The following is a 72,089-nucleotide window of genomic DNA, read 5'->3' as shown; positions in this document are numbered from 1 at the left end:
AGGGGGTCAAACCATGTCCCAAAGGTCACCGGGCCTGGTGTCACTTTAAAGAAGTAGTCCAGTTACACATTTGTGGGCTTATAACTTGGCTTCTGAATATCCTAGAGAGGTCAGGTTTGTTTTAGAATACTCCAATTAACAGCCCCCATTACCCCAAAAAGGAATGGAGTCATTAGCACTTATGGTTTTTAAATGGCACCCAGAATTATGTTGCACGAAGCACAATTTCACATCATTCTGGGTTCATTTGTGTGAAAACAAGGTCCAATCAGGCAGAAACGTTACAGGAAGGTAGAATCTATTGAGTTGTAAGTGATCTGAACGTTTCATGATGATCACACTTTCCTAAGGGGGTCAAACCATGTCCCAAACGTCACTGGATCTGATGTCAATTTAAAGAAGTAGTCCAGTTACACATTTGTGGGCTTATAACTTGGCTTCTGAATATCCTAGAGAGGTCAGGTTTGTTTTAGAGTACTCCTCTTAACAGCCCCCATTACCACAAAAAGGAATGGAGTCATTAGCACTTATGGTTTGTAATTGGCACCCAGAATTATGTTGCACGAAGCACAATTTCACATCATTCTGGGTCCATTTGTGTGAAAACAAGGTCCAATCAGGCTGAAACGTTACAGGAAGGTAGAATCTATTGAGTTGTAAGTGATCTGAACGTTTCATGATGATCGCACATTCCTATAGGGGGTCAAACCATGTCCCAAAGGTCACCAGGCCTGGTGTCACTTTAAAGAAGTAGTCCAGTTACACATTTGTGGGCTTATAACTTGGCTTCTGAATATCCTAGAGAGGTCAGGTTTGTTTTAGAGTACTCCAATTAACAGCCCCTACAAACCCAAAAAGGAATGGAGTCATTAACACTTATGGTTTTTAAATGGCACCCAGAATTATGTTGCACGAAGCACAATTTCACATCATTCTGGGTTCATTTGTGTGAAAACAAGGTCCAATCAGGCAGAAACGTTACAGGAAGGTAGAATCTATTTAGTTGTAAGTGATCTGAACGTTTCATGATGATAGCTCTTTCCTAAGGGGGTCAAACCATGTCCCAAAGGTCACCGTATCTGGTGTCAATTCAAAGAAGTAGTCCAGTTACACATTTGTGGGCTTATAACTTGGCTTCTGAATGTCCTAGAGAGATCAGGTTTGTTTTAGTGTACTCCAATCAACAGCCCCTACAACCACAAAAAGGAATGGAGTCATTAGCACTTATGGTTTTTAAATTGCACCCAGAATTATGTTGCACGAAGCGCAATTTCACATCATTCTGGGTTCATTTGTGTGAAAACAAGGTCCAATCAGGCTGAAACGATACAAGAAGGTAGAATCTATTGAGTTGTAAGTGATCTGAACGTTTCATGATGATCGCACATTCCTATAGGGGGTCAAACCATGTCCCAAAGGTCACCAGGCCTGGTGTCACATTAAAGAAGTAGTCCAGTTACACATTTGTGGGATTATAACTTGGCTTCTGAATGTCCTAGAGAGATCAGGTTTGTTTTAGTGTACTCCAATCAACAGCCCCTACAACCACAAAAAGGAATGGAGTCATTAGCACTTATGGTTTGTAAATGGCACCGAGAATTATGTTGCACGAAGCACAATTTCACATCATTCTGGGTCCATTTGTGTGAAAACAAGGTCCAATCAGGCTGAAACGTTACAAGAAGGTAGAATCTATTGAGTTGTAAGTGATCTGAACGTTTAATGATGATCGCACATTCCCATAGGGGGTCAAACCATGTCCCAAAGGTCACCGGGCCTGGTGTCACTTTAAAGAAGTAGTCCAGTTACACATTTGTGGGCTTATCACTTGGCTTCTGAATATCCTAGAGAGGTCAGGTTTGTTTTAGAATACTCCAATTAACAGCCCCCATTACCCCAAAAAGGAATGGAGTCATTAGCACTTATGGTTTTTAAATGGCACCCAGAATTATGTTGCACGAAGCACAATTTCACATCATTCTGGGTCCATTTGTGTGAAAACAAGGTCCAATCAGACTGAAACGTTACAAGAAGGTAGAATCTATTGAGTTGTAAGTGATCTGAACGTTTCATGATGATCGCACATTCCTATAGGGGGTAAAACCATGTCCCAAAGGTCACCAGGCCTGGTGTCACTTTAAAGAAGTAGTCCAGTTACACATTTGTGGGCTTATAACTTGGCTTCTGAATGTCCTAGAGAGATCAGGTTTGTTTTAGTGTACTCCAATCAATAGCCCCTACAACCACAAAAAGGAATGGAGTCATTAGCACTTATGGTTTGTAAATGGCACCCAGAATTATGTTGCACGAAGCACAATTTCACATCATTCTGGGTCCATTTGTGTGAAAACAAGGTCCAATCAGGCTGAAACGTTACAAGAAGGTAGAATCTATTGAGTTGTAAGTGATCTGAACGTTTCATGATGATCGCACATTCCTATAGGGGGTCAAACCATGTCCCAAAGGTCACCAGGCCAGGTGTCACTTTAAAGAAGTAGTCCAGCTACACCTTTGTGGGCTTATAACTTGGCCTCTGAATGTCCTAGAGAGATCAGGTTTGTTTTAATGTACTCCAATCAACAACCCCTACAACCACAAAAATGAATGGAGTCATTAGCACTTATGGTTTGTAAATGGCACCCAGAATTATGTTGCACGAAGCACAATTTCACATCATTCTGGGTCCATTTGTGTGAAAACAAGGTCCAATCAGGCTGAAACGTTACAGGAAGGTAGAATCTATTGAGTTGTAAGTGATCTGAACGTTTCATGATGATCGCAAATTCCTATAGGGGGTCAAACCATGTCCCAAAGGTCACCAGGCCTGGTGTCACTTTAAAGAAGTAGTCCAGTTACACATTTGTGGGCTTATAACTTGGCTTCTGAATATCCTAGAGAGGTCAGGTTTGTTTTAGAGTACTCCAATTAACAGCCCCCATTACCCCAAAAAGGAATGGAGTCATTAGCACTTATGGTTTTTAAATGGCACCCAGAATTATGTTGCACGAAGCACAATTTCACATCATTCTGGGTTCATTTGTGTGAAAACAAGGTCCAATCAGGCAGAAACGTTACAGGAAGGTAGAATCTATTTAGTTGTAAGTGATATGAACATTTCATGATGATAGCACTTTCCTAAGGGGGTCAAACCATGTCCCAAAGGTCACCGTATCTGGTGTCAATTCAAAGAAGTAGTCCAGTTACACATTTGTGGGCTTATAACTTGGCTTCTGAATGTCCTAGAGAGATCAGGTTTGTTTTAGTGTACTCCAATCAACAGCCCCTACAACCACAAAAAGGAATGGAGTCATTAGCACTTATGGTTTTTAAATTGCACCCAGAATTATGTTGCACGAAGCACAATTTCACATCATTCTGGGTTCATTTGTGTGAAAACAAGGTCCAATCAGGCTGAAACGATACAAGAAGGTAGAATCTATTGAGTTGTAAGTGATCTGAACGTTTCATGATGATCGCACATTCCTATAGGGGGTCAAACCATGTCCCAAAGGTTACCGGGCCTGGTGTCACTTTAAAGAAGTAGTCCAGTTACACCTTTGTGGGCTTATAACTTGGCTTCTGAATGTCCTAGAGAGATCAGGTTTGTTTTAATGTACTCCAATAAACAGCCCCTACGATATAAAACGGAATGGAGTCATTAGCACTTATGGTTTGTAAATGGCACCCAGAATTATGTTGCACGAAGCACAATTTCACATCATTCTGGGTCCATTTGTGTGAAAACAAGGTCCAATCAGGCTGAAACGTTACAAGAAGGTAGAATCTATTGAGTTGTAAGTGATCTGAACGTTTCATGATGATCGCACATTCCTATAGGGGGTAAAACCATGTCCCAAAGGTCACCAGGCCTGGTGTCACTTTAAAGAAGTAGTCCAGTTACACATTTGTGGGCTTATAACTTGGCTTCTGAATGTCCTAGAGAGATCAGGTTTGTTTTAGTGTACTCCAATCAATAGCCCCTACAACCACAAAAAGGAATGGAGTCATTAGCACTTATGGTTTGTAAATGGCACCCAGAATTATGTTGCACGAAGCACAATTTCACATCATTCTGGGTCCATTTGTGTGAAAACAAGGTCCAATCAGGCTGAAACGTTACAAGAAGGTAGAATCTATTGAGTTGTAAGTGATCTGAACGTTTCATGATGATCGCACATTCCTATAGGGGGTCAAACCATGTCCCAAAGGTCACCAGGCCAGGTGTCACTTTAAAGAAGTAGTCCAGCTACACCTTTGTGGGCTTATAACTTGGCCTCTGAATGTCCTAGAGAGATCAGGTTTGTTTTAATGTACTCCAATCAACAACCCCTACAACCACAAAAATGAATGGAGTCATTAGCACTTATGGTTTGTAAATGGCACCCAGAATTATGTTGCACGAAGCACAATTTCACATCATTCTGGGTCCATTTGTGTGAAAACAAGGTCCAATCAGGCTGAAACGTTACAGGAAGGTAGAATCTATTGAGTTGTAAGTGATCTGAACGTTTCATGATGATCGCACATTCCTATAGGGGGTCAAACCATGTCCCAAAGGTCACCAGGCCTGGTGTCACTTTAAAGAAGTAGTCCAGTTACACATTTGTGGGCTTATAACTTGGCTTCTGAATATCCTAGAGAGGTCAGGTTTGTTTTAGAGTACTCCAATTAACAGCCCCCATTACCCCAAAAAGGAATGGAGTCATTAGCACTTATGGTTTTTAAATGGCACCCAGAATTATGTTGCACGAAGCACAATTTCACATCATTCTGGGTTCATTTGTGTGAAAACAAGGTCCAATCAGGCAGAAACGTTACAGGAAGGTAGAATCTATTTAGTTGTAAGTGATCTGAACATTTCATGATGATAGCACTTTCCTAAGGGGGTCAAACCATGTCCCAAAGGTCACCGTATCTGGTGTCAATTCAAAGAAGTAGTCCAGTTACACATTTGTGGGCTTATAACTTGGCTTCTGAATGTCCTAGAGAGATCAGGTTTGTTTTAGTGTACTCCAATCAACAGCCCCTACAACCACAAAAAGGAATGGAGTCATTAGCACTTATGGTTTTTAAATTGCACCCAGAATTATGTTGCACGAAGCACAATTTCACATCATTCTGGGTTCATTTGTGTGAAAACAAGGTCCAATCAGGCTGAAACGATACAAGAAGGTAGAATCTATTGAGTTGTAAGTGATCTGAACGTTTCATGATGATCGCACATTCTTATAGGGGGTCAAACCATGTCCCAAAGGTTACCGGGCCTGGTGTCACTTTAAAGAAGTAGTCCAGTTACACCTTTGTGGGCTTATAACTTGGCTTCTGAATGTCCTAGAGAGATCAGGTTTGTTTTAATGTACTCCAATAAACAGCCCCTACGATATAAAATGGAATGGAGTCATTAGCACTTATGGTTTGTAAATGGCACCCAGAATTATGTTGCACGAAGCACAATTTCACATCATTCTGGGTCCATTTGTGTGAAAACAAGGTCCAATCAGGCTGAAACGTTACAAGAAGGTAGAATCTATTGAGTTGTAAGTGATCTGAACGTTTCATGATGATCGCACATTCCCATAGGGGGTCAAACCATGTCCCAAAGGTCACCGGGCCTGGTGTCACTTTAAAGAAGTAGTCCAGTTACACATTTGTGGGCTTATAACTTGGCTTCTGAATATCCTAGAGAGGTCAGGTTTGTTTTAGAATACTCCAATTAACAGCCCCCATTACCCCAAAAAGGAATGGAGTCATTAGCACTTATGGTTTTTAAATGGCACCCAGAATTATGTTGCACGAAGCACAATTTCACATCATTCTGGGTTCATTTGTGTGAAAACAAGGTCCAATCAGGCAGAAACGTTACAGGAAGGTAGAATCTATTGAGTTGTAAGTGATCTGAACGTTTCATGATGATCACACTTTCCTAAGGGGGTCAAACCATGTCCCAAACGTCACTGGATCTGATGTCAATTTAAAGAAGTAGTCCAGTTACACATTTGTGGGCTTATAACTTGGCTTCTGAATATCCTAGAGAGGTCAGGTTTGTTTTAGAGTACTCCTATTAACAGCCCCCATTACCACAAAAAGGAATGGAGTCATTAGCACTTATGGTTTGTAATTGGCACCCAGAATTATGTTGCACGAAGCACAATTTCACATCATTCTGGGTCCATTTGTGTGAAAACAAGGTCCAATCAGGCTGAAACGTTACAGGAAGGTAGAATCTATTGAGTTGTAAGTGATCTGAACGTTTCATGATGATCGCACATTCCTATAGGGGGTCAAACCATGTCCCAAAGGTCACCAGGCCTGGTGTCACTTTAAAGAAGTAGTCCAGTTACACATTTGTGGGCTTATAACTTGGCTTCTGAATATCCTAGAGAGGTCAGGTTTGTTTTAGAGTACTCCAATTAACAGCCCCTACAAACCCAAAAAGGAATGGAGTCATTAGCACTTATGGTTTTTAAATGGCACCCAGAATTATGTTGCACGAAGCACAATTTCACATCATTCTGGGTTCATTTGTGTGAAAACAAGGTCCAATCAGGCAGAAACGTTACAGGAAGGTAGAATCTATTTAGTTGTAAGTGATCTGAACGTTTCATGATGATAGCTCTTTCCTAAGGGGGTCAAACCATGTCCCAAAGGTCACCGTATCTGGTGTCAATTCAAAGAAGTAGTCCAGTTACACATTTGTGGGCTTATAACTTGGCTTCTGAATGTCCTAGAGAGATCAGGTTTGTTTTAGTGTACTCCAATCAACAGCCCCTACAACCACAAAAAGGAATGGAGTCATTAGCACTTATGGTTTTTAAATTGCACCCAGAATTATGTTGCACGAAGCGCAATTTCACATCATTCTGGGTTCATTTGTGTGAAAACAAGGTCCAATCAGGCTGAAACGATACAAGAAGGTAGAATCTATTGAGTTGTAAGTGATCTGAACGTTTCATGATGATCGCACATTCCTATAGGGGGTCAAACCATGTCCCAAAGGTCACCAGGCCTGGTGTCACATTAAAGAAGTAGTCCAGTTACACATTTGTGGGCTTATAACTTGGCTTCTGAATGTCCTAGAGAGATCAGGTTTGTTTTAGTGTACTCCAATCAACAGCCCCTACAACCACAAAAAGGAATGGAGTCATTAGCACTTATGGTTTGTAAATGGCACCGAGAATTATGTTGCACGAAGCACAATTTCACATCATTCTGGGTCCATTTGTGTGAAAACAAGGTCCAATCAGGCTGAAACGTTACAAGAAGGTAGAATCTATTGAGTTGTAAGTGATCTGAACGTTTAATGATGATCGCACATTCCCATAGGGGGTCAAACCATGTCCCAAAGGTCACCGGGCCTGGTGTCACTTTAAAGAAGTAGTCCAGTTACACATTTGTGGGCTTATAACTTGGCTTCTGAATATCCTAGAGAGGTCAGGTTTGTTTTAGAATACTCCAATTAACAGCCCCCATTACCCCAAAAAGGAATGGAGTCATTAGCACTTATGGTTTTTAAATGGCACCCAGAATTATGTTGCACGAAGCACAATTTCACATCATTCTGGGTCCATTTGTGTGAAAACAAGGTCCAATCAGACTGAAACGTTACAAGAAGGTAGAATCTATTGAGTTGTAAGTGATCTGAACGTTTCATGATGATCGCACATTCCTATAGGGGGTAAAACCATGTCCCAAAGGTCACCAGGCCTGGTGTCACTTTAAAGAAGTAGTCCAGTTACACATTTGTGGGCTTATAACTTGGCTTCTGAATGTCCTAGAGAGATCAGGTTTGTTTTAGTGTACTCCAATCAATAGCCCCTACAACCACAAAAAGGAATGGAGTCATTAGCACTTATGGTTTGTAAATGGCACCCAGAATTATGTTGCACGAAGCACAATTTCACATCATTCTGGGTCCATTTGTGTGAAAACAAGGTCCAATCAGGCTGAAACGTTACAAGAAGGTAGAATCTATTGAGTTGTAAGTGATCTGAACGTTTCATGATGATCGCACATTCCTATAGGGGGTCAAACCATGTCCCAAAGGTCACCAGGCCAGGTGTCACTTTAAAGAAGTAGTCCAGCTACACCTTTGTGGGCTTATAACTTGGCCTCTGAATGTCCTAGAGAGATCAGGTTTGTTTTAATGTACTCCAATCAACAACCCCTACAACCACAAAAATGAATGGAGTCATTAGCACTTATGGTTTGTAAATGGCACCCAGAATTATGTTGCACGAAGCACAATTTCACATCATTCTGGGTCCATTTGTGTGAAAACAAGGTCCAATCAGGCTGAAACGTTACAGGAAGGTAGAATCTATTGAGTTGTAAGTGATCTGAACGTTTCATGATGATCGCAAATTCCTATAGGGGGTCAAACCATGTCCCAAAGGTCACCAGGCCTGGTGTCACTTTAAAGAAGTAGTCCAGTTACACATTTGTGGGCTTATAACTTGGCTTCTGAATATCCTAGAGAGGTCAGGTTTGTTTTAGAGTACTCCAATTAACAGCCCCCATTACCCCAAAAAGGAATGGAGTCATTAGCACTTATGGTTTTTAAATGGCACCCAGAATTATGTTGCACGAAGCACAATTTCACATCATTCTGGGTTCATTTGTGTGAAAACAAGGTCCAATCAGGCAGAAACGTTACAGGAAGGTAGAATCTATTTAGTTGTAAGTGATCTGAACATTTCATGATGATAGCACTTTCCTAAGGGGGTCAAACCATGTCCCAAAGGTCACCGTATCTGGTGTCAATTCAAAGAAGTAGTCCAGTTACACATTTGTGGGCTTATAACTTGGCTTCTGAATGTCCTAGAGAGATCAGGTTTGTTTTAATGTACTCCAATAAACAGCCCCTACGATATAAAACGGAATGGAGTCATTAGCACTTATGGTTTGTAAATGGCACCCAGAATTATGTTGCACGAAGCACAATTTCACATCATTCTGGGTCCATTTGTGTGAAAACAAGGTCCAATCAGGCTGAAACGTTACAAGAAGGTAGAATCTATTGAGTTGTAAGTGATCTGAACGTTTCATGATGATCGCACATTCCTATAGGGGGTAAAACCATGTCCCAAAGGTCACCAGGCCTGGTGTCACTTTAAAGAAGTAGTCCAGTTACACATTTGTGGGCTTATATTATAACTTGGCTTCTGAATGTCCTAGAGAGATCAGGTTTGTTTTAGTGTACTCCAATCAACAGCCCCTACAACCACAAAAAGGAATGGAGTCATTAGCACTTATGGTTTGTAAATGGCACCCAGAATTATGTTGCACGAAGCACAATTTCACATCATTCTGGGTCCATTTGTGTGAAAACAAGGTCCAATCAGGCTGAAACGTTACAAGAAGGTAGAATCTATTGAGTTGTAAGTGATCTGAACGTTTAATGATGATCGCACATTCCCATAGGGGGTCAAACCATGTCCCAAAGGTCACCGGGCCTGGTGTCACTTTAAAGAAGTAGTCCAGTTACACATTTGTGGGCTTATAACTTGGCTTCTGAATATCCTAGAGAGGTCAGGTTTGTTTTAGAATACTCCAATTAACAGCCCCCATTACCCCAAAAAGGAATGGAGTCATTAGCACTTATGGTTTTTAAATGGCACCCAGAATTATGTTGCACGAAGCACAATTTCACATCATTCTGGGTTCATTTGTGTGAAAACAAGGTCCAATCAGGCAGAAACGTTACAGGAAGGTAGAATCTATTGAGTTGTAAGTGATCTGAACGTTTCATGATGATAGCTCTTTCCTAAGGGGGTCAAACCATGTCCCAAAGGTCACCGTATCTGGTGTCAATTCAAAGAAGTAGTCCAGTTACACATTTGTGGGCTTATAACTTGGCTTCTGAATATCCTAGAGAGGTCAGGTTTGTTTTAGAGTACTCCTATTAACAGCCCCCATTACCACAAAAAGGAATGGAGTCATTAGCACTTATGGTTTGTAATTGGCACCCAGAATTATGTTGCACGAAGCACAATTTCACATCATTCTGGGTCCATTTGTGTGAAAACAAGGTCCAATCAGGCTGAAACGTTACAGGAAGGTAGAATCTATTGAGTTGTAAGTGATCTGAACGTTTCATGATGATCGCACATTCCTATAGGGGGTCAAACCATGTCCCAAAGGTCACCAGGCCTGGTGTCACTTTAAAGAAGTAGTCCAGTTACACATTTGTGGGCTTATAACTTGGCTTCTGAATATCCTAGAGAGGTCAGGTTTGTTTTAGAGTACTCCAATTAACAGCCCCTACAAACCCAAAAAGGAATGGAGTCATTAGCACTTATGGTTTTTAAATGGCACCCAGAATTATGTTGCACGAAGCACAATTTCACATCATTCTGGGTTCATTTGTGTGAAAACAAGGTCCAATCAGGCAGAAACGTTACAGGAAGGTAGAATCTATTTAGTTGTAAGTGATCTGAACGTTTCATGATGATAGCTCTTTCCTAAGGGGGTCAAACCATGTCCCAAAGGTCACCGTATCTGGTGTCAATTCAAAGAAGTAGTCCAGTTACACATTTGTGGGCTTATAACTTGGCTTCTGAATGTCCTAGAGAGATCAGGTTTGTTTTAGTGTACTCCAATCAACAGCCCCTACAACCACAAAAAGGAATGGAGTCATTAGCACTTATGGTTTTTAAATTGCACCCAGAATTATGTTGCACGAAGCGCAATTTCACATCATTCTGGGTTCATTTGTGTGAAAACAAGGTCCAATCAGGCTGAAACGATACAAGAAGGTAGAATCTATTGAGTTGTAAGTGATCTGAACGTTTCATGATGATCGCACATTCCTATAGGGGGTCAAACCATGTCCCAAAGGTTACCGGGCCTGGTGTCACTTTAAATAAGTAGTCCAGTTACACCTTTGTGGGCTTATAACTTGGCTTCTGAATGTCCTAGAGAGATCAGGTTTGTTTTAATGTACTCCAATAAACAGCCCCTACAATATAAAATGGAATGGAGTCATTAGCACTTATGGTTTGTAAATGGCACCCAGAATTATGTTGCACGAAGCACAATTTCACATCATTCTGGGTCCATTTGTGTGAAAACAAGGTCCAATCAGGCTGAAACGTTACAAGAAGGTAGAATCTATTGAGTTGTAAGTGATCTGAACGTTTCATGATGATCGCACATTCCTATAGGGGGTAAAACCATGTCCCAAAGGTCACCAGGCCTGGTGTCACTTTAAAGAAGTAGTCCAGTTACACATTTGTGGGCTTATAACTTGGCTTCTGAATTTCCTAGAGAGATCAGGTTTGTTTTAGTGTACTCCAATCAATAGCCCCTACAACCACAAAAAGGAATGGAGTCACTAGCACTTATGGTTTGTAAATGGCACCCAGAATTATGTTGCACGAAGCACAATTTCACATCATTCTGGGTCCATTTGTGTGAAAACAAGGTCCAATCAGGCTGAAACGTTACAAGAATGTAGAATCTATTGAGTTGTAAGTGATCTGAACGTTTAATGATGATCGCACATTCCCATAGGGGGTCAAACCATGTCCCAAAGGTCACCGGGCCTGGTGTCACTTTAAAGAAGTAGTCCAGTTACACATTTGTGGGCTTATAACTTGGCTTCTGAATATCCTACAGAGGTCAGATTTGTTTTAGAATACTCCAATTAACAGCCCCCATTACCCCAAAAAGGAATGGAGTCATTAGCACTTATGGTTTTTAAATGGCACCCAGAATTATGTTGCACGAAGCACAATTTCACATCATTCTGGGTTCATTTGTGTGAAAACAAGGTCCAATCAGGCAGAAACGTTACAGGAAGGTAGAATCTATTGAGTTGTAAGTGATCTGAACGTTTCATGATGATCACACTTTCCTAAGGGGGTCAAACCATGTCCCAAAGGTCACTGGATCTGATGTCAATTTAAAGAAGTAGTCCAGTTACACATTTGTGGGCTTATAACTTGGCTTCTGAATATCCTAGAGAGGTCAGGTTTGTTTTAGAGTACTCCTATTAACAGCCCCTACAACCACAAAAAGGAATGGAGTCATTAGCACTTATGGTTTGTAAATGGCACCCAGAATTATGTTGCACGAAGCACAATTTCACATCATTCTGGGTCCATTTGTGTGAAAACAAGGTCCAATCAGGCAGAAACGTTACAAGAAGGTAGAATCTATTGAGTTGTAAGTGATCTGAACGTTTCATGATGATCACACATTCCTATAGGGGGTAAAACCATGTCCCAAAGGTCACCAGTCCTGGTGTCACTTTAAAGAAGTAGTCCAGTTACACATTTGTGGGCTTATAACTTGGCTTCTGAATGTCCTAGAGAGATCAGGTTTGTTTTAATGTACTCCAATCAACAGCCCCTACAACCACAAAAATGAATGGAGTCATTAGCACTTATGGTTTGTAAATGGCACCCAGAATTATGTTGCACGAAGCACAATTTCACATCATTCTGGGTCCATTTGTGTGAAAACAAGGTCCAATCAGGCTGAAACGTTACAGGAAGGTAGAATCTATTGAGTTGTAAGTGATCTGAACGTTTCATGATGATCGCACATTCCTATAGGGGGTCTAACCATGTCCCAAAGGTCACCAGGCCTGGTGTCACTTTAAAGAAGTAGTCCAGTTACACATTTGTGGGCTTATAACTTGGCTTCTGAATGTCCTAGAGAGATCAGGTTTGTTTTAGTGTACTCCAATCAACAGCCCCTACAACCACAAAAAGGAATGGAGTCATTAGCACTTATGGTTTGTAAATGGCACCCAGAATTATGTTGCACGAAGCACAATTTCACATCATTCTGGGTTCATTTGTGTGAAAACAAGGTCCAATCAGGCTGAAACGTTACAAGAAGGTAGAATCTATTGAGTTGTAAGTGATCTGAACGTTTCATGATGATCGCACATTCCTATAGGGGTCAAACCATGTCCCAAAGGTCACCGGGCCTGGTGTCACTTTAAAGAAGTAGTCCAGTTACACCTTTGTGGGCTTATAACTTGGCCTCTGAATGTCCTAGAGAGATCAGGTTTGTTTTAGAGTACTCCAATCAACAGCCCCTACAACCACAAAAAGGAATGGAGTCATTAGCACTTATGGTTTGTAAATGGCACCCAGAATTATGTTGGACGAAGCACAATTTCACATCATTCTGGGTCCATTTGTGTGAAAACAAGGTCCAATCAGGCTGAAACGTTACAAGAAGGTAGAATCTATTGAGTTGTAAGTGATCTGAACGTTTCATGATGATCACACCTTCCTATAGGGGGTAAAACCATGTCCCAAAGGTCACCAGGCCTGGTGTCACTTTAAAGAAGTAGTCCAGTTACACATTTGTGGGCTTATAACTTGGCTTCTGAATGTCCTAGAGAGATCAGGTTTGTTTTAGTGTACTCAATCAACAGCCCCTACAACCACAAAAAGGAATGGAGTCATTAGCACTTATGGTTTGTAAATGGCACCCAGAATTATGTTGCACAAAGCACAATTTCACATGATTCTGGGTCCATTTGTGTGAAAACAAGGTCCAATCAGGCTGAAACGTTACAAGAAGGTAGAATGTATTGAGTTGTAAGTGATCTGAATGTTTCATGATGATCGCACATTCCTATAAGGGGTCAAACCATGTCCCAAAGGTCACCGGATCTGGTGTCACTTTAAAGAAGTAGTCCAGTTACACATTTGTGGGCTTATAACTTGGCTTCTGAATGTCCTAGAGAGATCAGGTTTGTTTTAGTGTACTCCAATCAACAGCCCCTACAACCACAAAAAGGAATGGAGTCATTAGCACTTATGGTTTTTAAATGGCATCCAGAATTATGTTGCACGAAGCACAATTTCACATCATTCTGGGTTCATTTGTGTGAAAACAAGGTCCAATCAGGCTGAAACGTTATAGGAAGGTAGAATCTATTGAGTTGTAAGTGATCTGAACGTTTCATGATGATAGCACTTTCCTTAAGGGGGTCAAACCATGTCCCAAAGGTCACTGGATCTGATGTCAATTTAAAGAAGTAGTCCAGTTACACATTTGTGGGCTTATAACTTGGCTTCTGAATATCCTAGAGAGGTCAGGTTTGTTTTAGAGTACTCCTATTAACAGCCCCCATTACCACAAAAAGGAATGGAGTCATTAGCACTTATGGTTTGTAAATGGCACCCAGAATTATGTTGCACGAAGCACAATTTCACATCATTCTGGGTCCATTTGTGTGAAAACAAGGTCCAATCAGGCAGAAACGTTACAAGAAGGTAGAATCTATTGAGTTGTAAGTGATCTGAACGTTTCATGATGATCGCACATTCCTATAGGGGGTCAAACCATGTCCCAAAGGTCACCAGGCCTGGTGTCACTTTAAAGAAGTAGTCCAGTTACACATTTGTGGGCTTATAACTTGGCTTCTGAATGTCCTAGAGAGATCAGGTTTGTTTTAGTGTACTCCAATCAACAGCCCCTACAACCACAAAAAGGAATGGAGTCATTAGCACTTATGGTTTGTAAATGGCACCCAGAATTATGTTGCACGAAGCACAATTTCACATCATTCTGGGTTCATTTGTGTGAAAACAAGGTCCAATCAGGCTGAAACGTTACAAGAAGGTAGAATCTATTGAGTTGTAAGTGATCTGAACGTTTCATGATGATCGCACATTCCTATAGGGGTCAAACCATGTCCCAAAGGTCACCGGGCCTGGTGTCACTTTAAAGAAGTAGTCCAGTTACACCTTTGTGGGCTTATAACTTGGCCTCTGAATGTCCTAGAGAGATCAGGTTTGTTTTAATGTACTCCAATCAACAGCCCCTACAACCACAAAAAGGAATGGAGTCATTAGCACTTATGGTTTGTAAATGGCACCCAGAATTATGTTGGACGAAGCACAATTTCACATCATTCTGGGTCCATTTGTGTGAAAACAAGGTCCAATCAGGCTGAAACGTTACAAGAAGGTAGAATCTATTGAGTTGTAAGTGATCTGAACGTTTCATGATGATCGCACCTTCCTATAGGGGGTAAAACCATGTCCCAAAGGTCACCAGGCCTGGTGTCACTTTAAAGAAGTAGTCCAGTTACACATTTGTGGGCTTATAACTTGGCTTCTGAATGTCCTAGAGAGATCAGGTTTGTTTTAGTGTACTCAATCAACAGCCCCTACAACCACAAAAAGGAATGGAGTCATTAGCACTTATGGTTTGTAAATGGCACCCAGAATTATGTTGCACAAAGCACAATTTCACATCATTCTGGGTCCATTTGTGTGAAAACAAGGTCCAATCAGGCTGAAACGTTACAAGAAGGTAGAATGTATTGAGTTGTAAGTGATCTGAATGTTTCATGATGATCGCACATTCCTATAAGGGGTCAAACCATGTCCCAAAGGTCACCGGATCTGGTGACACTTTAAAGAAGTAGTCCAGTTACACATTTGTGGGCTTATAACTTGGCTTCTGAATGTCCTAGAGAGATCAGGTTTGTTTTAGTGTACTCCAATCAACAGCCCCTACAACCACAAAAAGGAATGGAGTCATTAGCACTTATGGTTTTTAAATGGCATCCAGAATTATGTTGCACGAAGCACAATTTCACATCATTCTGGGTTCATTTGTGTGAAAACAAGGTCCAATCAGGCTGAAACGTTACAGGAAGGTAGAATCTATTGAGTTGTAAGTGATCTGAACGTTTCATGATGATAGCACTTTCCTAAGGGGGTCAAACCATGTCCCAAAGGTCACTGGATCTGATGTCAATTTAAAGAAGTAGTCCAGTTACACATTTGTGGGCTTATAACTTGGCTTCTGAATATCCTAGAGAGGTCAGGTTTGTTTTAGAGTACTCCAATTAACAGGCCCCATTACCACAAAAAGGAATGGAGTCATTAGCACTTATGGTTTTTAAATGGCACCCAGAATTATGTTGCACGAAGCACAATTTCACATCATTCTGGGTTCATTTGTGTGAAAACAAGGTCCAATCAGGCTGAAACGTTACAAGAAGGTAGAATCTATTGAGTTGTAAGTGATCTGAATGTTTCATGATGATCGCACATTCCTATAGGGGTCAAACCATGTCCCAAAGGTCACCGGGCCTGGTGTCACTTTAAAGAAGTAGTCCAGTTACACCTTTGTGGGCTTATAACTTGGCCTCTGAATGTCCTAGAGAGATCAGGTTTGTTTTAATGTACTCCAATCAACAGCCCCTACAACCACAAAAAGGAATGGAGTCATTGGCACTTATGGTTTGTAAATGGCACCCAGAATTATGTTGCATGAAGCACAATTTCACATCATTCTGGGTCCATTCGTGTGAAAACCAGGTCCAATCAGGCTGAAACGTTACAAGAAGGTAGAATCTATTGAGTTGTAAGTGATCTGAACGTTTCATGATGATCGCACATTCCTATGGGGGGTAAAACCATGTCGCAATGGTCACCAGGCCTGGTGTCAATTTAAAGAAGTAGTCCAGTTACACATTTGTGGGCTTATAACTTGGCTTCTGAATGTCCTAGAGAGATCAGGTTTGTTTTAGTGTACTCCAATCAACAGCCCCTACAACCACAAAAAGGAATGGAGTCATTAGCACTTATGGTTTGTAAATGGCACCCAGAATTATGTTGCACGAAGCACAATTTCACATCATTCTGGGTCCATTTGTGTGAAAACAAGGTCCAATCAGGCTGAAACGTTACAAGAAGGTAGAATCTATTGAGTTGTAAGTGATCTGAACGTTTCATGATGGTCGTACATTCCTATAGGGGGTCAAACCATGTCCCAAAGGTCACCGGACCTGGTGTCACCTTAAAGAAGTAGTCCAGTTACACATTTGTGGGCTTATAACTTGGCTTCTGAATATCCTAGAGAGGTCAGGTTTGTTTTAGAGTACTCCAGTTAACAGCCCCCATTACCCCAAAAAGGAATGGAGTCATTAGCACTTATGGTTTGTAAATGGCACCCAGAATTATGTTGCACGAAGCACAATTTCACATCATTCTGGGTTCATTTGTGTGAAAACAAGTTCCAATCAGGCTGAAACGTTACAAGAAGGTAGAATCTATTGAGTTGTAAGTGATCTGAACGTTTCATGATGATCGCACATTCCTATAGGGGTCAAACCATGTCCCAAAGGTCACCGGGCCTGGTGTCACTTTAAAGAAGTAGTCCAGTTACACCTTTGTGGGCTTATAACTTGGCCTCTGAATGTCCTAGAGAGATCAGGTTTGTTTTAATGTACTCCAATCAACAGCCCCTACAACCACAAAAAGGAATGGAGTCATTAGCACTTATGGTTTGTAAATGGCACCCAGAATTATGTTGGACGAAGCACAATTTCACATCATTCTGGGTCCATTTGTGTGAAAACAAGGTCCAATCAGGCTGAAACGTTACAAGAAGGTAGAATCTATTGAGTTGTAAGTGATCTGAACGTTTCATGATGATCGCACCTTCCTATAGGGGGTAAAACCATGTCCCAAAGGTCACCAGGCCTGGTGTCACTTTAAAGAAGTAGTCCAGTTACACATTTGTGGGCTTATAACTTGGCTTCTGAATGTCCTAGAGAGATCAGGTTTGTTTTAGTGTACTCCAATCAACAGCCCCTACAACCACAAAAAGGAATGGAGTCATTAGCACTTATGGTTTGTAAATGGCACCCAGAATTATGTTGCACGAAGCACAATTTCACATCATTCTGGGTCCATTTGTGTGAAAACAAGGTCCAATCAGGCTGAAACGTTACAAGAAGGTAGAATCTATTGAGTTGTAAGTGATCTGAACGTTTCATGATGGTCGCACATTCCTATAGGGGGTCAAACCATGTCCCAAAGGTCACCGGACCTGGTGTCACCTTAAAGAAGTAGTCCAGTTACACATTTGTGGGCTTATAACTTGGCTTCTGAATATCCTAGAGAGGTCAGGTTTGTTTTAGAGTACTCCAATTAACAGCCCCCATTACCCCAAAAAGGAATGGAGTCATTAGCACTTATGGTTTGTAAATGGCACCCAGAATTATGTTGCACGAAGCACAATTTCACATCATTCTGGGTTCATTTGTGTGAAAACAAGTTCCAATCAGGCTGAAACGTTACAAGAAGGTAGAATCTATTGAGTTGTAAGTGATCTGAACGTTTCATGATGATCGCACATTCCTATAGGGGTCAAACCATGTCCCAAAGGTCACCGGGCCTGGTGTCACTTTAAAGAAGTAGTCCAGTTACACCTTTGTGGGCTTATAACTTGGCCTCTGAATGTCCTAGAGAGATCAGGTTTGTTTTAATGTACTCCAATCAACAGCCCCTACAACCACAAAAAGGAATGGAGTCATTAGCACTTATGGTTTGTAAATGGCACCCAGAATTATGTTGGACGAAGCACAATTTCACATCATTCTGGGTCCATTTGTGTGAAAACAAGGTCCAATCAGGCTGAAACGTTACAAGAAGGTAGAATCTATTGAGTTGTAAGTGATCTGAACGTTTCATGATGATCGCACCTTCCTATAGGGGGTAAAACCATGTCCCAAAGGTCACCAGGCCTGGTGTCACTTTAAAGAAGTAGTCCAGTTACACATTTGTGGGCTTATAACTTGGCTTCTGAATGTCCTAGAGAGATCAGGTTTGTTTTAGTGTACTCCAATCAACAGCCCCTACAACCACAAAAAGGAATGGAGTCATTAGCACTTATGGTTTGTAAATGGCACCCAGAATTATGTTGCACGAAGCACAATTTCACATCATTCTGGGTCCATTTGTGTGAAAACAAGGTCCAATCAGGCTGAAACGTTACAAGAAGGTAGAATCTATTGAGTTGTAAGTGATCTGAATGTTTCATGATGATCGCACATTCCTATAAGGGGTCAAACAATGTCCCAAAGGTCACCGGATCTGGTGTCACCTTAAAGAAGTAGTCCAGTTACACATTTGTGGGCTTATAACTTGGCTTCTGAATATCCTAGAGAGGTCAGGTTTGTTTTAGAGTACTCCAATTAACAGCCCCCATTACCCCAAAAAGGAATGGAGTCATTAGCACTTATGGTTTGTAAATGGCACCCAGAATTATGTTGCACGAAGCACAATTTCACATCATTCTGGGTTCATTTGTGTGAAAACAAGGTCCAATCAGGCTGAAACGTTACAAGAAGGTAGAATCTATTGAGTTGTAAGTGATCTGAACGTTTCATGATGATCGCACATTCCTATAGGGGTCAAACCATGTCCCAAAGGTCACCGGGCCTGGTGTCACTTTAAAGAAGTAGTCCAGTTACACCTTTGTGGTCTTATAACTTGGCCTCTGAATGTCCTAGAGAGATCAGGTTTGTTTTAATGTACTCCAATCAACAGCCCCTACAACCACAAAAAGGAATGGAGTCATTAGCACTTATGGTTTGTAAATGGCACCCAGAATTATGTTGGACGAAGCACAATTTCACATCATTCTGGGTCCATTTGTGTGAAAACAAGGTCCAATCAGGCTGAAACGTTACAAGGAGGTAGAATCTATTGAGTTGTAAGTGATCTGAATGTTTCATGATGATCGCACATTCCTATAGGGGTCAAACCATGTCCCAAAGGTCACCGGGCCTGGTGTCACTTTAAAGAAGTAGTCCAGTTACACCTTTGTGGGCTTATAACTTGGCCTCTGAATGTCCTAGAGAGATCAGGTTTGTTTTAATGTACTCCAATCAACAGCCCCTACAACCACAAAAAGGAATGGAGTCATTAGCACTTATGGTTTGTAAATGGCACCCAGAATTATGTTGCATGAAGCACAATTTCACATCATTCTGGGTCCATTCGTGTGAAAACCAGGTCCAATCAGGCTGAAACGTTACAAGAAGGTAGAATCTATTGAGTTGTAAGTGATCTGAACGTTTCATGATGATCGCACATTCCTATAGGGGGTAAAACCATGTCGCAATGGTCACCAGGCCTGGTGTCAATTTAAAGAAGTAGTCCAGTTACACATTTGTGGGCTTATAACTTGGCTTCTGAATGTCCTAGAGAGATCAGGTTTGTTTTAGTGTACTCCAATCAACAGCCCCTACAACCACAAAAAGGAATGGAGTCATTAGCACTTATGGTTTGTAAATGGCACCCAGAATTATGTTGCACGAAGCACAATTTCACATCATTCTGGGTCCATTTGTGTGAAAACAAGGTCCAATCAGGCTGAAACGTTACAAGAAGGTAGAATCTATTGAGTTGTAAGTGATCTGAACGTTTCATGATGGTCGCACATTCCTATAGGGGGTCAAACCATGTCCCAAAGGTCACCGGGCCTGGTGTCATCTTAAAGAAGTAGTCCAGTTACACATTTGTGGGCTTATAACTTGGCTTCTGAATATCCTAGAGAGGTCAGGTTTGTTTTAGAGTACTCCAATTAACAGCCCCCATTACCCCAAAAAGGAATGGAGTCATTAGCACTTATGGTTTGTAAATGGCACCCAGAATTATGTTGCACGAAGCACAATTTCACATCATTCTGGGTTCATTTGTGTGAAAACAAGGTCCAATCAGGCTGAAACGTTACAAGAAGGTAGAATCTATTGAGTTGTAAGTGATCTGAACGTTTCATGATGATCGCACATTCCTATAGGGGTCAAACCATGTCCCAAAGGTCACCGGGCCTGGTGTCACTTTAAAGAAGTAGTCCAGTTACACCTTTGTGGGCTTATAACTTGGCCTCTGAATGTCCTAGAGAGATCAGGTTTGTTTTAATGTACTCCAATCAACAGCCCCTACAACCACAAAAAGGAATGGAGTCATTAGCACTTATGGTTTGTAAATGGCACCCAGAATTATGTTGGACGAAGCACAATTTCACATCATTCTGGGTCCATTTGTGTGAAAACAAGGTCCAATCAGGCTGAAACGTTACAAGAAGGTAGAATCTATTGAGTTGTAAGTGATCTGAACGTTTCATGATGATCGCACCTTCCTATAGGGGGTAAAACCATGTCCCAAAGGTCACCAGGCCTGGTGTCACTTTAAAGAAGTAGTCCAGTTACACATTTGTGGGCTTATAACTTGGCTTCTGAATGTCCTAGAGAGATCAGGTTTGTTTTAGTGTACTCCAATCAACAGCCCCTACAACCACAAAAAGGAATGGAGTCATTAGCACTTATGGTTTGTAAATGGCACCCAGAATTATGTTGCACGAAGCACAATTTCACATCATTCTGGGTCCATTTGTGTGAAAACAAGGTCCAATCAGGCTGAAACGTTACAAGAAGGTAGAATCTATTGAGTTGTAAGTGATCTGAATGTTTCATGATGATCGCACATTCCTATAAGGGGTCAAACAATGTCCCAAAGGTCACCGGATCTGGTGTCACCTTAAAGAAGTAGTCCAGTTACACATTTGTGGGCTTATAACTTGGCTTCTGAATATCCTAGAGAGGTCAGGTTTGTTTTAGAGTACTCCAATTAACAGCCCCCATTACCCCAAAAAGGAATGGAGTCATTAGCACTTATGGTTTGTAAATGGCACCCAGAATTATGTTGCACGAAGCACAATTTCACATCATTCTGGGTTCATTTGTGTGAAAACAAGGTCCAATCAGGCTGAAACGTTACAAGAAGGTAGAATCTATTGAGTTGTAAGTGATCTGAACGTTTCATGATGATCGCACATTCCTATAGGGGTCAAACCATGTCCCAAAGGTCACCGGGCCTGGTGTCACTTTAAAGAAGTAGTCCAGTTACACCTTTGTGGTCTTATAACTTGGCCTCTGAATGTCCTAGAGAGATCAGGTTTGTTTTAATGTACTCCAATCAACAGCCCCTACAACCACAAAAAGGAATGGAGTCATTAGCACTTATGGTTTGTAAATGGCACCCAGAATTATGTTGGACGAAGCACAATTTCACATCATTCTGGGTCCATTTGTGTGAAAACAAGGTCCAATCAGGCTGAAACGTTACAAGAAGGTAGAATCTATTGAGTTGTAAGTGATCTGAACGTTTCATGATGATCGAACCTTCCTTTAGGGGGTAAAACCATGTCCCAAAGGTCACCAGGCCTGGTGTCACTTTAAAGAAGTAGTCCAGTTACACATTTGTGGGCTTATAACTTGGCTTCTGAATGTCCTAGAGAGATCAGGTTTGTTTTAGTGTACTCCAATCAACAGCACCTACAACCACGAAAAGGAATGGAGTCATTAGCACTTATGGTTTGTAAATGGCATCCAGAATTATGTTGCACGAAGCACAATTTCACATCATTCTGGGTCCATTTGTGTGAAAACAAGGTCCAATCAGGCTGAAACGTTACAAGAAGGTAGAATGTATTGAGTTGTAAGTGATCTGAATGTTTCATGATGATCGCACATTCCTATAAGGGGTCAAACCATGTCCCAAAGGTCACCGGATCTGGTGTCACTTTAAAGAAGTAGTCCAGTTACACATTTGTGGGCTTATAACTTGGCTTCTGAATGTCCTAGAGAGATCAGGTTTGTTTTAGTGTACTCCAATCAACAGCCCCTACAACCACAAAAAGGAATGGAGTCATTAGCACTTATGGTTTTTAATTGGCATCCAGAATTATGTTGCACGAAGCACAATTTCACATCATTCTGGGTTCATTTGTGTGAAAACAAGGTCCAATCAGGCTGAAACGTTACAGGAAGGTAGAATCTATTGAGTTGTAAGTGATCTGAAAGTTTCATGATGATAGCACTTTCCTAAGGGGGTCAAACCATGTCCCAAAGGTCACTGGATCTGATGTCAATTTAAAGAATTAGTCCAGTTACACATTTGTGGGCTTATAACTTGGCTTCTGAATATCCTAGAGAGGTCAGGTTAGTTTTAGAGTACTCCAATTAACAGCTCCCATTACCACAAAAAGGAATGGAGTCATTAGCACTTATGGTTTTTAAATGGCACCCAGAATTATGTTGCACGAAGCACAATTTCACATCATTCTGGGTTCATTTGTGTGAAAACAAGGTCCAATCAGGCTGAAACGTTACAAGAAGGTAGAATCTATTGAGTTGTAAGTGATCTGAATGTTTCATGATTATCGCACATTCCTATAGGGGTCAAACCATGTCCCAAAGGTCACCGGATCTGGTGTCACTTTAAAGAAGTAGTCCAGTTACACATTTGTGGGCTTATAACTTGGCTTCTGAATGCCCTAGAGAGATCAGGTTTGTTTTAGTGTACTCCAATCAACAGCCCCTACAACCACAAAAAGGAATGGAGTCATTAGCACTTATGGTTTTTAAATGGCATCCAGAATTATGTTGCACGAAGCACAATTTCACATCATTCTGGGTTCATTTGTGTGAAAACAAGGTCCAATCAGGCTGAAACGTTACAGGAAGGTAGAATCTATTGAGTTGTAAGTGATCTGAACGTTTCATGATGATAGCACTTTCCTAAGGGGGTCAAACCATGTCCCAAAGGTCACTGGATCTGATGTCAATTTAAAGAATTAGTCCAGTTACACATTTGTGGGCTTATAACTTGGCTTCTGAATATCCTAGAGAGGTCAGGTTTGTTTTAGAGTACTCCAATTAACAGCCCCCATTACCACAAAAAGGAATGGAGTCATTAGCACTTATGGTTTTTAAATGGCACCCAGAATTATGTTGCACGAAGCACAATTTCACATCATTCTGGGTTCATTTGTGTGAAAACAATGTCCAATCAGGCTGAAACGTTACAAGAAGGTAGAATCTATTGAGTTGTAAGTGATCTGAATGTTTCATGATTATCGCACATTCCTATAGGGGTCAAACCATGTCCCAAAGGTCACCGGGCCTGGTGTCACTTTAAAGAAGTAGTCCAGTTACACCTTAGTGGGCTTATAACTTGGCCTCTGAATGTCCTAGAGAGATCAGGTTTGTTTTAATGTACTCCAATCAACAGCCCCTACAACCACAAAAAGGAATGGAGTCATTAGCACTTATGGTTTGTAAATGGCACCCAGAATTATGTTGCACGAAGCACAATTTCACATCATTCTGGGTCCATTTGTGTGAAAACAAGGTCCAATCAGGCTGAAACGTTACAAGAAGGTAGAATCTATTGAGTTGTAAGTGATCTGAACGTTTCATGATGGTCGCACATTCCTATAGGGGGTCAAACCATGTCCCAAAGGTCACCGGGCCTGGTGTCACCTTAAAGAAGTAGTCCAGTTACACATTTGTGGGCTTATAACTTGGCTTCTGAATATCCTAGAGAGGTCAGGTTTGTTTTAGAGTACTCCAATTAACAGCCCCCATTACCCCAAAAAGGAATGGAGTCATTAGCACTTTTGGTTTTTAAATGGCACCCAGAATTATGTTGCACGAAGCACAATTTCACATCATTCTGGGTTCATTTGTGTGAAAACAAGGTCCAATCAGGCAGAAACGTTACAGGAAGGTAGAATCTATTTAGTTGTAAGTGATCTGAACGTTTCATGATGATAGCACTTTCCTAAGGGGGTCAAACCATGTCCCAAAGGTCACCGTATCTGGTGTCAATTCAAAGAAGTAGTCCAGTTACACATTTGTGGGCTTATAACTTGGCTTCTGAATGTCCTAGAGAGATCAGGTTTGTTTTAGTGTACTCCAATCAACAGCCCCTACAACCACAAAAAGGAATGGAGTCATTAGCACTTATGGTTTTTAAATTGCACCCAGAATTATGTTGCACGAAGCACAATTTCACATCATTCTGGGTTCATTTGTGTGAAAACAAGGTCCAATCAGGCTGAAACGATACAAGAAGGTAGAATCTATTGAGTTGTAAGTGATCTGAACATTTCATGATGATCGCACATTCCTATAGGGGGTCAAACCATGTCCCAAAGGTTACCGGGCCTGGTGTCACTTTAAAGAAGTAGTCCAGTTACACCTTTGTGGGCTTATAACTTGGCTTCTGAATGTCCTAGAGAGATCAGGTTTGTTTTAATGTACTCCAATAAACAGCCCCTACAATATAAAACGGAATGGAGTCATTAGCACTTATGGTTTGTAAATGGCACCCAGAATTATGTTGCACGAAGCACAATTTCACATCATTCTGGGTCCATTTGTGTGAAAACAAGGTCCAATCAGGCTGAAACGTTACAAGAAGGTAGAATCTATTGAGTTGTAAGTGATCTGAACGTTTCATGATGATCGCACATTCCTATATGGGGTCAAACCAGGTCCCAAAGGTCACCGGGCCTGGTGTCACTTTAAAGAAGTAGTCCAGTTACACATTTGTGGGCTTATAACTTGGCTTCTGAATGTCCTAGAGAGGTCAGGTTTGTTTTAGTGTACTCCAATCAACAGCCCCTACCACCACAAAAAGGAATGGAGTCATTAGCACTTATGGTTTGTAAATGGCACCCAGAATTATTTTGCACAATGCACAATTTCACATCATTCTGGGTCCATTTGTGTGAAAACAAGGTCCAATCAGGCTGAAACGTTACAAGAAGGTAGAATCTATTGAGTTGTAAGTGACCTGAATGTTTCATGATGATCGAACATTCCTATAAGGGGTCAAACCATGTCCCAAAGGTCACCGGATCTGGTGTCAATTTAAAGAAGTAGTCCAGTTACACATTTGTGGGCTTATAACGTGGCTTCTGAATGTCCTAGAGAGATCAAGTTTGTTTTAGTGTACTCCAATCAACAGCCCCTACAACCACAAAAAGGAATGGAGTCATTAGCACTTATGGTTTTTAAATGGCACCCAGAATTATGTTGCACGAAGCACAATTTCACATCATTCTGGGTTCATTTGTGTGAAAACAAGGTCCAATCAGGCTGAAACGTTACAGGAAGGTAGAATCTATTGAGTTGTAAGTGATCTGAACGTTTCACGATGATAGCACTTTCCTAAGGGGGTCAAACCATGTCCCAAAGGTCACCGGATCTGGTGTCAATTTAAAGAAGTACTCCAGTTACACATTTGTGGGTTTATAACTTGGCTTCTGAATGTCCTAGAGAGATCAGGTTTGTTTTAGTGTACTCCAATCAACAGCCCCTACAACCACAAAAAGGAATGGAGTCATTAGCACTTATGGTTTTTAAATGGCACCCAGAATTATGTTGCCCGAAGCACAATTTCACATCATTCTGGGTTCATTTGTGTGAAAACAAGGTCCAATCAGGCTGAGACGTTACAGGAAGGTAGAATCTATTGAGTTGTAAGTGATCTGAACGTTTCATGATGATAGCACTTTCCTAAGGGGGTCAAACCATGTCCCAAAGGTCACCGGATCTGGTGTCAATTTAAAGAAGTAGTCCATTTACACCTTTGTGGGCTTATAACTTGGCTTCTGAATATCCTAGAGAGGTCAGGTTTGTTTTAGAGTACTCCAATTAACAGCCCCCATTACCACAAAAAGGAATGAGTCATTAGCACTTATGGTTTTTAAATGGCACCCAGAATTATGTTGCACGAAGCACAATTTCACATTATTCTGGGTTCATTTGTGTGAAAACAAGGTCCAATCAGGCTGAAACGTTACAAGAAGGTAGAATCTATTGAGTTGGAAGTGATCTGAACGTTTCATGATGATCGCACATTCCTATAGGGGGTCAAACCATGTCCCAAAGGTCACCGGGCCTGGTGTCACTTTAAAGAAGTAGTCCAGTTACACCTTTGTGGGCTTATAACTTGGCTTCTGAATGTCCTAGAGAGATCAGGTTTGTTTTAATGTACTCCAATAAACAGCCCCTACAACAAAAAACGGAATGGAGTCATTAGCACTTATGGTTTGTAAATGGCACCCAGAATTATGTTGCACGAAGCACAATTTCACATCATTCTGGGTCCATTTGTGTGAAAACAAGGTCCAATCAGGCTGAAACGTTACAAGAAGGTAGAATCTATTGAGTTGTAAGTGATCTGAACGTTTCATGATGATCGCACATTCCTATAGGGGGTAAAACCATGTCCCAAAGGTCACCAGGCCTGGTGTCACTTTAAAGAAGTAGTCCAGTTACACATTTGTGGGCTTATAACTTGGCTTCTGAATGTCCTAGAGAGATCAGGTTTGTTTTAGTGTACTCCAATCAACGGCATCTACAACCACAAAAAGGAATGGAGTCATTAGCACTTATGGTTTGTAAATGGCACCCAGATTTAGGTTGCACGAAGCACAATTTCACATCATTCTGGGTCCATTTGTGTGAAGACAAGGTCCAATCAGCCTGAAACGTTACAAGAAGGCAGAATCTATTGAGTTGTAAGTGATCTGAACGTTTAATGATGATCGCACATTCCCATAGGGGGTCAAACCATGTCCCAAAGGTCACCGGGCCTGGTGTCACTTTAAATAAGTAGTCCAGTTACACATTTGTGGGCTTATAACTTGGCTTCTGAATATCCTAGAGAGGTCAGGTTTGTTTTAGAGTACTCCAATTAACAGCCCCCATTACCCCAAAAAGGAATGGAGTCATTAGCACTTATGGTTTTTAAATGGCACCCAGAATTATGTTGCACGAAGCACAATTTCACACCATTCTGGGTTCATTTGTGTGAAAACAAGGTCCAATCAGGCTGAAACGTTACAAGAAGGTAGAATCTATTGAGTTGTAAGTGATCTGAACGTTTCATGATGATCGCACATTCCTATAGGGGGTCAAACCATGTCCCAAAGGTCACCGGGCCTGGTGTCATTTTAAAGAAGTAGTCCAGTTACACTTTTGTGGGCTTATAACTTGGCTTCTGAATGTCCTAGAGAGATCAGGTTTGTTTTAATGTACTCCAATAAACAGCCCCTACAACCACAAATAGGAATGGAGTCATTAGCACTTATGGTTTGTAAATGGCACCCAGAATTATGTTGCACGAAGCACAATTTCACATCATTCTGGGTCCATTTGTGTGAAAACAAGGTCCAATCAGGCAGAAACGTTACAAGAAGGTAGAATCTATTGAGTTGTAAGTGATCTGAACGTTTTATGATGGTCGCACATTCTTATAGGGGGTAAAACCATGTCCCAAAGGTCACCAGGCCTGGTGTCACTTTAAAGAAAAAGTCCAGTTACACCTTTGTGGGCTTATAACTTGGCTTCTGAATGTCTTAGAGAGATCAGGTTTGTTTTAGTGTACTCCAATCAACAGCCCCTACAACCACAAAAAGGAATGGAGTCATTAGCACTTATGGTTTGTAAATGGCACCCAGAATTATGTTGCACAAAGCACAATTTCACATCATTCTGGGTCCATTTGTGTGAAAACAAGGTCCAATCAGGCTGAAACGTTACAAGAAGGTAGAATCTATTGAGTTGTAAGTGATCTGAACGTTTCATGATGATCGCACATTCCTATAGGGGGTCAGACCATGTCCCAAAGGTCACCGGGCCAGGTGTCACTTTAAAGAAGTAGTCCAGCTACACCTTTGTGGGCTCATAACTTGGCTTCTGAATGTCCTAGAGAGATCAGGTTTGTTTTAATGTACTACAATCAACAGCCCCTACAACCACAAAAAGGAATGGAGTCATTAGCACTTATGGTTTGTAAATGGCACCCAGAATTATGTTGCACGAAGCACACTTTTACATCATTCTGGGTCCATTTGTGTGAAAACAAGGTCCAATCAGGCTGAAACGTTACAGGAAGGTAGAATCTATTGAGTTGTAAGTGATCTGAATGTTTCATGATGATTGCACATTCCTATAGGGGGTCAAACCATGTCCCAAAGGTCACCGGATCTGGTGTCAATTTAAAGAAGTAGTCCAGTTACACATTTGTGGGCTTATAACGCGGCTTCTGAATGTCCTAGAGAGATCAGGTTTGTTTTAGTGTACTCCAATCAACAGCCCCTAGAACCACAAAAAGGAATGGAGTCATTAGCACTTATGGTTTTTAAATGGCACCCAGAATTATGTTGCACGAAGCACAATTTCACATCATTCTGGGTTCATTTGTGTGAAAACAAGGTCCAGTCAGGCTGAAACGTTACAGGAAGGTAGAATCTATTGAGTTGTAAGTGATCTGAACGTTTCACGATGATAGCACTTTCCTAAGGGGGTCAAACCATGTCCCAAAGGTCACCGGATCTGGTGTCAATTTAAAGAAGTAGTCCAGTTACACATTTGTGGGCTTATAACTTGGCTTCTGAATGTCCTAGAGAGATCAGATTTGTTTTAATGTACTTCAATCAACAGCCCCTACAACCACAAAAAGGAATGGAGTCATTAGCACTTATGGTTTGTAAATGGCACCCAGAATTATGTTGCACGAAGCACAATTTCACATCATTCTGGGTCCATTTGTGTGAAAACACGGTCCAATCAGGCTGAAACGTTACAAGAAGGTAGAATCTATTGAGTTGTAAGTTATCTAAACGTTTCATGATGATCGCACATTCCTATAGGGGGTAAAACCATGTCCCAAAGGTCACCAGGCCTGGTGTCACTTTAAAGAAGTAGTCCAGTTACACATTTGTGGGCTTATAACTTGGCTTCTGAATGTCCTAGAGAGATCAGGTTTGTTTTAGTGTACTCCAGTCAACAGCCCCTACAACCACAAAAAGGAATGGAGTCACTAGCACTTATGGTTTGTAAATGGCACCCAGAATTATGTTGCACGAAGCACAATTTCACATCATTCTGGGTCCATTTGTGTGAAAACAAGGTCCAATCAGGCTGAAACGTTACAAGAAGGTAGAATCTATTGAGTTGTAAGTGATCTGAACGTTTCATGATGATCGCACATTCCTATAGGGGGTCAAACCATGTCCCAAAGGTCACCGGGCCAGGTGTCACTTTAAAGAAGTAGTCCAGCTACACCTTTGAGGGCTTATAACTTGGCTTCTGAATGTCCTAGAGAGATCAGGTTTGTTTTAATGTACTCCAATCAACAGCCCCTACAACCACAAAAAGGAATGGAGTCATTAGCACTTATGGTTTGTAAATGGCACCCAGAATTATGTTGCACGAAGCACAATTTTACATCATTCTGGGTCCATTAGTGTGAAAACAAGGTCCAATCAGGCTGAAACGTTACAGGAAGGTAGAATCTATTGAGTTGTAAGTGATCTGAACGTTTAATGATGATCGCACATTCCTATAGGGGGTCAAACCATGTCCCAAAGGTCACCGGGCCTGGTGTCACTTTAAAGAAGTATTCCAGTTACACATTTGTGGGCTTATAACTTGGCTTCTGAATATCCTAGAGAGGTCAGGTTTGATTTAGAGTACTCCAATCAACAGCCCCCATTACCCCAAAAAGGAATGGAGTCATTAGCACTTATGGTTTTTAAATGGCACCCAGAATTATGTTGCACGAAGCACAATTTCACATCATTTTGGGTTCATTTGTGTGAAAACAAGGTCCAATCAGGCAGAAATGTTACAGGAAGGTAGAATCTATTGAGTTGTAAGTGATCTGAATGTTTCATGATGATAGCACTTTCCTAAGGGGGTCAAACCATGTCCAGAAGGTCACCGGATCTGGTGTCAATTTAAAGAAGTAGTCCAGTTACACATTTGTGGGCTTATAACTTGGCTTCTGAATGTCCTAGAGAGATCAGGTTTGTTTTAGTGTACTCCAATCAACAGCCCCTACAACCACAAAAAGGAATGGAGTCATTAGCACTTATGGTTTTTAAATGGCACCCAGAATTATGTTGCACGAAGTACAATTTCACACAATTCTGGGTTCATTTGTGTGAAAACAAGGTCCAATCAGGCTGAAACGTTACAAGAAGGTAGAATCTATTGAGTTGTAAGTGATCTGAACGTTTCATGATGATCGCACATTCCTATAGGGGGTCAAACCATGTCCCAAAGGTCACCGGGCCTGGTGTCACTTTAAAGAAGTAGTCCAGTTACACCTTTGTGGGCTTATAACTTGGCTTCTGAATGTCCTAGAGAGATCAGGTTTGTTTTAATGTACTCCAATCAACAGCCGATACAACCACAAAAAGGAATGGAGTCATTAGCACTTATGGTTTGTAAATGGCACCCAGAATTATGTTGCACGAAGCACAATTTCACATCATTCTGAGTCATTTGTGTGAAAACAAGGTCCAATCAGGCAGAAACGTTACAAGAAGGTAGAATCTATTGAGTTGTAAGTGATCTGAACGTTTCATGATGATCGCACATTCCTATAGGGGGTAAAACCATGTCCCAAAGGTCACCAGGCCTGGTGTCACTTTAAAGAAGTAATCCAGTTACACATTTGTGGGCTTATAACTTGGCTTCTGAATGTCCTAGAGAGATCAGGTTTGTTTTAGTGTACTCAAATCAAAAGCCCCTACAACCACAAAAAGGAATGGAGTCATTAGCACTTATGGTTTGTAAATGGCACCCAGAATTATGTTGCACGAAGCACAATTTCACATCATTCTGGGTCCATGTGTGTGAAAACAAGGTCCAATCAGGCTGAAACGTTACAAGAAGGTAGAATCTATTGAGTTGTAAGTGATCTGACCGTTTCATGATGATCGCACATTCCTATAGGGGGTCAAACTATGTCCCAAAGGTCACCGGGCCTGGTGTCACTTTAAAGAAGTAGTCCAGTTACACCTTTGTGGGCTTATAACTTGGCTTCTGAATGTCCTAGAGAGATCAGGTTTGTTTTAATGTACTCCAATCAACAGCCGATACAACCACAAAAAGGAATTGAGTCATTAGCACTTATGGTTTGTAAATGGCACCCAGAATTATGTTGCACGAAGCACAATTTCACATCATTCTGGGTCCATTTGTGTGAAATCAAGGTCCAATCAGGCAGAAACGTTACAAGAAGGTAGAATCTATTGAGTTGTAAGTGATCTGAACGTTTCATGATGATCGCACATTCCTATAGGGGGTAAAACCATGTCCCAAATGTCACCAGGCCTGGTGTCACTTTAAAGAAGTAATCCAGTTACACATTTGTGGGCTTATAACGTTGCTTCTGAATGTCCTAGAGAGATCAGGTTTGTTTTAGTGTACTCCAATCAACAGCCCCTACAACCACAAAAAGGAATGGAGTCATTAGCACTTATGGTTTGTAAATGGCACCCAGAATTATGTTGCACGAAGCACAATTTCACATCATTCTGGGTCCATGTGTGTGAAAACAAGGTCCAATCAGGCTGAAACGTTACAAGAAGGTAGAATCTATTGAGTTGTAAGTGATCTGAACGTTTCATGATGATCGCACATTCCTATAGGGGGTCAAACCATGTCCCAAAGGTCACCGGGCCAGGTGTCACTTTAAAGAAGTAGTCCAGCTACACCTTTGTGGGCTTATAACTTGGCTTCTGAATGTCCTAGAGAGATCAGGTTTGTTTTAATGTACTCCAATCAACAGCCCCTACAACCACAAAAAGGAATGGAGTCATTAGGACTTATGGTTTGTAAATGGCACCCAGAATTATTTTGCACGAAGCACAATTTCACATCATTCTGGGTCCATTTGTGTGAAAACAAGGTCCAATCAGGTTGAAACATTACAAGAAGGTAGAATCTATTGAGTTGTAAGTGATCTGAACGTTTCATGATGATCGCACATTCCTATAGGGGGTCAAACCATGTCCCAAAGGTCACCGGATCTGGTGTCAATTTAAAGAAGTAGTCCAGTTACACATATGTGGGCTCATAACTTGGCTTCTGAATGTCCTAGAGAGATCAGGTTTGTTTTAGTGTACTCCAATCAACAGCCCCTACAACCACAAAAAGGAATGGAGTCATTAGCACTTATGGTTTTTAAATGGCACCCAGAATTATGTTGCACGAAGCACAATTTCACATCATTCTGGGTTCATTTGTGTGAAAACAAGGTCCAGTCAGGCTGAAACGTTACAGGAAGGTAGAATCTATTGAGTTGTAAGTGATCTGACCGTTTCACGATGATAGCACTTTCCTAAGGGGGTCAAACCATGTCCCAAAGGTCACCGGATCTGGTGTCAATTTAAAGAAGTAGTCCAGTTACACATTTGTGGGCTTATAACTTGGCTTCTGAATGTCCTAGAGAGATCAGGTTTGTTTTAGTGTACTCCAATCAACAGCCCCTACAACCACAAAAAGGAATGGAGTCATTAGCACTTAGGGTTTTTAAATGGCACCCAGAATTATGTTGCACGAAGCTTAATTTCACATAATTCTGGGTTCATTTGTGTGAAAACAAGGTCCAATCAGGCTTAAACGTTACAAGAAGGTAGAATCTATTGAGTTGTAAGTGATCTGAACGTTTCATGATGATCGCACATTCCTATAGGGGGTCAAACCATGTCCCAAAGGTCACCGGATCTGGTGTCAATTTAAAGAAGTAGTCCAGTTACACATTTGTGGGCTTATAACTTGGCTTCTGAATGTCCTAGAGAGATCAGGTTTGTTTTAGTGTACTCCAATCAACAGCCCCTACAACCACAAAAAGGAATGGAGTCATTAGCACTTATGGTTTTTAAATGGCACCCAGAATTATGTTGCACGAAGCACAATTTCACATCATTCTGGGTCCATTTGTGTGAAAACAAGGTCCAATCAGGCTGAAACGTTACAGGAAGGTAGAATCTATTGAGTTGTAAGTGATCTGACCGTTTCACGATGATAGCACTTTCCTAAGGGGGTCAAAACATGTCCCAAAGGTCACCGGGCCTGGTGTCACTTTAAAGAGGTAGTCCAGTTACACCTTTGTGGGCTTATAACTTGGCTTCTGAATATCCTAGCGAGGTCAGGTTTGTTTTAGAGTACTCCAATTAACAGCCCCCATTACCACAAAAAGGAATGTACTCATTAGCACTTATGGTTTTTAAATGGCACCCAGAATTATGTTGCACGATGCACAATTTCAAATCATTCTGGGTTCATTTGTGTGAAAACAAGGTCCAATCAGGCTGAAACGTTACAAGAAGGTAGAATCTATTGACTTCTAAGTGATCTGAACGTTTCATGATGATCGCACATTCCTATAGGGGGTCAAACCATGTCCCAAAGGTCACCGGGCCTGGTGTAACTTTAAAGAAGTAGTCCAGTTACACCTTTGTGGGGTTATAACTTGGCCTCTGAATGTCCTAGAGAGATCAGGTTTGTTTTAATGTACTCCAATCAACAGCCCCTACAACCACAAAAAGGAATGGAGTCATTAGCACTTATGGTTTGTAAATGGCACCCAGAATTATGTTGCACGAAGCACAATTTCACATCATTCTGGGTTCATTTGTGTGAAAACAAGGTCCAATCAGGCAGAAACGTTACAGGAAGGTAGAATCTATTGAGTTGTAAGTGATCTGAACGTTTCATGATGATAGCACTTTCTTTAGGGGGTCAAACCATGTCCCAAATGTCACCGGATCCGGTGTCAATTTAAAGAAGTAGTCCAGTTACACATTTGTGGGCTTATAACTTGGCTTCTGAATGTCCTAGAGAGATCAGGTTTGTTTTAGTGTACTCCAATCAACAGCCCCTACAACCACAAAAAGGAATGGAGTCATTAGCACTTATGGTTTTTAAATGGCACCCAGAATTATGTTGCACGAAGCACAATTTCACATCATTCTGGGTTCATTTGTGTGAAAACAAGGTCCAATCAGGCTGAAACGTTACAAGAAGGTAGAATCTATTGAGTTGTAAGTGATCTGAACGTTTAATGATGATCGCACATTCCTATAGGGGGTAAAACCATGTCCCAAAGGTCACCAGGCCTGGTGTCACTTTAAAGAAGTAGTCCAGTTACACATTTGTGGGCTTATAACTTGGCTTCTGAATGGCCTAAAGAGATCAGGTTTGTTTTAGTGTACTCCAATCAACAGCCCCTACAACCACAAAAAGGAATGGAGTCATTAGCACTTATGGTTTGTAAATGGCACCCAGAATTATGTTGCACGAAGCACAATTTTACATCATTCTGGGTCCATTTGTGTGAAAACAAGGTCCAATCAGGCTGAAACGTTACAGGAAGGTAGAATCTATTGAGTTGTAAGTGATCTGAACGTTTCATGATGATCGCACATTCCTATAGGGGGTAAAACCATGTCCCAAAGGTCACCGGGCCTGGTGTCACTTTAAAGAAGTAGTCCAGTTACACATTTGTGGGCTTATAACTTGGCTTCTGAATGTCCTAGAGAGGTCAGGTTTGTTTTAGTGTACTCCAATCAACAGCCACTACAACCACAAAAAGGAATGGAGTCATTAGGACTTACGGTTTGTAAATGGCACCCAGAATTATTTTGCACGAAGCACAATTTCACATCATTCTGGGTCCATTTGTGTGAAAACAAGGTCCAATCAGGTTGAAACGTTACAAGAAGGTAGAATCTATTGAGTTGTAAGTGATCTGAACGTTTCATGATGATCGCACATTTCTATAGGGGGTCAAACCATGTCCCAAAGGTCACCGGATCTGGTGTCAATTTAAAGAAGTAGTCCAGTTACACATATGTGGGCTCATAACTTGGCTTCTGAATGTCCTAGAGAGATCAGGTTTGTTTTAGTGTACTCCAATCAACAGCCCCTACAACCACAAAAAGGAATGGAGTCATTAGCACTTATGGTTTTTAAATGGCACCCAGAATTATGTTGCACGAAGCACAATTTCACATCATTCTGGGTTCATTTGTGTGAAAACAAGGTCCAGTCAGGCTGAAACGTTACAGGAAGGTAGAATCTATTGAGTTGTAAGTGATCTGACCGTTTCACGATGATAGCACTTTCCTAAGGGGGTCAAACCATGTCCCAAAGGTCACCGGATCTGGTGTCAATTTAAAGAAGTAGTCCAGTTACACATTTGTGGGCTTATAACTTGGCTTCTGAATGTCCTAGAGAGATCAGGTTTGTTTTAGTGTACTCCAATCAACAGCCCCTACAACCACAAAAAGGAATGGAGTCATTAGCACTTAGGGTTTTTAAATGGCACCCAGAATTATGTTGCACGAAGCTTAATTTCACATAATTCTGGGTTCATTTGTGTGAAAACAAGGTCCAATCAGGCTTAAACGTTACAAGAAGGTAGAATCTATTGAGTTGTAAGTGATCTGAACGTTTCATGATGATCGCACATTCCTATAGGGGGTCAAACCATGTCCCAAAGGTCACCGGATCTGGTGTCAATTTAAAGAAGTAGTCCAGTTACACATTTGTGGGCTTATAACTTGGCTTCTGAATGTCCTAGAGAGATCAGGTTTGTTTTAGTGTACTCCAATCAACAGCCCCTACAACCACAAAAAGGAATGGAGTCATTAGCACTTATGGTTTTTAAATGGCACCCAGAATTATGTTGCACGAAGCACAATTTCACATCATTCTGGGTCCATTTGTGTGAAAACAAGGTCCAATCAGGCTGAAACGTTACAGGAAGGTAGAATCTATTGAGTTGTAAGTGATCTGACCGTTTCACGATGATAGCACTTTCCTAAGGGGGTCAAACCATGTCCCAAAGGTCACCGGGCCTGGTGTCACTTTAAAGAGGTAGTCCAGTTACACCTTTGTGGGCTTATAACTTGGCTTCTGAATATCCTAGCGAGGTCAGGTTTGTTTTAGAGTACTCCAATTAACAGCCCCCATTACCACAAAAAGGAATGTACTCATTAGCACTTATGGTTTTTAAATGGCACCCAGAATTATGTTGCACGATGCACAATTTCAAATCATTCTGGGTTCATTTGTGTGAAAACAAGGTCCAATCAGGCTGAAACGTTACAAGAAGGTAGAATCTATTGACTTCTAAGTGATCTGAACGTTTCATGATGATCGCACATTCCTATAGGGGGTCAAACCATGTCCCAAAGGTCACCGGGCCTGGTGTAACTTTAAAGAAGTAGTCCAGTTACACCTTTGAGGGGTTATAACTTGGCCTCTGAATGTCCTAGAGAGATCAGGTTTGTTTTAATGTACTCCAATCAACAGCCCCTACAACCACAAAAAGGAATGGAGTCATTAGCACTTATGGTTTGTAAATGGCACCCAGAATTATGTTGCACGAAGCACAATTTCACATCATTCTGGGTTCATTTGTGTGAAAACAAGGTCCAATCAGGCAGAAACGTTACAGGAAGGTAGAATCTATTGAGTTGTAAGTGATCTGAACGTTTCATGATGATAGCACTTTCTTTAGGGGGTCAAACCATGTCCCAAATGTCACCGGATCAGGTGTCAATTTAAAGAAGTAGTCCAGTTACACATTTGTGGGCTTATAACTTGGCTTCTGAATGTCCTAGAGAGATCAGGTTTGTTTTAGTGTACTCCAATCAACAGCCCCTACAACCACAAAAAGGAATGGAGTCATTAGCACTTATGGTTTTTAAATGGCACCCAGAATTATGTTGCACGAAGCACAATTTCACATCATTCTGGGTTCATTTGTGTGAAAACAAGGTCCAATCAGGCTGAAACGTTACAAGAAGGTAGAATCTATTGAGTTGTAAGTGATCTGAACGTTTAATGATGATCGCACATTCCTATAGGGGGTAAAACCATGTCCCAAAGGTCACCAGGCCTGGTGTCACTTTAAAGAAGTAGTCCAGTTACACATTTGTGGGCTTATAACTTGGCTTCTGAATGGCCTAAAGAGATCAGGTTTGTTTTAGTGTACTCCAATCAACAGCCCCTACAACCACAAAAAGGAATGGAGTCATTAGCACTTATGGTTTGTAAATGGCACCCAGAATTATGTTGCACGAAGCACAATTTTACATCATTCTGGGTCCATTTGTGTGAAAACAAGGTCCAATCAGGCTGAAACGTTACAGGAAGGTAGAATCTATTGAGTTGTAAGTGATCTGAACGTTTCATGATGATCGCACATTCCTATAGGGGGTAAAACCATGTCCCAAAGGTCACCGGGCCTGGTGTCACTTTAAAGAAGTAGTCCAGTTACACATTTGTGGGCTTATAACTTGGCTTCTGAATGTCCTAGAGAGGTCAGGTTTGTTTTAGTGTACTCCAATCAACAGCCACTACAACCACAAAAAGGAATGGAGTCATTAGGACTTACGGTTTGTAAATGGCACCCAGAATTATTTTGCACGAAGCACAATTTCACATCATTCTGGGTCCATTTGTGTGAAAACAAGGTCCAATCAGGTTGAAACGTTACAAGAAGGTAGAATATATTGAGTTGTAAGTGATCTGAACGTTTCATGATGATCGCACATTTCTATAGGGGGTCAAACCATGTCCCAAAGGTCACCGGATCTGGTGTCAATTTAAAGAAGTAGTCCAGTTACACATATGTGGGCTCATAACTTGGCTTCTGAATGTCCTAGAGAGATCAGGTTTGTTTTAGTGTACTCCAATCAACAGCCCCTACAACCACAAAAAGGAATGGAGTCATTAGCACTTATGGTTTTTAAATGGCACCCAGAATTATGTTGCACGAAGCACAATTTCACATCATTCTGGGTTCATTTGTGTGAAAACAAGGTCCAGTCAGGCTGAAACGTTACAGGAAGGTAGAATCTATTGAGTTGTAAGTGATCTGACCGTTTCACGATGATAGCACTTTCCTAAGGGGGTCAAACCATGTACCAAAGGTCACCGGATCTGGTGTCAATTTAAAGAAGTAGTCCAGTTACACATTTGTGGGCTTATAACTTGGCTTCTGAATGTCCTAGAGAGATCAGGTTTGTTTTAGTGTACTCCAATCAACAGCCCCTACAACCACAAAAGGAATGGAGTCATTAGCACTTATGGTTTTTAAATGGCACCCAGAATTATGTTGCACGAAGCACAATTTCACATCATTCTGGGTCCATTTGTGTGAAAACAAGGTCCAATCAGGCTGAAACGTTACAGGAAGGTAGAATCTATTGAATTGTAAGTGATCTGACCGTTTCACGATGATAGCACTTTCCTAAGGGGGTCAAACCATGTCCCAAAGGTCACCGGGCCTGGTGTCACTTTAAAGAAGTAGTCCAGTTACACCTTTGTGGGCTTATAACTTGGCTTCTGAATATCCTAGCGAGGTCAGGTTTGTTTTAGAGTACTCCAATTAACAGCCCCCATTACCACAAAAAGGAATGTACTCATTAGCACTTATGGTTTTTAAATGGCACCCAGAATTAAGTTGCACGATGCACAATTTCAAATCATTCTGGGTTCATTTGTGTGAAAACAAGGTCCAATCAGGCTGAAACGTTACAAGAAGGTAGAATCTATTGACTTCTAAGTGATCTGAACGTTTCATGATGATCGCACATTCCTATAGGGGGTCAAACCATGTCCCAAAGGTCACCGGGCCTGGTGTAACTTTAAAGAAGTAGTCCAGTTACACCTTTGTGGGGTTATAACTTGGCCACTGAATGTCCTAGAGAGATCAGGTTTGTTTTAATGTACTCCAATCAACAGCCCCTACAACCACAAAAAGGAATGGAGTCATTAGCACTTATGGTTTGTAAATGGCACCCAGAATTATGTTGCACGAAGCACAATTTCACATCATTCTGGGTTCATTTGTGTGAAAACAAGGTCCAATCAGGCAGAAACGTTACAGGAAGGTAGAATCTATTGAGTTGTAAGTGATCTGAACGTTTCATGATGATAGCACTTTCTTTAGGGGGTCAAACCATGTCCCAAATGTCACCGGATCCGGTGTCAATTTAAAGAAGTAGTCCAGTTACACATTTGTGGGCTTATAACTTGGCTTCTGAATGTCCTAGAGAGATCAGGTTTGTTTTAGTGTACTCCAATCAACAGCCCCTACAACCACAAAAAGGAATGGAGTCATTAGCACTTATGGTTTTTAAATGGCACCCAGAATTATGTTGCACGAAGCACAATTTCACATCATTCTGGGTTCATTTGTGTGAAAACAAGGTCCAATCAGGCTGAAACGTTACAAGAAGGTAGAATCTATTGAGTTGTAAGTGATCTGAACGTTTAATGATGATCGCACATTCCTATAGGGGGTAAAACCATGTCCCAAAGGTCACCAGGCCTGGTGTCACTTTAAAGAAGTAGTCCAGTTACACATTTGTGGGCTTATAACTTGGCTTCTGAATGGCCTAAAGAGATCAGGTTTGTTTTAGTGTACTCCAATCAACAGCCCCTACAACCACAAAAAGGAATGGAGTCATTAGCACTTATGGTTTGTAAATGGCACCCAGAATTATGTTGCACGAAGCACAATTTTACATCATTCTGGGTCCATTTGTGTGAAAACAAGGTCCAATCAGGCTGAAACGTTACAGGAAGGTAGAATCTATTGAGTTGTAAGTGATCTGAACGTTTCATGATGATCGCACATTCCTATAGGGGGTAAAACCATGTCCCAAAGGTCACCGGGCCTGGTGTCACTTTAAAGAAGTAGTCCAGTTACACATTTGTGGGCTTATAACTTGGCTTCTGAATGTCCTAGAGAGGTCAGGTTTGTTTTAGTGTACTCCAATCAACAGCCACTACAACCACAAAAAGGAATGGAGTCATTAGGACTTACGGTTTGTAAATGGCACCCAGAATTATTTTGCACGAAGCACAATTTCACATCATTCTGGGTCCATTTGTGTGAAAACAAGGTCCAATCAGGTTGAAACGTTACAAGAAGGTAGAATATATTGAGTTGTAAGTGATCTGAACGTTTCATGATGATCGCACATTTCTATAGGGGGTCAAACCATGTCCCAAAGGTCACCGGATCTGGTGTCAATTTAAAGAAGTAGTCCAGTTACACATATGTGGGCTCATAACTTGGCTTCTGAATGTCCTAGAGAGATCAGGTTTGTTTTAGTGTACTCCAATCAACAGCCCCTACAACCACAAAAAGGAATGGAGTCATTAGCACTTATGGTTTTTAAATGGCACCCAGAATTATGTTGCACGAAGCACAATTTCACATCATTCTGGGTTCATTTGTGTGAAAACAAGGTCCAGTCAGGCTGAAACGTTACAGGAAGGTAGAATCTATTGAGTTGTAAGTGATCTGACCGTTTCACGATGATAGCACTTTCCTAAGGGGGTCAAACCATGTCCCAAAGGTCACCGGATCTGGTGTCAATTTAAAGAAGTAGTCCAGTTACACATTTGTGGGCTTATAACTTGGCTTCTGAATGTCCTAGAGAGATCAGGTTTGTTTTAGTGTACTCCAATCAACAGCCCCTACAACCACAAAAAGGAATGGAGTCATTAGCACTTAGGGTTTTTAAATGGCACCCAGAATTATGTTGCACGAAGCACAATTTCACATAATTCTGGGTTCATTTGTGTGAAAACAAGGTCCAATCAGGCTGAAACGTTACAAGAAGGTAGAATCTATTGAGTTGTAAGTGATCTGAACGTTTCATGATGATCGCACATTCCTATAGGGGGTCAAACCATGTCCCAAAGGTCACCGGATCTGGTGTCAATTTAAAGAAGTAGTCCAGTTACACATTTGTGGGCTTATAACTTGGCTTCTGAATGTCCTAGAGAGATCAGGTTTGTTTTAGTGTACTCCAATCAACAGCCCCTACAACCACAAAAAGGAATGGAGTCATTAGCACTTATGGTTTTTAAATGGCACCCAGAATTATGTTGCACAAAGCACAATTTCACATCATTCTGTGTTCATTTGTGTGAAAACAAGGTCCAATCAGGCTGAAACGTTACAAGAAGGTAGAATCTATTGAGTTGTAAGTGATCTGAACGTTTCATGATGATCGCACATTCCTATAGGGGGTCAAACCATGTCCCAAAGGTCACTGGGCATGGTGTCACTTTAAAGAAGTAGTCCAGTTACACATTTGTGGGCTTATAACTTGGCTTCTGAATGTCCTAGAGAGGTCAGGTTTGTTTTAGTGTACTCCAATCAACAGCCCCTACAACCACAAAAAGTAATGGAGTCATTAGGACTTATGGTTTGTAAATGGCACCCAGAATTATTTTGCACAAAGCACAATTTCACATCATTCTGGGTCCATTTGTGTGAAAACAAGGTCCAATCAGGCTGAAACGTTACAAGAAGGTAGAATCTTTTGAGTTGTAAGTGATCTGAATGTTTCATGATGATCGAACATTCCTATAAGGGGTCAAACCATGTCCCAAAGGTCACCGGATCTGGTGTCAATTTAAAGAAGTAGTCCAGTTACACATTTGTGGGCTTATAACTTGGCTTCTGAATGTCCTAGAGAGATCAGGTTTGTTTTAGTGTACTCCAATCAACAGCCCCTACAACCACAAAAAGGAATGGAGTCATTAGCACTTATGGTTTTTAAATGGCACCCAGAATTATGTTGCACGAAGCACAATTTCACATCATTCTGGGTCCATTTGTGTGAAAACAAGGTCCAATCAGGCTGAAACGTTACAGGAAGGAAGAATCTATTGAGTTGTAAGTGATCTGACCGTTTCACGATGATAGCACTTTCCTAAGGGGGTCAAACCATGTCCCAAAGGTCACCGGGCCTGGTGTCACTTTAAAGAAGTAGTCCAGTTACACCTTTGTGGGCTTATAACTTGGCTTCTGAATATCCTAGCGAGGTCAGGTTTGTTTTAGAGTACTCCAATTAACAGCCCCCATTACCACAAAAAGGAATGTACTCATTAGCACTTATGGTTTTTAAATGGCACCCAGAATTATGTTGCACGATGCACAATTTCAAATCATTCTGGGTTCATTTGTGTGAAAACAAGGTCCAATCAGGCTGAAACGTTACAAGAAGGTAGAATCTATTGACTTCTAAGTGATCTGAACGTTTCATGATGATCGCACATTCCTATAGGCGGTCAAACCATGTCCCAAAGGTCACCGGGCCTGGTGTAACTTTAAAGAAGTAGTCCAGTTACACCTTTGTGGGGTTATAACTTGGCCTCTGAATGTCCTAGAGAGATCAGGTTTGTTTTAATGTACTCCAATCAACAGCCCCTACAACCACAAAAAGGAATGGAGTCATTAGCACTTATGGTTTGTAAATGGCACCAAGAATTATGTTGCACGAAGCACAATTTCACATCATTCTGGGTTCATTTGTGTGAAAACAAGGTCCAATCAGGCAGAAACGTTACAGGAAGGTAGAATCTATTGAGTTGTAAGTGATCTGAACGTTTCATGATGATAGGACTTTCTTTAGGGGGTCAAACCATGTCCCAAATGTCACCGGATCCGGTGTCAATTTAAAGAAGTAGTCCAGTTACACATTTGTGGGCTTATAACTTGGCTTCTGAATGTCCTAGAGAGATCAGGTTTGTTTTAGTGTACTCCAATCAACAGCCCCTACAACCACAAAAAGGAATGGAGTCATTAGCACTTATGGTTTTTAAATGGCACCCAGAATTATGTTGCACGAAGCACAATTTCACATCATTCTGGGTTCATTTGTGTGAAAACAAGGTCCAATCAGGCTGAAACGTTACAAGAAGGTAGAATCTATTGAGTTGTAAGTGATCTGAACGTTTCATGATGATCGCACATTCCTATAGGGGGTAAAACCATGTCCCAAAGGTCACCAGGCCTGGTGTCACTTTAAAGAAGTAGTCCAGTTACATATTTGTGGGCTTATAACTTGGCTTCTGAATGGCCTAAAGAGATCAGGTTTGTTTTAGTGTACTCCAATCAACAGCCCCTACAACCACAAAAAGGAATGGAGTCATTAGCACTTATGGTTTGTAAATGGCACCCAGAATTATGTTGCACGAAGCACAATTTCACATCATTCTGGGTCCATTTGTGTGAAAACAAGGTCCAATCAGGCTGAAACGTTACAAGAAGGTAGAATCTATTGAGTTGTAAGTGATCTGAACGTTTCATGATGATCGCACATTCCTATAGGGGGTCAAACCATGTCCAAAAGGTCACCGGGCCTGGTGTCACTTTAAAGAAGTAGTCCAGTTACACCTTTGTGGGCTTATAACTTGGCTTCTGAATATCCTAGAGAGGTCAGGTTTGTTTTAGAGTACTCCAATTAACAGCCCACATTACCACAAAAAGGAATGGAGTCGTTAGCACTTATGGTTTTTAAATGGCTCCCAGAATTATGTTGCACGACGCACAATTTCAAATCATTCTGGGTTCATTTGTGTGAAAACAAGGTCCAATCAGGCTGAAACGTTACAAGAAGGTAGAATCTATTGAGTTGTAAGTGATCTGAACGTTTCATGATGATCGCACATTCCTATAGGGGGTCAAACCATGTCCCAAAGGTCACTGGGCATGGTGTCACTTTAAAGAAGTAGTCCAGTTACACATTTGTGGGCTTATAACTTGGCTTCTGAATGTCCTAGAGAGGTCAGGTTTGTTTTAGTGTACTCCAATCAACAGCCCCTACAACCACAAAAAGTAATGGAGTCATTAGGACTTATGGTTTGTAAATGGCACCCAGAATTATTTTGCACAAAGCACAATTTCACATCATTCTGGGTCCATTTGTGTGAAAACAAGGTCCAATCAGGCTGAAACGTTACAAGAAGGTAGAATCTTTTGAGTTGTAAGTGATCTGAATGTTTCATGATGATCGAACATTCCTATAAGGGGTCAAACCATGTCCCAAAGGTCACCGGATCTGGTGTCAATTTAAAGAAGTAGTCCAGTTACACATTTGTGGGCTTATAACTTGGCTTCTGAATGTCCTAGAGAGATCAGGTTTGTTTTAGTGTACTCCAATCAACAGCCCCTACAACCACAAAAAGGAATGGAGTCATTAGCACTTATGGTTTTTAAATGGCACCCAGAATTATGTTGCACGAAGCACAATTTCACATCATTCTGGGTTCATTTGTGTGAAAACAAGGTCCAGTCAGGCTGAAACGTTACAGGAAGGTAGAATCTATTGAGTTGTAAGTGATCTGACCGTTTCACGATGATAGCACTTTCCTAAGGGGGTCAAACCATGTACCAAAGGTCACCGGATCTGGTGTCAATTTAAAGAAGTAGTCCAGTTACACATTTGTGGGCTTATAACTTGGCTTCTGAATGTCCTAGAGAGATCAGGTTTGTTTTAGTGTACTCCAATCAACAGCCCCTACAACCACAAAAGGAATGGAGTCATTAGCACTTATGGTTTTTAAATGGCACCCAGAATTATGTTGCACGAAGCACAATTTCACATCATTCTGGGTCCATTTGTGTGAAAACAAGGTCCAATCAGGCTGAAACGTTACAGGAAGGTAGAATCTATTGAGTTGTAAGTGATCTGACCGTTTCACGATGATAGCACTTTCCTAAGGGGGTCAAACCATGTCCCAAAGGTCACCGGGCCTGGTGTCACTTTAAAGAAGTAGTCCAGTTACACCTTTGTGGGCTTATAACTTGGCTTCTGAATATCCTAGCGAGGTCAGGTTTGTTTTAGAGTACTCCAATTAACAGCCCCCATTACCACAAAAAGGAATGTACTCATTAGCACTTATGGTTTTTAAATGGCACCCAGAATTATGTTGCACGATGCACAATTTCAAATCATTCTGGGTTCATTTGTGTGAAAACAAGGTCCAATCAGGCTGAAACGTTACAAGAAGGTAGAATCTATTGACTTCTAAGTGATCTGAACGTTTCATGATGATCGCACATTCCTATAGGGGGTCAAACCATGTCCCAAAGGTCACCGGGCCTGGTGTAACTTTAAAGAAGTAGTCCAGTTACACCTTTGTGGGGTTATAACTTGGCCACTGAATGTCCTAGAGAGATCAGGTTTGTTTTAATGTACTCCAATCAACAGCCCCTACAACCACAAAAAGGAATGGAGTCATTAGCACTTATGGTTTGTAAATGGCACCCAGAATTATGTTGCACGAAGCACAATTTCACATCATTCTGGGTTCATTTGTGTGAAAACAAGGTCCAATCAGGCAGAAACGTTACAGGAAGGTAGAATCTATTGAGTTGTAAGTGATCTGAACGTTTCATGATGATAGCACTTTCTTTAGGGGGTCAAACCATGTCCCAAATGTCACCGGATCCGGTGTCAATTTAAAGAAGTAGTCCAGTTACACATTTGTGGGCTTATAACTTGGCTTCTGAATGTCCTAGAGAGATCAGGTTTGTTTTAGTGTACTCCAATCAACAGCCCCTACAACCACAAAAAGGAATGGAGTCATTAGCACTTATGGTTTTTAAATGGCACCCAGAATTATGTTGCACGAAGCACAATTTCACATCATTCTGGGTTCATTTGTGTGAAAACAAGGTCCAATCAGGCTGAAACGTTACAAGAAGGTAGAATCTATTGAGTTGTAAGTGATCTGAACGTTTAATGATGATCGCACATTCCTATAGGGGGTAAAACCATGTCCCAAAGGTCACCAGGCCTGGTGTCACTTTAAAGAAGTAGTCCAGTTACACATTTGTGGGCTTATAACTTGGCTTCTGAATGGCCTAAAGAGATCAGGTTTGTTTTAGTGTACTCCAATCAACAGCCCCTACAACCACAAAAAGGAATGGAGTCATTAGCACTTATGGTTTGTAAATGGCACCCAGAATTATGTTGCACGAAGCACAATTTTACATCATTCTGGGTCCATTTGTGTGAAAACAAGGTCCAATCAGGCTGAAACGTTACAGGAAGGTAGAATCTATTGAGTTGTAAGTGATCTGAACGTTTCATGATGATCGCACATTCCTATAGGGGATAAAACCATGTCCCAAAGGTCACCGGGCCTGGTGTCACTTTAAAGAAGTAGTCCAGTTACACATTTGTGGGCTTATAACTTGGCTTCTGAATGTCCTAGAGAGGTCAGGTTTGTTTTAGTGTACTCCAATCAACAGCCACTACAACCACAAAAAGGAATGGAGTCATTAGGACTTACGGTTTGTAAATGGCACCCAGAATTATTTTGCACGAAGCACAATTTCACATCATTCTGGGTCCATTTGTGTGAAAACAAGGTCCAATCAGGTTGAAACGTTACAAGAAGGTAGAATATGTTGAGTTGTAAGTGATCTGAACGTTTCATGATGATCGCACATTTCTATAGGGGGTCAAACCATGTCCCAAAGGTCACCGGATCTGGTGTCAATTTAAAGAAGTAGTCCAGTTACACATATGTGGGCTCATAACTTGGCTTCTGAATGTCCTAGAGAGATCAGGTTTGTTTTAGTGTACTCCAATCAACAGCCCCTACAACCACAAAAAGGAATGGAGTCATTAGCACTTATGGTTTTTAAATGGCACCCAGAATTATGTTGCACGAAGCACAATTTCACATCATTCTGGGTTCATTTGTGTGAAAACAAGGTCCAGTCAGGCTGAAACGTTACAGGAAGGTAGAATCTATTGAGTTGTAAGTGATCTGACCGTTTCACGATGATAGCACTTTCCTAAGGGGGTCAAACCATGTCCCAAAGGTCACCGGATCTGGTGTCAATTTAAAGAAGTAGTCCAGTTACACATTTGTGGGCTTATAACTTGGCTTCTGAATGTCCTAGAGAGATCAGGTTTGTTTTAGTGTACTCCAATCAACAGCCCCTACAACCACAAAAAGGAATGGAGTCATTAGCACTTAGGGTTTTTAAATGGCACCCAGAATTATGTTGCACGAAGCACAATTTCACATAATTCTGGGTTCATTTGTGTGAAAACAAGGTCCAATCAGGCTGAAACGTTACAAGAAGGTAGAATCTATTGAGTTGTAAGTGATCTGAACGTTTCATGATGATCGCACATTCCTATAGGGGGTCAAACCATGTCCCAAAGGTCACCGGATCTGGTGTCAATTTAAAGAAGTAGTCCAGTTACACATTTGTGGGCTTATAACTTGGCTTCTGAATGTCCTAGAGAGATCAGGTTTGTTTTAGTGTACTCCAATCAACAGCCCCTACAACCACAAAAAGGAATGGAGTCATTAGCACTTATGGTTTTTAAATGGCACCCAGAATTATGTTGCACAAAGCACAATTTCACATCATTCTGTGTTCATTTGTGTGAAAACAAGGTCCAATCAGGCTGAAACGTTACAAGAAGGTAGAATCTATTGAGTTGTAAGTGATCTGAACGTTTCATGATGATCGCACATTCCTATAGGGGGTCAAACCATGTCCCAAAGGTCACTGGGCATGGTGTCACTTTAAAGAAGTAGTCCAGTTACACATTTGTGGGCTTATAACTTGGCTTCTGAATGTCCTAGAGAGGTCAGGTTTGTTTTAGTGTACTCCAATCAACAGCCCCTACAACCACAAAAAGTAATGGAGTCATTAGGACTTATGGTTTGTAAATGGCACCCAGAATTATTTTGCACAAAGCACAATTTCACATCATTCTGGGTCCATTTGTGTGAAAACAAGGTCCAATCAGGCTGAAACGTTACAAGAAGGTAGAATCTTTTGAGTTGTAAGTGATCTGAATGTTTCATGATGATCGAACATTCCTATAAGGGGTCAAACCATGTCCCAAAGGTCACCGGATCTGGTGTCAATTTAAAGAAGTAGTCCAGTTACACATTTGTGGGCTTATAACTTGGCTTCTGAATGTCCTAGAGAGATCAGGTTTGTTTTAGTGTACTCCAATCAACAGCCCCTACAACCACAAAAAGGAATGGAGTCATTAGCACTTATGGTTTTTAAATGGCACCCAGAATTATGTTGCACGAAGCACAATTTCACATCATTCTGGGTCCATTTGTGTGAAAACAAGGTCCAATCAGGCTGAAACGTTACAGGAAGGAAGAATCTATTGAGTTGTAAGTGATCTGACCGTTTCACGATGATAGCACTTTCCTAAGGGGGTCAAACCATGTCCCAAAGGTCACCGGGCCTGGTGTCACTTTAAAGAAGTAGTCCAGTTACACCTTTGTGGGCTTATAACTTGGCTTCTGAATATCCTAGCGAGGTCAGGTTTGTTTTAGAGTACTCCAATTAACAGCCCCCATTACCACAAAAAGGAATGTACTCATTAGCACTTATGGTTTTTAAATGGCACCCAGAATTATGTTGCACGATGCACAATTTCAAATCATTCTGGGTTCATTTGTGTGAAAACAAGGTCCAATCAGGCTGAAACGTTACAAGAAGGTAGAATCTATTGACTTCTAAGTGATCTGAACGTTTCATGATGATCGCACATTCCTATAGGCGGTCAAACCATGTCCCAAAGGTCACCGGGCCTGGTGTAACTTTAAAGAAGTAGTCCAGTTACACCTTTGTGGGGTTATAACTTGGCCTCTGAATGTCCTAGAGAGATCAGGTTTGTTTTAATGTACTCCAATCAACAGCCCCTACAACCACAAAAAGGAATGGAGTCATTAGCACTTATGGTTTGTAAATGGCACCAAGAATTATGTTGCACGAAGCACAATTTCACATCATTCTGGGTTCATTTGTGTGAAAACAAGGTCCAATCAGGCAGAAACGTTACAGGAAGGTAGAATCTATTGAGTTGTAAGTGATCTGAACGTTTCATGATGATAGGACTTTCTTTAGGGGGTCAAACCATGTCCCAAATGTCACCGGATCCGGTGTCAATTTAAAGAAGTAGTCCAGTTACACATTTGTGGGCTTATAACTTGGCTTCTGAATGTCCTAGAGAGATCAGGTTTGTTTTAGTGTACTCCAATCAACAGCCCCTACAACCACAAAAAGGAATGGAGTCATTAGCACTTATGGTTTTTAAATGGCACCCAGAATTATGTTGCACGAAGCACAATTTCACATCATTCTGGGTTCATTTGTGTGAAAACAAGGTCCAATCAGGCTGAAACGTTACAAGAAGGTAGAATCTATTGAGTTGTAAGTGATCTGAACGTTTCATGATGATCGCACATTCCTATAGGGGGTAAAACCATGTCCCAAAGGTCACCAGGCCTGGTGTCACTTTAAAGAAGTAGTCCAGTTACATATTTGTGGGCTTATAACTTGGCTTCTGAATGGCCTAAAGAGATCAGGTTTGTTTTAGTGTACTCCAATCAACAGCCCCTACAACCACAAAAAGGAATGGAGTCATTAGCACTTATGGTTTGTAAATGGCACCCAGAATTATGTTGCACGAAGCACAATTTCACATCATTCTGGGTCCATTTGTGTGAAAACAAGGTCCAATCAGGCTGAAACGTTACAAGAAGGTAGAATCTATTGAGTTGTAAGTGATCTGAACGTTTCATGATGATCGCACATTCCTATAGGGGGTCAAACCATGTCCAAAAGGTCACCGGGCCTGGTGTCACTTTAAAGAAGTAGTCCAGTTACACCTTTGTGGGCTTATAACTTGGCTTCTGAATATCCTAGAGAGGTCAGGTTTGTTTTAGAGTACTCCAATTAACAGCCCACATTACCACAAAAAGGAATGGAGTCGTTAGCACTTATGGTTTTTAAATGGCTCCCAGAATTATGTTGCACGAAGCACAATTTCAAATCATTCTGGGTTCATTTGTGTGAAAACAAGGTCCAATCAGGCTGAAACGTTACAAGAAGGTAGAATCTATTGAGTTGTAAGTGATCTGAACGTTTCATGATGATCGCACATTCCTATAGGGGGTCAAACCATGTCCCAAAGGTCACTGGGCATGGTGTCACTTTAAAGAAGTAGTCCAGTTACACATTTGTGGGCTTATAACTTGGCTTCTGAATGTCCTAGAGAGGTCAGGTTTGTTTTAGTGTACTCCAATCAACAGCCCCTACAACCACAAAAAGTAATGGAGTCATTAGGACTTATGGTTTGTAAATGGCACCCAGAATTATTTTGCACAAAGCACAATTTCACATCATTCTGGGTCCATTTGTGTGAAAACAAGGTCCAATCAGGCTGAAACGTTACAAGAAGGTAGAATCTTTTGAGTTGTAAGTGATCTGAATGTTTCATGATGATCGAACATTCCTATAAGGGGTCAAACCATGTCCCAAAGGTCACCGGATCTGGTGTCAATTTAAAGAAGTAGTCCAGTTACACATTTGTGGGCTTATAACTTGGCTTCTGAATGTCCTAGAGAGATCAGGTTTGTTTTAGTGTACTCCAATCAACAGCCCCTACAACCACAAAAAGGAATGGAGTCATTAGCACTTATGGTTTTTAAATGGCACCCAGAATTATGTTGCACGAAGCACAATTTCACATCATTCTGGGTCCATTTGTGTGAAAACAAGGTCCAATAAGGCTGAAACGTTACAAGAAGGTAGAATCTATTGAGTTGTAAGTGATCTGACCGTTTCACGATGATAGCACTTTCCTAAGGGGGTCAAACCATGTCCCAAAGGTCACCGGGCCTGGTGTCACTTTAAAGAAGTAGTCCAGTTACACCTTTGTGGGCTTATAACTTGGCTTCTGAATATCCTAGCGAGGTCAGGTTTGTTTTAGAGTACTCCAATTAACAGCCCCCATTACCACAAAAAGGAATGTACTCATTAGCACTTATGGTTTTTAAATGGCACCCAGAATTATGTTGCACGATGCACAATTTCAAATCATTCTGGGTTCATTTGTGTGAAAACAAGGTCCAATCAGGCTGAAACGTTACAAGAAGGTAGAATCTATTGACTTCTAAGTGATCTGAACGTTTCATGATGATCGCACATTCCTATAGGGGGTCAAACCATGTCCCAAAGGTCACCGGGCCTGGTGTAACTTTAAAGAAGTAGTCCAGTTACACCTTTGTGGGGTTATAACTTGGCCTCTGAATGTCCTAGAGAGATCAGGTTTGTTTTAATGTACTCCAATCAACAGCCCCTACAACCACAAAAAGGAATGGAGTCATTAGCACTTATGGTTTGTAAATGGCACCCAGAATTATGTTGCACGACGCACAATTTCACATCATTCTGGGTTCATTTGTGTGAAAACAAGGTCCAATCAGGCAGAAACGTTACAGGAAGGTAGAATCTATTGAGTTGTAAGTGATCTGAACGTTTCATGATGATAGCACTTTCTTTAGGGGGTCAAACCATGTCCCAAATGTCACCGGATCCGGTGTCAATTTAAAGAAGTAGTCCAGTTACACATTTGTGGGCTTATAACTTGGCTTCTGAATGTCCTAGAGAGATCAGGTTTGTTTTAGTGTACTCCAATCAACAGCCCCTACAACCACAAAAAGGAATGGAGTCATTAGCACTTATGGTTTTTAAATGGCACCCAGAATTATGTTGCACGAAGCACAATTTCACATCATTCTGGGTTCATTTGTGTGAAAACAAGGTCCAATCAGGCTGAAACGTTACAAGAAGGTAGAATCTATTGAGTTGTAAGTGATCTGAACGTTTCATGATGATCGCACATTCCTATAGGGGGTAAAACCATGTCCCAAAGGTCACCAGGCCTGGTGTCACTTTAAAGAAGTAGTCCAGTTACACATTTGTGGGCTTATAACTTGGCTTCTGAATGGCCTAAAGAGATCAGGTTTGTTTTAGTGTACTCCAATCAACAGCCCCTACAACCACAAAAAGGAATGGAGTCATTAGCACTTATGGTTTGTAAATGGCACCCAAAATTATGTTGCACGAAGCACAATTTTACATCATTTTGGGTCCATTTGTGTGAAAACAAGGTCCAATCAGGCTGAAACGTTACAGGAAGGTAGAATCTATTGAGTTGTAAGTGATCTGAACGTTTCATGATGATCGCACATTCCTATAGGGGGTAAAACCATGTCCCAAAGGTCACCGGGCCTGGTGTCACTTTAAAGAAGTAGTCCAGTTACACATTTGTGAGCTTATAACTTGGCTTCTGAATGTCCTAGAGAGGTCAGGTTTGTTTTAGTGTACTCCAATCAACAGCCACTACAACCACAAAAAGGAATGGAGTAATTAGGACTTACGGTTTGTAAATGGCACCCAGAATTATTTTGCACGAAGCACAATTTCACATCATTCTGGGTCCATTTGTGTGAAAACAAGGTCCAATCAGGTTGAAACGTTACAAGAAGGTAGAATCTATTGAGTTGTAAGTGATCTGAACGTTTCATGATGATCGCACATTCCTATAGGGGGTCAAACCATGTCCCAAAGGTCACCGGATCTGGTGTCAATTTAAAGAAGTAGTCCAGTTACACATATGTGGGCTCATAACTTGGCTTCTGAATGTCCTAGAGAGATCAGGTTTGTTTTAGTGTACTCCAATCAACAGCCCCTACAACCACAAAAAGGAATGGAGTCATTAGCACTTATGGTTTTTAAATGGCACCCAGAATTATGTTGCACGAAGCACAATTTCACATCATTCTGGGTTCATTTGTGTGAAAACAAGGTCCAGTCAGGCTGAAACGTTACAGGAAGGTAGAATCTATTGAGTTGTAAGTGATCTGACCGTTTCACGATGATAGCACTTTCCTAAGGGGGTCAAACCATGTCCCAAAGGTCACCGGATCTGGTGTCAATTTAAAGAAGTAGTCCAGTTACACATTTGTGGGCTTATAACTTGGCTTCTGAATGTCCTAGAGAGATCAGGTTTGTTTTAGTGTACTCCAATCAACAGCCCCTACAACCACAAAAAGGAATGGAGTCATTAGCACTTAGGGTTTTTAAATGGCACCCAGAATTATGTTGCACGAAGCACAATTTCACATCATTCTGGGTTCATTTGTGTGAAAACAAGGTCCAATCAGGCTGAAACGTTACAAGAAGGTAGAATCTATTGAGTTGTAAGTGATCTGAACGTTTCATGATGATCGCACATTCCTATAGGGGGTCAAACCATGTCCCAAAGGTCACCGGATCTGGTGTCAATTTAAAGAAGTAGTCCAGTTACACATTTGTGGGCTTATAACTTGGCTTCTGAATGTCCTAGAGAGATCAGGTTTGTTTTAGTGTACTCCAATCAACAGCCCCTACAACCACAAGAAGGAATGGAGTCATTAGCACTTATGGTTTTTAAATGGCACCCAGAATTATGTTGCACAAAGCACAATTTCACATCATTCTGTGTTCATTTGTGTGAAAACAAGGTCCAATCAGGCTGAAACGTTACAAGAAGGTAGAATCTATTGAGTTGTAAGTGATCTGAACGTTTCATGATGATCGCACATTCCTATAGGGGGTCAAACCATGTCCCAAAGGTCACTGGGCATGGTGTCACTTTAAAGAAGTAGTCCAGTTACACATTTGTGGGCTTATAACTTGGCTTCTGAATGTCCTAGAGAGGTCAGGTTTGTTTTAGTGTACTCCAATCAACAGCCCCTACAACCACAAAAAGTAATGGAGTCATTAGGACTTATGGTTTGTAAATGGCACCCAGAATTATTTTGCACAAAGCACAATTTCACATCATTCTGGGTCCATTTGTGTGAAAACAAGGTCCAATCAGGCTGAAACGTTACAAGAAGGTAGAATCTTTTGAGTTGTAAGTGATCTGAATGTTTCATGATGATCGAACATTCCTATAAGGGGTCAAACCATGTCCCAAAGGTCACCGGATCTGGTGTCAATTTAAAGAAGTAGTCCAGTTACACATTTGTGGGCTTATAACTTGGCTTCTGAATGTCCTAGAGAGATCAGGTTTGTTTTAGTGTACTCCAATCAACAGCCCCTACAACCACAAAAAGGAATGGAGTCATTAGCACTTATGGTTTTTAAATGGCACCCAGAATTATGTTGCACGAAGCACAATTTCACATCATTCTGGGTCCATTTGTGTGAAAACAAGGTCCAATCAGGCTGAAACGTTACAGGAAGGTAGAATCTATTGAGTTGTAAGTGATCTGACCGTTTCACGATGATAGCACTTTCCTAAGGGGGTCAAACCATGTCCCAAAGGTCACCGGGCCTGGTGTCACTTTAAAGAAGTAGTCCAGTTACACCTTTGTGGGCTTATAACTTGGCTTCTGAATATCCTAGCGAGGTCAGGTTTGTTTTACAGTACTCCAATTAACAGCCCCCATTACCACAAAAAGGAATGTACTCATTAGCACTTATGGTTTTTAAATGGCACCCAGAATTATGTTGCACGATGCACAATTTCAAATCATTCTGGGTTCATTTGTGTGAAAACAAGGTCCAATCAGGCTGAAACGTTACAAGAAGGTAGAATCTATTGACTTCTAAGTGATCTGAACGTTTCATGATGATCGCACATTCCTATAGAGGGTCAAACCATGTCCCAAAGGTCACCGGGCCTGGTGTAACTTTAAAGAAGTAGTCCAGTTACACCTTTGTGGGGTTATAACTTGGCCTCTGAATGTCCTAGAGAGATCAGGTTTGTTTTAATGTACTCCAATCAACAGCCCCTACAACCACAAAAAGGAATGGAGTCATTAGCACTTATGGTTTGTAAATGGCACCCAGAATTATGTTGCACGAAGCACAATTTCACATCATTCTGGGTTCATTTGTGTGAAAACAAGGTCCAATCAGGCAGAAACGTTACAGGAAGGTAGAATCTATTGAGTTGTAAGTGATCTGAACGTTTCATGATGATAGCACTTTCTTTAGGGGGTCAAACCATGTCCCAAATGTCACCGGATCCGGTGTCAATTTAAAGAAGTAGTCCAGTTACACATTTGTGGGCTTATAACTTGGCTTCTGAATGTCCTAGAGAGATCAGGTTTGTTTTAGTGTACTCCAATCAACAGCCCCTACAACCACAAAAAGGAATGGAGTCATTAGCACTTATGGTTTTTAAATGGCACCCAGAATTATGTTGCACGAAGCACAATTTCACATCATTCTGGGTTCATTTGTGTGAAAACAAGGTCCAATCAGGCTGAAACGTTACAAGAAGGTAGAATCTATTGAGTTGTAAGTGATCTGAACGTTTCATGATGATCGCACATTCCTATAGGGGGTAAAACCATGTCCCAAAGGTCACCAGGCCTGGTGTCACTTTAAAGAAGTAGTCCAGTTACACATTTGTGGGCTTATAACTTGGCTTCTGAATGGCCTAAAGAGATCAGGTTTGTTTTAGTGTACTCCAATCAACAGCCCCTACAACCACAAAAAGGAATGGAGTCATTAGCACTTATGGTTTGTAAATGGCACCCAGAATTATGTTGCACGAAGCACAATTTCACATCATTCTGGGTCCATTTGTGTGAAAACAAGGTCCAATCAGGCTGAAACGTTACAAGAAGGTAGAATCTATTGAGTTGTAAGTGATCTGAACGTTTCATGATGATCGCACATTCCTATAGGGGGTCAAACCATGTCCCAAAGGTCACCGGGCCTGGTGTCACTTTAAAGAAGTAGTCCAGTTACACCTTTGTGGGCTTATAACTTGGCTTCTGAATATCCTAGAGAGGTCAGGTTTGTTTTAGAGTACTCCAATTAACAGCCCCCATTACCACAAAAAGGAATGGAGTCGTTAGCACTTAAGGTTTTTAAATGGCACCCAGAATTATGTTGCACGAAGCACAATTTCAAATCATTCTGGGTTCATTTGTGTGAAAACAAGGTCCAATCAGGCTGAAACGTTACAAGAAGGTAGAATCTATTGAGTTGTAAGTGATCTGAACGTTTCATGATGATCGCACATTCCTATAGGGGGTCAAACCATGTCCCAAAGGTCACCGGGCCTGGTGTCACTTTAAAGAAGTAGTCCAGTTACACCTTTGTGGGCTTATAACTTGGCTTCTGAATATACTAGAGAGGTCAGGTTTGTTTTAGAGTACTACAATTAACAGCCCCCATTACCACAAAAAGGAATGGAGTCATTAGCACTTATGGTTTTTAAATGGCACCCAGAATTATGTTGCACGAAGCACAATTTCAAATCATTCTTGGTTCATTTGTGTGAAAACAAGGTCCAATCAGGCTGAAACGTTACAAGAAGGTAGAATCTATTGAGTTGTAAGTGATCTGAACGTTTCATGATGATCGCACATTCCTATAGGGGGTAAAACCATGTCCCAAAGGTCACCAGGCCTGGTGTCACTTTAAAGAAGTAGTCCAGTTACACATTTGTGGGCTTATAACTTGGCTTCTGAATGTCCTAGAGAGATCAGGTTTGTTTTAGTGTACTCCAATCAACAGCCCCTACAACCACAAAAAGGAATGGAGTCATTAGCACTTATGGTTTGTAAATGGCACCCAGAATTATTTTGCACAAAGCACAATTTCACATCATTCTGGGTCCATTTGTGTGAAAACAAGGTCCAATCAGGCTGAAACGTTACAAGAAGGTAGAATCTATTGAGTTGTAAGTGATCTGAATGTTTCATGATGATCAAACATTCCTATAAGGGGTCAAACCATGTCCCAAAGGTCACCGGATCTGGTGTCAATTTAAAGAAGTAGTCCAGTTACACATTTGTGGGCTTATAACTTGGCTTCTGAATGTCCTAGAGAGATCAGGTTTGTTTTAGTGTACTCCAATCAACAGCCCCTAAATCGACAAAAAGGAATGGAGTTATTAGCACTTATGGTTTTTAAATGGCACCCAGAATTATGTTGCACGAAGCACAATTTCACATCATTCTGGGTTCATTTGTGTGAAAACAAGGTCCAATCAGGCTGAAACGTTACAGGAAGGTAGAATCTATTGAGTTGTAAGTGATCTGACCGTTTCACAATGATAGCACTTTCCTAAGGGGGTCAAACCATGTCCCAAAGGTCACCGGATCTGGTGTCAATTTAAAGAAGTAGTCCAGTTACACATTTGTGGGCTTATAACTTGGCTTCTGAATGTCCTAGAGAGATCAGGTTTGTTTTAGTGTACTCCACTCAACAGCCCCTACAACCACAAAAAGTAATGGAGTCATTAGCACTTAGGGTTTTTAAATGGCACCCAGAATTATGTTGCACGAAGCACAATTTCACATCATTCTGGGTTCATTTGTGTGAAAACAAGGTCCAATCAGGCTGAAACGTTACAAGAAGGTAGAATCTATTGAGTTGTAAGTGATCTGAACGTTTCATGATGATCGCACATTCCTATAGGGGGTCAAACCATGTCCCAAATGTCACCGAGCCTGGTGTCACTTTAAAGAAGTAGTCCAGTTACACCTTTGTGGGCTTATAACTTGGCTTCTGAATGTCCTAGAGAGATCAGGTTTGTTTTAGTGTACTCCAATCAACAGCCCCTACAACCACAAAAAGGAATGGAGTCATTAGCACTTATGGTTTGTAAATGGCACCCAGAATTATTTTGCACAAAGCACAATTTCACATCATTCTGGGTCCATTTGTGTGAAAACAAGGTCCAATCAGGCTGAAACGTTACAAGAAGGTAGAATCTATTGAGTTGTAAGTGATCTGAATGTTTCATGATGATCGCACATTCCTATAGGGGGTCAAACCATGTCCCAAAGGTCACCGGGCCTGGTGTCACTTTAAAGAAGTAGTCCAGTTACACCTTTGTGGGCTTATAACTTGGCTTCTGAATATCCTAGAGAGGTCACGTTTGTTTTAGAGTACTCCAATTAACAGCCCCCATTACCCCAAAAAGGAATGGAGTCATTAGCACTTCTGGTTTTTAAATGGCACCCAGAATTATGTTGCACGAAGCACAATTTCAAATCATTCTGGGTTCATTTGTGTGAAAACAAGGTCCAATCAGGCTGAAACGTTACAAGAAGGTAGAATCTATTGAGTTGTAAGTGATCTGAACATTTCATGATGATCGCACATTCCTATAGGGGGTCAAACCATGTCCCAAAGGTCACCGGGCCTGATGTCACTTTAAAGAAGTAGTCCAGTTACACCTTTGTGGGCTTATAACTTGGCTTCTGAATATCCTAGAGAGGTCAGGTTTGTTTTAGAGTACTCCAATGAACAGCCCCTACAACCACAAAAAGGAATGGAGTCATTAGCACTTATGGTTTTTAAATGGCACCCAGAATTATGTTGCACGAAGCACAATTTCACATCATTCTGGGTTCATTTGTGTGAAAACAAGGTCCAGTCAGGCTGAAACGTTACAGGAAGGTAGAATCTATTGAGTTGTAAGTGATCTGACCGTTTCACGATGATAGCACTTTCCTAAGGGGGTCAAACCATGTCCCAAAGGTCACCGGATCTGGTGTCAATTTAAAGAAGTAGTCCAGTTACACATTTGTGGGCTTATAACTTGGCTTCTGAATGTCCTAGAGAGATCAGGTTTGTTTTAGTGTACTCCAATCAACAGCCCCTACAACCACAAAAAGTAATGGAGTCATTAGGACTTATGGTTTGTAAATGGCACCCAGAATTATTTTGCACAAAGCACAATTTCACATCATTCTGGGTCCATTTGTGTGAAAACAAGGTCCTATCAGGCTGAAACGTTACAAGAAGGTAGAATGTTTTGAGTTGTAAGTGATCTGAATGTTTCATGATGATCGAACATTCCTATAAGGGGTCAAACCATGTCCCAAAGGTCACCGGATCTGGTGTCAATTTAAAGAAGTAGTCCAGTTACACATTTGTGGGCTTATAACTTGGCTTCTGAATGTCCTAGAGAGATCAGGTTTGTTTTAGTGTACTCCAATCAACAGCCCCTACAACCACAAAAAGGAATGGAGTCATTAGCACTTATGGTTTTTAAATGGCACCCAGAATTATGTTGCACGAAGCACAATTTCACATCATTCTGGGTCCATTTGTGTGAAAACAAGGTCCAATCAGGCTGAAACGTTACAGGAAGGTAGAATCTATTGAGTTGTAAGTGATCTGACCGTTTCACGATGATAGCACTTTCCTAAGGGGGTCAAACCATGTCCCAAAGGTCACCGGGCCTGGTGTCACTTTAAAGAAGTAGTCCAGTTACACCTTTGTGGGCTTATAACTTGGCTTCTGAATATCCTAGCGAGGTCAGGTTTGTTTTAGAGTACTCCAATTAACAGCCCCCATTACCACAAAAAGGAATGTACTCATTAGCACTTATGGTTTTTAAATGGCACCCAGAATTATGTTGCACGATGCACAATTTCAAATCATTCTGGGTTCATTTGTGTGAAAACAAGGTCCAATCAGGCTGAAACGTTACAAGAAGGTAGAATCTTATGACTTCTAAGTGATCTGAACGTTTCATGATGATCGCACATTCCTATAGGGGGTCAAACCATGTCCCAAAGGTCACCGGGCCTGGTGTAACTTTAAAGAAGTAGTCCAGTTACACCTTTGTGGGGTTACAACTTGGCCTCTGAATGTCCTAGAGAGATCAGGTTTGTTTTAATGTACTCCAATCAACAGCCCCTACAACCACAAAAAGGAATGGAGTCATTAGCACTTATGGTTTGTAAATGGCACCCAGAATTATGTTGCACGAAGCACAATTTCACATCATTCTGGGTTCATTTGTGTGAAAACAAGGTCCAATCAGGCAGAAACGTTACAGGAAGGTAGATTCTATTGAGTTGTAAGTGATCTGAAAGTTTCATGATGATAGCACTTTCTTTAGGGGGTCAAACCATGTCCCAAATGTCACCGGATCCGGTGTCAATTTAAAGAAGTAGTCCAGTTACACATTTGTGGGCTTATAACTTGGCTTCTGAATGTCCTAGAGAGATCAGGTTTGTTTTAGTGTACTCCAATCAACAGCCCCTACAAACACAAAAAGGAATGGAGTCATTAGCACTTATGGTTTTTAAATGGCACCCAGAATTATGTTGCACGAAGCACAATTTCACATCATTCTGGGTCCATTTGTGTGAAAAAAAGGTCCAATCAGGCTGAAACGTTACAGGAAGGTAGAATCTATTGAGTTGTAAGTGATCTGACCGTTTCACGATGATAGCACTTTCCTAAGGGGGTCAAACCATGTCCCAAAGGTCACCGGGCCTGGTGTCACTTTAAAGAAGTAGTCCAGTTACACCTTTGTGGGCTTATAACTTGGCTTCTGAATATCCTAGCGAGGTCAGGTTTGTTTTAGAGTACTCCAATTAACAGCCCCCATTACCACAAAAAGGAATGTACTCATTAGCACTTATGGTTTTTAAATGGCACCCAGAATTATGTTGCACGATGCACAATTTCAAATCATTCTGGGTTCATTTGTGTGAAAACAAGGTCCAATCAGGCTGAAACGTTACAAGAAGGTAGAATCTATTGACTTCTAAGTGATCTGAACGTTTCATGATGATCGCACATTCCTATAGGGGGTCAAACCATGTCCCAAAGGTCACCGGGCCTGGTGTAACTTTAAAGAAGTAGTCCAGTTACACCTTTGTGGGGTTATAACTTGGCCTCTGAATGTCCTAGAGAGATCAGGTTTGTTTTAATGTACTCCAATCAACAGCCCCTACAACCACAAAAAGGAATGGAGTCATTAGCACTTATGGTTTGTAAATGGCACCCAGAATTATGTTGCACGAAGCACAATTTCACATCATTCTGGGTTCATTTGTGTGAAAACAAGGTCCAATCAGGCAGAAACGTTACAGGAAGGTAGATTCTATTGAGTTGTAAGTGATCTGAACGTTTCATGATGATAGCACTTTCTTTAGGGGGTCAAACCATGTCCCAAATGTCACCGGATCCGGTGTCAATTTAAAGAAGTAGTCCAGTTACACATTTGTGGGCTTATAACTTGGCTTCTGAATGTCCTAGAGAGATCAGGTTTGTTTTAGTGTACTCCAATCAACAGCCCCTACAACCACAAAAAGGAATGGAGTCATTAGCACTTATGGTTTTTAAATGGCACCCAGAATTATGTTGCACGAAGCACAATTTCACATCATTCTGGGTTCATTTGTGTGAAAACAAGGTCCAATCAGGCTGAAACGTTACAAGAAGGTAGAATCTATTGAGTTGTAAGTGATCTGAACGTTTCATGATGATCGCACATTCCTATAGGGGGTAAAACCATGTCCCAAAGGTCACCAGGCCTGGTGTCACTTTAAAGAAGTAGTCCAGTTACACATTTGTGGGCTTATAACTTGGCTTCTGAATGGCCTAAAGAGATCAGGTTTGTTTTAGTGTACTCCAATCAACAGCCCCTACAACCACAAAAAGGAATGGAGTCATTAGCACTTATGGTTTGTAAATGGCACCCAGAATTATGTTGCACGAAGCACAATTTCACATCATTCTGGGTCCATTTGTGTGAAAACAAGGTCCAATCAGGCTGAAACGTTACAAGAAGGTAGAATCTATTGAGTTGTAAGTGATCTGAACGTTTCATGATGATCGCACATTCCTATAGGGGGTCAAACCATGTCCCAAAGGTCACCGGGCCTGGTGTCACTTTAAAGAAGTAGTCCAGTTACACCTTTGTGGGCTTATAACTTGGCTTCTGAATATCCTAGAGAGGTCAGGTTTGTTTTAGAGTACTCCAATTAACAGCCCCCATTACCACAAAAAGGAATGGAGTCGTTAGCACTTATGGTTTTTAAATGGCACCCAGAATTATGTTGCACGAAGCACAATTTCAAATCATTCTGGGTTCATTTGTGTGAAAACAAGGTCCAATCAGGCTGAAACGTTACAAGAAGGTAGAATCTATTGAGTTGTAAGTGATCTGAACGTTTCATGATGATCGCACATTCCTATAGGGGGTCAAACCATGTCCCAAAGGTCACCGGATCTGGTGTCAATTTAAAGAAGTAGTCCAGTTACACATTTGTGGGCTTATAACTTGGCTTCTGAATGTCCTAGAGAGATCAGGTTTGTTTTAGTGTACTCCAATCAACAGCCCCTACAACCACAAAAAGGAATGGAGTCATTAGCACTTATGGTTTTTAAATGGCACCCAGAATTATGTTGCACGAAGCACAATTTCACATCATTCTGGGTCCATTTGTGTGAAAACAAGGTCCAATCAGGCTGAAACGTTACAGGAAGGTAGAATCTATTGAGTTGTAAGTGATCTGACCGTTTCACGATGATAGCACTTTCCTAAGGGGGTCAAACCATGTCCCAAAGGTCACCGGGCCTGGTGTCACTTTAAAGAAGTAGTCCAGTTACACCTTTGTGGGCTTATAACTTGGCTTCTGAATATCCTAGCGAGGTCAGGTTTGTTTTAGAGTACTCCAATTAACAGCCCCCATTACCACAAAAAGGAATGTACTCATTAGCACTTATGGTTTTTAAATGGCACCCAGAATTATGTTGCACGATGCACAATTTCAAATCATTCTGGGTTCATTTGTGTGAAAACAAGGTCCAATCAGGCTGAAACGTTACAAGAAGGTAGAATCTATTGACTTCTAAGTGATCTGAACGTTTCATGATGATCGCACATTCCTATAGGGGGTCAAACCATGTCCCAAAGGTCACCGGGCCTGGTGTAACTTTAAAGAAGTAGTCCAGTTACACCTTTGTGGGGTTATAACTTGGCCTCTGAATGTCCTAGAGAGATCAGGTTTGTTTTAATGTACTCCAATCAACAGCCCCTACAACCACAAAAAGGAATGGAGTCATTAGCACTTATGGTTTGTAAATGGCACCCAGAATTATGTTGCACGAAGCACAATTTCACATCATTCTGGGTTCATTTGTGTGAAAACAAGGTCCAATCAGGCAGAAACGTTACAGGAAGGTAGAATCTATTGAGTTGTAAGTGATCTGAACGTTTCATGATGATAGCACTTTCTTTAGGGGGTCAAACCATGTCCCAAATGTCACCGGATCCGGTGTCAATTTAAAGAAGTAGTCCAGTTACACATTTGTGGGCTTATAACTTGGCTTCTGAATGTCCTAGAGAGATCAGGTTTGTTTTAGTGTACTCCAATCAACAGCCCCTACAACCACAAAAAGGAATGGAGTCATTAGCACTTAGGGTTTTTAAATGGCACCCAGAATTATGTTGCACGAAGCACAATTTCACATCATTCTGGGTTCATTTGTGTGAAAACAAGGTCCAATCAGGCTGAAACGTTACAAGAAGGTAGAATCTATTGAGTTGTAAGTGATCTGAACGTTTCATGATGATCGCACATTCCTATAGGGGGTAAAACCATGTCCCAAAGGTCACCAGGCCTGGTGTCACTTTAAAGAAGTAGTCCAGTTACACATTTGTGGGCTTATAACTTGGCTTCTGAATGGCCTAAAGAGATCAGGTTTGTTTTAGTGTACTCCAATCAACAGCCCCTACAACCACAAAAAGGAATGGAGTCATTAGCACTTATGGTTTGTAAATGGCACCCAGAATTATGTTGCACGAAGCACAATTTTACATCATTTTGGGTCCATTTGTGTGAAAACAAGGTCCAATCAGGCTGAAACGTTACAGGAAGGTAGAATCTATTGAGTTGTAAGTGATTTGAACGTTTCATGATGATCGCACATTCCTATAGGGGGTAAAACCATGTCCCAAAGGTCACCGGGCCTGGTGTCACTTTAAAGAAGTAGTCCAGTTACACATTTGTGGGCTTATAACTTGGCTTCTGAATGTCCTAGAGAGGTCAGGTTTGTTTTAGTGTACTCCAATCAACAGCCACTACAACCACAAAAAGGAATGGAGTCATTAGGACTTACGGTTTGTAAATGGCACCCAGAATTATTTTGCACGAAGCACAATTTCACATCATTCTGGGTCCATTTGTGTGAAAACAAGGTCCAATCAGGTTGAAACGTTACAAGAAGGTAGAATCTATTGAGTTGTAAGTGATCTGAACGTTTCATGATGATCGCACATTCCTATAGGGGGTCAAACCATGTCCCAAAGGTCACCGGATCTGGTGTCAATTTAAAGAAGTAGTCCAGTTACACATATGTGGGCTCATAACATGGCTTCTGAATGTCCTAGAGAGATCAGGTTTGTTTTAGTGTACTCCAATCAACAGCCCCTACAACCACAAAAAGGAATGGAGTCATTAGCACTTATGGTTTTTAAATGGCACCCAGAATTATGTTGCACGAAGCACATTTTCACATCATTCTGGGTTCATTTGTGTGAAAACGAGGTCCAGTCAGGCTGAAACGTTACAGGAAGGTAGAATCTATTGAGTTGTAAGTGATCTGACCGTTTCACGATGATAGCACTTTCCTAAGGGGGTCAAACCATGTCCCAAAGGTCACCGGATCTGGTGTCAATTTAAAGAAGTAGTCCAGTTACACATTTGTGGGCTTATAACTTGGCTTCTGAATGTCCTAGAGAGATCAGGTTTGTTTTAGTGTACTCCAATCAACAGCCCCTACAACCACTAAAAGGAATGGAGTCATTAGCACTTATGGTTTTTAAATGGCACCCAGAATCATGTTTCACGAAGCACAATTTCACATCATTCTGGGTTCATTTGTGTGAAAACAAGGTCCAATCAGGCTGAAACGTTACAAGAAGGTAGAATCTATTGAGTTGTAAGTGATCTGAACGTTTCATGATGATCGCACATTCCTATAGGGGGTCAAACCATGTCCCAAAGGTCACCGGATCTGGTGTCAATTTAAAGAAGTAGTCCAGTTACACATTTGTGGGCTTATAACTTGGCTTCTGAATGTCCTAGAGAGATCAGGTTTGTTTTAGTGTACTCCAATCAACAGCCCCTACAACCACAAAAAGGAATGGAGTCATTAGCACTTATGGTTTTTAAATGGCACCCAGAATTATGTTGCACAAAGCACAATTTCACATCATTCTGTGTTCATTTGTGTGAAAACAAGGTCCAATCAGGCTGAAACGTTACAAGAAGGTAGAATCTATTGAGTTGTAAGTGATCTGAACGTTTCATGATGATCGCACATTCCTATAGGGGGTCAAACCATGTCCCAAAGGTCACTGGGCATGGTGTCACTTTAAAGAAGTAGTCCAGTTACACATTTGTGGGCTTATAACTTGGCTTCTGAATGTCCTAGAGAGGTCAGGTTTGTTTTAGTGTACTCCAATCAACAGCCCCTACAACCACAAAAAGTAATGGAGTCATTAGGACTTATGGTTTGTAAATGGCACCCAGAATTATTTTGCACAAAGCACAATTTCACATCATTCTGGGTCCATTTGTGTGAAAACAAGGTCCAATCAGGCTGAAACGTTACAAGAAGGTAGAATCTTTTGAGTTGTAAGTGATCTGAATGTTTCATGATGATCGAACATTCCTATAAGGGGTCAAACCATGTCCCAAAGGTCACCGGATCTGGTGTCAATTTAAATAAGTAGTCCAGTTACACATTTGTGGGCTTATAACTTGGCTTCTGAATGTCCTAGAGAGATCAGGTTTGTTTTAGTGTACTCCAATCAACAGCCCCTACAACCACAAAAAGGAATGGAGTCATTAGCACTTATGGTTTTTAAATGGCACCCAGAATTATGTTGCACGAAGCACAATTTCACATCATTCTGGGTCCATTTGTGTGAAAACAAGGTCCAATCAGGCTGAAACGTTACAGGAAGGTAGAATCTATTGAGTTGTAAGTGATCTGACCGTTTCACGATGATAGCACTTTCCTAAGGGGGTCAAACCATGTCCCAAAGGTCACCGTGCCTGGTGTCACTTTAAAGAAGTAGTCCAGTTACACCTTTGTGGGCTTATAACTTGGCTTCTGAATATCCTAGCGAGGTCAGGTTTGTTTTAGAGTACTCCAATTAACAGCCCCCATTACCACAAAAAGGAATGTACTCATTAGCACTTATGGTTTTTAAATGGCACCCAGAATTATGTTGCACGATGCACAATTTCAAATCATTCTGGGTTCATTTGTGTGAAAACAAGGTCCAATCAGGCTGAAACGTTACAAGAAGGTAGAATCTATTGACTTCTAAGTGATCTGAACGTTTCATGATGATCGCACATTCCTATAGGGGGTCAAACCATGTCCCAAAGGTCACCGGGCCTGGTGTAACTTTAAAGAAGTAGTCCAGTTACACCTTTGTGGGGTTATAACTTGGCCTCTGAATGTCCTAGAGAGATCAGGTTTGTTTTAATGTACTCCAATCAACAGCCCCTACAACCACAAAAAGGAATGGAGTCATTAGCACTTATGGTTTGTAAATGGCACCCAGAATTATGTTGCACGAAGCACAATTTCACATCATTCTGGGTTCATTTGTGTGAAAACAAGGTCCAATCAGGCAGAAACGTTACAGGAAGGTAGAATCTATTGAGTTGTAAGTGATCTGAACGTTTCATGATGATAGCACTTTCTTTAGGGGGTCAAACCATGTCCCAAATGTCACCGGATCCGGTGTCAATTTAAAGAAGTAGTCCAGTTACACATTTGTGGGCTTATAACTTGGCTTCTGAATGTCCTAGAGAGATCAGGTTTGTTTTAGTGTACTCCAATCAACAGCCCCTACAACCACAAAAAGGAATGGAGTCATTAGCACTTATGGTTTTTAAATGGCACCCAGAATTATGTTGCACGAAGCACAATTTCACATCATTCTGGGTTCATTTGTGTGAAAACAAGGTCCAATCAGGCTGAAACGTTACAAGAAGGTAGAATCTATTGAGTTGTAAGTGATCTGAACGTTTCATGATGATCGCACATTCCTATAGGGGGTAAAAGCATGTCCCAAAGGTCACCAGGCCTGGTGTCACTTTAAAGAAGTAGTCCAGTTACACATTTGTGGGCTTATAACTTGGCTTCTGAATGGCCTAAAGAGATCAGGTTTGTTTTAGTGTACTCCAATCAACAGCCCCTACAACCACAAAAAGGAATGGAGTCATTAGCACTTATGGTTTGTAAATGGCACCCAGAATTATGTTGCACGAAGCACAATTTCACATCATTCTGGGTCCATTTGTGTGAAAACAAGGTCCAATCAGGCTGAAACGTTACAAGAAGGTAGAATCTATTGAGTTGTAAGTGATCTGAACGTTTCATGATGATCGCACATTCCTATAGGGGGTCAAACCATGTCCCAAAGGTCACCGGGCCTGGTGTCACTTTAAAGAAGTAGTCCAGTTACACCTTTGTGGGCTTATAACTTGGCTTCTGAATATCCTAGAGAGGTCAGGTTTGTTTTAGAGTACTCCAATTAACAGCCCCCATTACCACAAAAAGGAATGGAGTCGTTAGCACTTATGGTTTTTAAATGGCACCCAGAATTATGTTGCACGAAGCACAATTTCAAATCATTCTGGGTTCATTTGTGTGAAAACAAGGTCCAATCAGGCTGAAACGTTACAAGAAGGAAGAATCTATTGAGTTGTAAGTGATCTGAACGTTTCATGATGATCGCACATTCCTATAGGGGGTCAAACCATGTTCCAAAGGTCACCGGGCCTGGTGTCACTTTAAAGAAGTAGTCCAGTTACACCTTTGTGGGCTTATAACTTGGCTTCTGAATATACTAGAGAGGTCAGGTTTGTTTTAGAGTACTACAATTAACAGCCCCCATAACCACAAAAAGGAATGGAGTCATTAGCACTTATGGTTTTTAAATGGCACCCAGAATTATGTTGCACGAAGCACAATTTCAAATCATTCTTGGTTCATTTGTGTGAAAACAAGGTCCAATCAGGCTGAAACGTTACAAGAAGGTAGAATCTATTGAGTTGTAAGTGATCTGAACGTTTCATGATGATCGCACATTCCTATAGGGGGTAAAACCATGTCCCAAAGGTCACCAGGCCTGGTGTCACTTTAAAGAAGTAGTCCAGTTACACATTTGTGGGCTTATAACTTGGCTTCTGAATGTCCTAGAGAGATCAGGTTTGTTTTAGTGTACTCCAATCAACAGCCCCTACAACCACAAAAAGGAATGGAGTCATTAGCACTTATGGTTTGTAAATGGCACCCAGAATTATTTTGCACAAAGCACAATTTCACATCATTCTGGGTCCATTTGTGTGAAAACAAGGTCCAATCACGCTGAAACGTTACAAGAAGGTAGAATCTATTGAGTTGTAAGTGATCTGAATGTTTCATGATGATCGAACATTCCTATAAGGGGTCAAACCATGTCCCAAAGGTCACCGGATCTGGTGTCAATTTAAAGAAGTAGTCCAGTTACACATTTGTGGGCTTATAACTTGGCTTCTGAATGTCCTAGAGAGATCAGGTTTGTTTTAGTGTACTCCAATCAACAGCCCCTAAATCGACAAAAAGGAATGGAGTCATTAGCACGTATGGTTTTTAAATGGCACCCAGAATTATGTTGCACGAAGCACAATTTCACATCATTCTGGGTTCATTTGTGTGAAAACAAGGTCCAATCAGGCTGAAACGTTACAGGAAGGTAGAATCTATTGAGTTGTAAGTGATCTGACCGTTTCACAATGATAGCACTTTCCTAAGGGGGTCAAACCATGTCCCAAAGGTCACCGGATCTGGTGTCAATTTAAAGAAGTACTCCAGTTACACATTTGTGGGCTTATAACTTGGCTTCTGAATGTCCTAGAGAGATCAGGTTTGTTTTAGTGTACTCCACTCAACAGCCCCTACAACCACAAAAAGTAATGGAGTCATTAGCACTTAGGGTTTTTAAATGGCACCCAGAATTATGTTGCACGAAGCACAATTTCACATCATTCTGGGTTCATTTGTGTGAAAACAAGGTCCAATCAGGCTGAAACGTTACAAGAAGGTAGAATCTATTGAGTTGTAAGTGATCTGAACGTTTCATGATGATCGCACATTCCCATAGGGGGTCAAACCATGTCCCAAATGTCACCGAGCCTGGTGTCACTTTAAAGAAGTAGTCCAGTTACACCTTTGTGGGCTTATAACTTGGCTTCTGAATGTCCTAGAGAGATCAGGTTTGTTTTAGTGTACTCCAATCAACAGCCCCTACAACCACAAAAAGGAATGGAGTCATTAGCACTTATGGTTTGTAAATGGCACCCAGAATTATTTTGCACAAAGCACAATTTCACATCATTCTGGGTCCATTTGTGTGAAAACAAGGTCCAATCAGGCTGAAACGTTACAAGAAGGTAGAATCTATTGAGTTGTAAGTGATCTGAATGTTTCATGATGATCGCACATTCCTATAGGGGGTCAAACCATGTCCCAAAGGTCACCGGGCCTGGTGTCACTTTAAAGAAGTAGTCCAGTTACACCTTTGTGGGCTTATAACTTGGCTTCTGAATATCCTAGAGAGGTCACGTTTGTTTTAGAGTACTCCAATTAACAGCCCCCATTACCCCAAAAAGGAATGGAGTCATTAGCACTTCTGGTTTTTAAATGGCACCCAGAATTATGTTGCACGAAGCACAATTTCAAATCATTCTGGGTTCATTTGTGTAAAAACAAGGTCCAATCAGGCTGAAACGTTACAAGAAGGTAGAATCTATTGAGTTGTAAGTGATCTGAACATTTCATGATGATCGCACATTCCTATAGGGGGTCAAACCATGTCCCAAAGGTCACCGGGCCTGGTGTCACTTTAAAGAAGTAGTCCAGTTACACCTTTGTGGGCTTATAACTTGGCTTCTGAATATCCTAGAGAGGTCAGGTTTGTTTTAGAGTACTCCAATTAACAGCCCCCATTACCACAAAAAGGAATGGAGTCATTAGCACTTATGGTTTTTAAATGGCACCCAGAATTATGTTGCACGAAGCACAATTTCACATCAATCTGGGTTCATTTGTGTGAAAACAAGGTCCAATCAGGCTGAAACATTACAAGAAGGTAGAATCTATTGAGTTCTAAGTGATCTGAACGTTTCATGATGATCGCACATTCCTATAGGGGGTCAAACCATGTCCCAAAGGTCACCGGGCCTGGTGTCACTTTAAAGAAGTAGTCCAGTTACACCTTTGTGGGCTTATAACTTGGCTTCTGAATGTCCTAGAGAGATCAGGTTTGTTTTAATGTACTCCAATCAACAGCCCCTACAAACCACAAAAAGGAATGGAGTCATTAGCACTTATGGTTTGTAAATGGCACCCAGAATTATGTTGCACGAAGCACAATTTCACATCATTCTGGGTTCATTTGTGTGATAACAAGGTCCAATCAGGCTGAAACGTTACAAGAAGGTAGAATCTATTGAGTTGTAAGTGATCTGAACGTTTCATGATGATCGCACATTCCTATAGGGGGTAAAACCATGTCCCAAAGGTCACCAGGCCGGGTGTCACTTTAAAGAAGTAGTCCAGTTACACATTTGTGGGCTTATAACTTGGCTTCTGAATGTCCTAGAGAGATCAGGTTTGTTTTAGTGTACTCCAATCAACAGCCCCTACAACCACAAAAAGGAATGGAGTCATTAGCACTTAGGGTTTTTAAATGGCACCCAGAATTAGGTTGCACGAAGAACATTTTCACATCATTCTGCGTTCATTTGTGTTAAAACAAGGTCCAATCAGGCTGAAACGTTACAAGAAGGTAGAATCTATTGAGTTGTAAGTGATCTGAACGTTTCATGATGATAGCACATTCCTATAGGGGGTCAAACCATGTCCCAAAGGTCACCGGGCCTGGTGTCACTTTAAAGAATTAGTCCAGTTACACCTTTGTGGGCTTATAACTTGGCTTCTGAATATCCTAGAGAGGTCAGGTTTGTTTTAGAGTACTCCAATTAACAGCCCCCATTACCACAAAAAGGAATGGACTCATTAGCACTTATGGTTTTTAAATGGCACCCAGAATTATGTTGCACGAAGCACAATTTCAAATCATTCTGGGTTCATTTGTGTGAAAACAAGGTCCAATCAGGCTGAAACGTTACAAGAAGGTAGAATCTATTGAGTTGTAAGTGATCTGAACGTTTCATGATGATCGCACATTCCTATAGGGGGCCAAACCATGTCCCAAAGGTCACCGGGCCTGGTGTCACTTTAAAGAAGTAGTCCAGTTACACCTTTGTGGGCTTATAACTTGGCTTCTGAATGTCCCAGAGAGATCAGGTTTGTTTTAATGTACTCCAATCAACAGCCACTACAACCACAAAAAGGAATGGAGTCATTAGGACTTATGGTTTGTAAATGGCACCCAGAATTATTTTGCACGAAGCACAATTTCACATCATTCTGGGTCCATTTGTGTGAAAACAAGGTCCAATCAGGTTGAAACGTTACAAGAAGGTAGAATCTATTGAGTTGTAAGTGATCTGAACGTTTCATGATGATCGCACATTCCTATAGGGGGTCAAACCATGTCCCAAAGGTCACCGGATCTGGTGTCAATTTAAAGAAGTAGTCCAGTTACACATATGTGGGCTCATAACTTGGCTTCTGAATGTCCTAGAGAGATCAGGTTTGTTTTAGTGTACTCCAATCAACAGCCCCTACAACCACAAAAAGGAATGGAGTCATTAGCACTTATGGTTTTTAAATGGCACCCAGAATTATGTTGCACGAAGCACAATTTCACATCATTCTGGGTTCATTTGTGTGAAAACAAGGTCCAGTCAGGCTGAAACGTTACAGGAAGGTAGAATCTATTGAGTTGTAAGTGATCTGACCGTTTCACGATGATAGCACTTTCCTAAGGGGGTCAAACCATGTCCCAAAGGTCACCGGATCTGGTGTCAATTTAAAGAAGTAGTCCAGTTACACATTTGTGGGCTTATAACTTGGCTTCTGAATGTCCTAGAGAGATCAGGTTTGTTTTAGTGTACTCCAATCAACAGCCCCTACAACCACAAAAAGGAATGGAGTCATTAGCACTTAGGGTTTTTAAATGGCACCCAGAATTATGTTGCACGAAGCACAATTTCACATCATTCTGGGTTCATTTGTGTGAAAACAAGGTCC

Source organism: Nothobranchius furzeri, chromosome 10 (assembly GCF_043380555.1).
Source record: "Nothobranchius furzeri strain GRZ-AD chromosome 10, NfurGRZ-RIMD1, whole genome shotgun sequence".
Lineage (NCBI taxonomy): Eukaryota > Metazoa > Chordata > Actinopteri > Cyprinodontiformes > Nothobranchiidae > Nothobranchius > Nothobranchius furzeri.
The sequence above is the reverse complement of the archived record's forward strand: the minus strand, read 5'-3'. Positions refer to the sequence as shown.